The following is a 72089-nucleotide window of genomic DNA, read 5'->3' as shown; positions in this document are numbered from 1 at the left end:
ACTTCACTAGCTGTTGATTTGTTAATTTTGAAGGGACTTTGTGAATGGAAAACCGAGAAATTTGTATTAACAACAAAGGGGGTAGGGGGAGACAAGAGTTGGTAAAATATCTGCCAATATTCGACGGGCTGAAACATATTCAATTTTTGCTTTTATAAATATACTAGCAAACCCGACCCCCTTCGCTGGGCACACTAAAATAGAATAGATATGGTTTAGAACAGAAAATATATGGTTTTCATATTATTTATTTCTTTATTCAAGCGCTTTGGCATAAACAATATTTTTTGTTTTTCTATTTGTTTTTGAGTAAATATAAAATATAAATTGAAAATCAGGAAAAAAGAAGATTGTTTTTAAATTTCAAATCAACGCATATGAATAAACAATCGTCTTTTTTCCTGATCATCCATGAATTTTTCGTTTCAATTTATATGTTTTATTAAGCATTGGAGCACGAACACATAATTTCATTCGGATTTCACATTAAATTCTCAAATTTCGTAAGAAATTATTCACTGTTCCAAAATCCACTCCAAAAAAATGCACAAACAATTTTACATGTTGCACTTACGTTTTTTCCTTATGGCATCCAAATCAGAAAGAAATATTGACACATTGTAACTCACACTGTCAATTTGACAGTTCAGTTCCGCCCCAAGCGTTAAAAAAGTAAGCGACATTATGAAGAACGCTGTACCCATTGCCAGTGCTCCGAATTACAACCAAACTTTACGAAACCCATTTTCAATACTTACTTAACAATGTGCGTAAGTTTGGTTTAATTCGGTTCAAAGACACGGCGGGTCCACGTTTTGGTATATATTTCGAGACCCTAGTCAACAATAGGTATGAAAATTACCCCGTATTAAAGCACTTATCAACAGCTTTCATTTGATACCCATATTGTACATACACAACCAAAGGCTACCGGGGTCCACGTTTTGACCTATATCTCGAGACCCCAGTCCCGGAGCGGCATGAAAAATACTCTGTACTAAAGCATTCACCAACAGCTTCAATTTGATATCCATATTGTACAAACACATTCTAGGCTCCACGTTTTGGTCTCTATCTCGAGACCCTAGTCACAGAGCGGATGGAAATACTCTGAACTAAAGCATTCACCAACAGCTTCCATTTGATACCCATATTGTACATACACGTCCGAAGGTTACCCGGGTCCACGTTTTGACCTATATCTCGAGACCCTATCTACCGATAGGTATTCAAACTACACGGAAATCATCTTCAATACCTACTTAACAATGTGTGTAAGTTTGGTTTAATTCGGTTCAAAGACACGTCGGGTCCACGTTTTGGCATATATCTCGAGACCCCAGTCATCAACAGGTATGAAAATTACCCCGTATTAAAGCATTTATCAACAGCTTTCATTTGATACCCATATTGTACATACACAACCAAAGGCTACTGGGGTCCACGTTTTGACCTATATCTCGAGACCCCAGTCACGGAGCGGCATGAAAAATACTCTGTACTAAAGCATTCACCAACAGCTTCAATTTGATATCCATATTGTACAAACACATTCTAGGCTCCACGTTTTGGTCTCTATCTCGAGACCCTAGTCACAGAGCGGATGGAAATACTCTGAACTAAAGCATTCACCAACAGCTTCCATTTGATACCCATATTGTACATACACGTCCGAAGGTTACCCGGGTCCACGTTTTGACCTATATCTCGAGACCCTATCTACCAATAGGTATTCAAACTACACGGAAATCATCTTCAATACCTACTTAACAATGTGTGTAAGTTTGGTTTAATTCGGTTCAAAGACACGGCGGGTCCACGTTTTGGCATATATCTCGAGACCCCAGTCATCAATAGGTATGAAAATTACCCCGTATTAAAGCACTTATCAACAGCTTTCATTTGATACCCATATTATACATACACAACCAAAGGTTACCCAGGTCCACGTTTTGACCTATGTCTCGAGACCCCAGTCACGGAGCGGCATGAAAAATACTCTGTACTAAAGCATTCACCAACAGCTTCAATTTGATATCCATATTGTACAAACACATTCTAGGGTCCACGTTTTGGTCTCTATCTCAAGAGCCTAGTCACAGAGCGATATGAAAAATACTCTGAACTAAAGCATTCGCCAACAGCTTCCATTTGATACCCATATTGTACATACACATCCAAAGGTTACCCGGGTCCACGTTTTGACCTATATCTCGAGCCCTGTCCACCAATAGGTATCCAAACTATAGGGAAACCATCTTCAATACCTTTTTAACAATGTGTGTAAGTTTGGTTTAACTCGGTGCAAAGACACGGCCGGTTAACGAACACACACAAAAAGTTGACTTTATTTTATATTATTACAATATAAGATTTTTTTCAGTTTGTGTCCGAAAAATCCAAATATCTGACGGAACCTTATTTTTTTCCAAAATAAAATATAATCCATGTTACTCGTGGATAATGTAGCTTTCGAATGGTGAAGGAATTTTTAAAATCGGTCCAGTAGTTTTTGAGCCTATTCATTACAACCAAACAAAGTTTTCCTCTTTATAATATTAGTATAGATAAGTACGTACATATGTATATAATTGACGTGTGCATCCTTTGTTGAGTGCTTGGCCGAGCTCCTCCTACTATTTATGATGTTCGCCTTGATGCTCTTATACAAAATTGAGAGATCTACTTGCCGAGGGGCAACCGCTATTAGAAAAAATCTTTTCCGTCATTTTGACGTTTCGTGCCCACAGCATGTTTGGAGCTACCGAGTGGCAGTCACGCACTAACCCATTCGGCTACGGCGGCCGCCTTCGTTCCTTTCAGATTACATAAATATGATATTTCTTAGAAAAATTTACTCATTTGATGCTACTTGAATAAGAATAAAAGCAGTAGTATGTTGTTCTTTTGTACAAAAGGCTTTCAAAAGTGAGCCCCAGATGTCGGTAGTGAATAATTCCCAGATAATTCCCTTTTCTTTTTGTCATCTTTCTTGTACGGATGCACAGTTTTACATGATAGAACAACGTGTTTAAGTTCTTGAAACTTTTTTTGAAAATTATCAATCTTTAAGAACAGCATCTCGCAAAATGCGGTAGTTTTTTCACATATGCCTAGTATTTTAAATAAAAATAGTGAATGCTGAAAGAAGCAAAATTTTTACATTTATTTTATTTTAAAACAACATCTCGATGCGTCTTTTGAAAGAGCCTTTAAGTAATCTGAATAACACAACAACGAAAATACACTGTGACCTTGAATATCTCTTGTATTTCTATTGACTTCTCTATTTCACAATAGCGAAGGCGAGAAAGCTGCCTAAAGAAAGCTAAGAAACCCTCGTTAGATTCAGTTCGAACAATAATAAGCAGAGTGATCTATTGAATTCTAGAGTAATATTGAAATCATTCCTGCCAAGATCGGATATTCATATGAAATATGTTGAGATATCCACATGCATAGTGTGAATTCTATCTAAACTGGCTCAGACGCGAGCGTACTCAATTGTGATCAGTGAAAATATTAAGTCGGTCCTAGTGAACCGGTTTACTATATTTCTACTAAAGTAATATCGAAAAAGGTGTTGGAGATACTTAGACCTCTCACCGTACCACTACTCTAATTACACTTGTACATATTAATTTATTATATTCCAAGACGTTGGCTGGTCACCAATATCACGTTCTAGCGGAATAGCGGACAGACCTCATTCAGCGATTTTCATTTCCTTCACCCCGCCGTGGCCAAGTACCCATTAAAAAGTTATTTTTTTTTAGTTCCTTACCAGTGGTATCATTAATATTATTTTACTAGCGATGATAAGAAAATCCAATTAAGTAAAGGATTTAATAAGCCTTGATGGTCACTTGGCTACCTGAAAAAGCCCTTATCCAATTTCTTTAGTCATTGAAGTAAAATGTTAAAAAATGCTTTGCTTCCTTTATGCAAAATTAATCGTCCTATGAGAAGATTTATAAATTGGCAAATGGCGGCGCACATCAATCATATTTGACACTTGCGAACTAGACAGCTGCTTTATACAAGCAGACAGTGAATGGGGAGCGTTAAGCTAAAAAAAAGTGCGTGTAGCGTAGTACACATAACAGAAGTGAAACTTTCAAGGCAGACAAAGAAAGAGGGAGAGACCCGAGAAGGAATGAGAGAGAGAGAGAAAGAATATATATCTAAATAAATTCACAACATTTGCTGAGAATACAAATAGACAAAATTTACAAGAAACGGAGAAGGGTCGACCGGTATAGGTAAACCCCGGACACAAACCGTGGCAATAACGGGCACTACTCCGAGCGTTTATCACCCGGACAAACTCAGCGATTCTTGGACCGCAGCAAGGGCACAAATTACCGCAAGACAATACCAATAAATCCGACGAAAAGTTTGAAAAGTCCGTGAAACATAAAAACTGCAAATAGTCGTCCGAGGAATTTGAGTGAGCCAAGTCTAGAGAATAAAACGAGTTAGAACCCTTTTTCTATTAATTTTGCGACCGCAATTGCGGAGGCGTGAGCTAGTGCGCTGTCATGATGGAAAAGAAAATCAAGCCGTCGATTCAAACGAATGCCAAACACAAAGAAATAGACCGATCTTGCTGAAATTTGGTGAGTGTTCTTCCAAGAGGTGCTACTAACTAAATATAAACTCGGTATGCACCAGTAGTGCTCTCGGACTTTTCAAACGACCTTCGTATTAGCTTTTTTTATTTTTTAAACAGTTAAAAATTATGTTGTTTTCTTCCCAATTCTCAATACATATGCAACAATTTTTAAAATATTATTGGCTCTCCTGGAGCTTTTTCTTAGCCGAGAAGCGCCATTTCGTTGATTATCGGTTCCTTTCAATGTCATGTGCATAGCCATCTTTATCGGCCTTGGGCAATATTTTGACACAAGAGAAGCATTTTTTTAGCTATTGCAATGGGACGTTGTTTTTTTTTCAAGAGTTTCAGCATTCTCGGTACCAGCGCCGCAAAATATAGCGCACAAGGTGCTGTGTCATACCCAGCTAGGCACCACTATCGGTTGGAGGATTGAGAGTGATGGACTACTGAAACATGGCAAATAGTTAACCATAATACGGTGCACTTTATATTCTTTGTACCATTCGTTCTTTTGATATGTTGAGGCCTCAGCAGTCTACCGTTAAAGTGTTCCAAGGTTAGTCACATGATATTATGGTGAAAAAAAATTCCGAAGGCATTTTGCTCAATTACATTCGATATAGCGCATTCGCTCTCAAAGCTATTACACACATTATGTGACAGATGGGAATATTTCTCGGAATATGATGATTTTTTGTGATCTTTTGGCTTCTAAAGAATGGTAAAAATGAAAGTTTGTGTTTTTTGAAGAAGCTTTTGCAGGAAAGCAAATCAAAACTATATACTGCTTTCAAAAATAGCATGTAAGCAAGCGAAAGATGTACCAACATAAAAAAATTAGTTTCACAATATCTTAAATAAACTGAGAGAGAGATGCAAAGATTTGAATATGACACAAACATCCTTCATATCCCACATGCCATTCACTGACTTGAACCCTGAACCTACCAAATGGTATTCATGGACTAACCTACTTCACTGTGTTGCCGCCAAATGGTTACATATAGTATTTAATTTATAGAATATTTAAAGTTTTATCACTTTACAGCGCTCTTGCGTAAAATTCTAAGTAGGTACTATTTAAAGATAAATTCGCACTTATTAAGAAATTTGTGATAATGAAAATTTATTTATCGCCCTACATCATTTAATTTCTCCCTTTTAAAGTAATCTAAAATAGCCATCAACACTAGCAATCATCGAGCTGATTTTAATCTGTGTAATGGCAGCGAACTTAAAATGATTTATCACTAATCGCCTTCTACAATGCATTAAAAACTCAATTACATTCAATAAAAGTTCAGTTACTTAAGTGTAAATTGCCATTAAAAGCAGCAAGGAAAATGCGCCAATCATCCCCAGATTCATATCTATCTTATTAAACGTTGATGGAAATCTTGCTTAGCAGCATATTTGTGGATGGAAGAACATAAAACATTTACCACAACTAAACGTTTACATTTTATTTTCAGATTTATTGCAAATTTACTGCAAATAATCGCTCAACATTAAAAACAAAATCAATGTAAGTAAGCAATTTGAGTAAAAATGGGTGAAACCCCCTAAAAGCATGCTACAAACTCACATCGTCTGCCTTTGTTTGGGGTTACTTTGTCGCTCCGACCCACACGGGTGGTGGCAATGTAACGTCGACGGCAAACAACTCCCAAAATCGCAAACTTTCCAAACAAGCAGTGTGGCGAATTTCAAATTAATTGAATTCCATTTATGACGCACAGAAAGTAAAGTAGTAATTTCTTAAAAGCAAAGCCCAACTTGAATGTTTCACTTCCCCATAAGCGCTAGCGTTCAATACGAATATTTTCCAGAGGTTTCAGTGGTTCTTTGGCAATGCAAGCACTTTGTTATGTTCCTTCTCTTGTCACTTTGGGAAGTCAAACGCATCAACAATCAGTAAACATCAAATCCGCCACTGATGTTGTTTTCTGTTTTTCACTGTATTGCTGTTGTGTTGCTCCTGTAGTGCCTGTGACACTTGTAGTGTTGCGGTTTTTCACGGGCTTTTGCATGTTAAATGCCATGAAATCCTTTGAAACCTTTTTGCCTAATGAATTTCTTCGGTTTTTACACTCGAACCAAAGTAAGTATATTTAGGATTCTCTTGCCCTGCATGGAAATCCACCCGTAACGAGCTGGTGCTCTTCTACAGAATTTAAAATCAAAACTAGTTTGCGTTACATCTCCTTGCCACAAAGTCGAATGCTGGCGATGTCACCGTTGCTGTCAATTATATCTTTTCTTATCCCTCATTCCGCAGTTTGGAACTAGTGATAAATAGGGCAGAAGAGATCCGGTATTTCCGCATCTTCCTATCGGTAGTTCCGAGCCAGTGTGAAATTCGTTGGTACCAAATATAAAAGTACGAGCACATAAATACTCATAATCCATATATGAATTCGTTCTTCTGTAAAAATATGTAATACATTTTCTGTGATTAGTAAAGGGTGGGTAGATGTTGAAATGGAATAAAATGGCGTTTGCTGTGGGGCACGTAGCACCGTCCTGTTAGAACCTCCAGGTCCATATGGTTCAATATGGGCCATAAGAAATCGGAGGGGCCACCACGTCTACCGAAAAATGGGCGCAATGCGTTAATGAACACTCATTTTGATAATAAAGTTTTATCATTTGAACGTGCTGTTCACTCGTGTAACTTGCCATGATGATTTGGCATAAACAACTGAATAATAAACAAAAGATTTGGTAGATGTCACCAAAACAAAATGGCTGCCCCAGAGCGCCAAAATCGACCCGCGCCAATTGAAAAACCCTTTATAATTTCTCTATAGTGGACCACGGTAATGAAAAAAAATTAATACAATGCAGTGCGGATGGACTATTATTTTATTTACCTGGAATTTGATCATTTATCCCTGATTTGCTAGTTGCAGTATTCTGCCACCTGAGTACGTTGGGGTGAAACTCAACGAAAGTGGCTGGTGGACTAATGTCCCATTAAAATCTCTGAAAGGCCTCAGAATACGTTCCAAATCCGCCGCTTTTGGAGACGACGACATCTTTCTAGCCACAGGTGGATCGGTGGCAGGAACTTTTGAGGCTGACAAAGCCGCAGCTCTCGAGTTTGATGGATATCCTTGCCGGTCATTACACGTTAGGTATTCATGTGGTGAAACTTGCGATTGCTACAAGTCCTTACAGCAGAAGCTGACTCGAAGGTGAGGTGGACTTATTTCAGTATCTTCTGTTCAGCTGTCCTGCTCTTGCCGGGATAAGTTTCAGGCCTCTTTACTTTCAGGTTTCGCTACACCTTGCAGATTAAAATATCACACACCTGGTGAACTTCATCAGCAGCATGAAGCGGATAACGCACATTGTTTGAACATCATCATCCTCTAATCCTCAAAGCGACCTCTTCCTTTTCCCCCCTCTTCGGTTCTTCTCGCACTGTTTTTCCTCTGTATGACATCACAGGGGACGAGTTGTATTATTTGTCCAAGTGGGCTATTGCATAAGCAGCCATTTATCCTAACCTAATATCAAATGGCGCCATAACTGAATGGGTTGGTGCGTGATTATCATTCGGAATTCGGAGAATGTTGGTACAAATCTCCGTAAAACACCAAAATGAAGAAAAAGTTTTCCCTGATAGCGGTCGCCCCTCGGCAGGCAATGGCAAACCTCTGAGTGTATTTCTGTGATTTCTCCTTAAAAAAATACTTACCATTCGGAGACGCACGACACAAATAGGAGGAGGTACTCGGCGAAACATCGAAAAAGGGTGTAAGCGCCAAGTATATGTATACAAGTATATAAAAGGACGGATTCATACAGGAAAATTTCAAATTACACTTAAAACTTTGCAGGTTAATTATATTGGGGGAAAATACCAAGGAAGCTAATATAAAAATTTTAGTCGATCGGATGTTTTATAATCAAGTAAGAACTACAAGAACAACAAATTTGAAACTTTTGTATATAAATAATAAATTTTATTTCACATTCTACTACTTTTCTAGGTTTTTTAAGTGGAGTTACGTTTGAAAAAAAAAAGGCGGCCGCCGTAGCCGAATGGGTTGGTGCGTGATTACCATTCGGAATTCACAGAGAGGTCGTTGGTTCGAATCTCGGTGAAAGCAAAATTAATAAAAAAAACATTTTTCTAATAGCGGTGGCCCCTCGGCAGGCAATGGCAAACCTCCGAGTGTATTTCTGTCATGAAAAAGCTCCTCATAAAAATATCTGCCGCTCGGAGTCGGCATGAAACTCTAGGTCCCTCCAATTGTGGAACAACATCAAGACGCACACCACAAATAGGAGGAGGAGCTTGGTCAAACACCTAACAGAAGTGTACGCACCAATTATGTATGTATGTACGTTTGAAACAATCATTTATAAAATTATAAACATTTACATATTATATAAAGCTTAACTTAAGTAGAGTAAAGAAAAATATAATATATTTAGGCCAACTTAAGTTAGGTTAAGTTAAGTAAAATTAAGTCAAGTTATGCAAAGTTAGGTTTTTTAAGAGTAGTGCATTTAAGTTAAAGTAAGTTAAGATCATCGACTTTGCGACAACAACAATAACTTCAACCCTAATGTACCCTTAAGTGTCTTGTAAAGAACCGCTCTAAAGTTGATCTTATTATACTGGAGCCCTACATACTAAGCGCGAACTGTTATTGTTCCACAATGTATCAGTTTCACTCTAGTCCAGAATTAGTCAAATTTTCTGCCGATGCCATAAAAATGTGATGTTAAAGTCACTGTCTCTCTTACATACTCGTTTGCCATTTCCTTCCATATACGAGTAGAAAAAAATCTACAAACAAAGGGCTGGCCAGGAAATTGGCTTGATGAAACGTCAAGTGCATTGGACACATTGATTTGTGCATTGTTGTAAGCATTTTATGTATGTTTGTATACATATTTCCTGTTGCAAAAACACTGATCATCCCCCTACACAACTTTTATTCATTCACGTGCTCTACACATTCATTGAAAAGCAACTTGGCTGATTTATTTGTGTACACAAGCAGAGGCTTTGACGAATTAATACCACGTAATTTTTATCCTTTTTGAGCCTTTCCCTTGCAGAGTGTTTACTACGCCCTATGCTCTTATATGGTGGTGGGTGTGATTCAGCCATGAATTAATTCAAATGAGAGGTCATTAAAAGTATTAAGATTGCTGGGTGTGTTCTTAAATAAAGCCATTGCGTGATTAAGCTGAGTGAGTTTCGTTGATTTACAACTGATTTCTGCTATTTTTTTATATACATATTAATCTTATTCTCATATTGTATATGAATTTGTACACTCTGATCTTTCTAAATATTGTTGACACCAATCCAGTTTCATTGCGATTTTGCTGTTATATGGGCGCACAAGTGGAATTGATTAAATAGATAATTGTTTTAAAAAACATTTTCGGAAAAATTCCACAGGGGATTATAATGAAATGATACAGAACAATCATCCGCTGTGCATCAACATACAGAGAAAGTGCCTATCAGCCCGTTAGGTATTCTGGATGCATTGAACGCTAACTCTGTTTTCCAATACACTGTTAGGGTTGCCCTCCCATTCCCGTTTAAAATCATCAAACCGAGCAGCGACCTCATTTTCGGCGATTTTTCAATAACTGGAAAGGAGAACCGGCTACAAAAGTCCGAATAATTGAAAAAGTGGTGGCATGTTCAATGGTTAATGTTATTCTTATTCCCACAGAATAAGAAACAAACTCTGGCCCAACCACACATTCCATCTTGAGGCCACCTGCAAGTGATGATTTTGGGCAGTCACATCAAATACTCAGTTCCTGTCAGATCTGAATGAAAAAAAAGAAAAACGGCAAAGAAAAATTCCGATGTTTGAAGATAAAAATAATTTTGGCCCCTGCAAGGCTAGTTCGTCCGCATCGTTATACCGATACGAGTAGGCATCCCTGGGGCCCGCTACTTTTAAATTATTATCTCAATGTTTTTTTTTTTAAGTCAAATAGAATGAAAGTTTAGAAGATAGTGCTCTGGAAATTTATATTCATTATTACAGCTCGACCATTTGCGTTCCAGATTGTTTTTGAAGTTCGTTAACATAATTTGACAAAAAACAATGGACCGACTTTATTCAAATTTCAAAATCATTGTAAAAATTCTTCAAGATAAGCATGATTAATGTTCGAATGCAAAATCAATTGCAGATTAATCTATCATGAGATATTCTACAATAGCAAAAAGCTTTATTCTAATGGGTATTGGAAATTTTAATAAATTATTTATTACATTGTTTGTGGAAGAAAAAAATCCATTATTTTCTTGGTAGATGGATGTGGTGATCGATATCTCGTAAAGTATTGATCAAACCATTTGAAGTTTATGCTCGTTATCAAGGTGACATTTCATACTAAAATTATTATTCGCCATCCGCGCAGCCTTTGCCAAACGGAATGAAATCGACCCATTCTCCATTTTCTCTCATTGCAAAACCTCCTGAATGACAAGAAATCGGTATCAAGAGAAATTGTGAAAATCGATTACTACTATTTTTCGCCCATAAGGGCAAAGATTTCTATGAGAAATGCATTATAAAGCTACCTATGAAACGGGGCATATTTAACCTAAATCGGGCAATCCGAAGCATCTTGAATAAAGTTTTGGATTTTACGCAAAAATAATGTATTTCTTTTTCCTCAAATTTTGGCCTCCAAAGACAGTGTAACCCCTTAAATATCTAACTAGGTATGTACTTGTTAGCTTATAGTTTACGAGTATGTACACTTGTGTTCACAACAATAGCAGCGCAACTCAAAGTTTTTACCACTTCCTATTTTTTATTTATTTCTGATTGATTACAAGTACTCAAAATTTGTTCTATGTATAAGGAGAAAATCCACAAGTTCGCCAGAAAATTAACTTTAAAAAATCAACGCGATTTTGCAACTGCTTTAAACTTGAATCTTATTATACCAAAAATTGTGTAGGCTATAAAACTGCTTAATCGGAATTCTTATGAAAATTCAGTTTAAAAAATTTTAAATTTTGAAGGAAAGCTTTTGAACCATATATAATATTTATAAGAATCTAATAAAATTAATTAATTAATTTTTTTTTATTTTACAACGATTTGTTTGATGCTGGGCAAAGGATAAGTATGCATTCGATAGAACTCTTTCTGCTCTATAAAACCATGTTATTGCATTTTCGGGCTACTTAATTTTTCATTAGTTATGAGGCTTGGAAATGGAATACCAAGGAGCCAAAAATTAACATTTTCAGCACCTGCTCTTCTTGGCTTTTCAACGAAGTCAAAAAGCTGCCGAACATTTTGCAGCCGGGGACATTTGCGACGTGGATGAAAAAGGTGTCATAGGTGAATCGCCCAGCCCGAAAATGTTTTGCAAAGTTCAAAAATGGCCACTTTGACGTCAATGGCACGTCCCGCAGCGGAAGACCTTCTGAATTCAATGAAGAACGTCTCAAATGACTTTTGGAGGAGAACCAGTCGTGAATTGGCCGAAAAAATAAACTGCGATCATAAACGATTCTCAATCACCTTCATTCAATGAGATTTACCGAAAAATTGGGCACCTGGGTGCCTCATGAGTTCAACGAAAAAAACAAAGAAACTCGCCTTCAAATTGCCTCTCAGCATCTCGCCCACCATCGATCAACACGCGGTCATAAACATCGCTTTTTGTATCAAATCGTCACGGGAGATGAGAAATGGGACCTATACATCAATATGAAGCAAAAAAAGAAAATATTGATATGTGTTTTATGGGACTGAGAGGGGATGGTGCACTAAGGAATGCTCGAAAAGAGCGCTACGGTCAAGAAGGAGCTCTCCATTGCATAGCTCCACCGCGTTATGAGGCAATTCGACTGAGAACTCTTGATCGACATAGTCAAACCATACTCCTTCAGGACAACGTCAGGTCCCATGTTGTACAAGTCATCGAAGCCGTGCTCCAAGGGCTTGAATGGGAGGTCCTTCAGCACCTCCTTATTCTCCAGACCTTGCACCGACCGATTACCATATTTTCTGCTCCCTGTCAAACCATACGAAGGTTGTTACCTCCGATATCAAAGATGTCCTTGAAAACTGGCTCTAGTGGTGGGAAGAGGTAAACAGCAACGGCGAATATATAAGTGATTAGCTTATTGATATAATTTTTGGTTTTTGTTTTAATAAAAGTCTACGGTAAAAACGCTACGAACTTATTCCCAAACCTAATATACAACTAAGTAAAAAATACAAAACAAGGCATTAATCAAAACAGTGCAATATATCTGCTGCTATTATTGGACACACAGATGTATGTTCGTGTTATATATTGATAGAGAGATATGAATAATTATTTGAGGAAGCGTTATGTATTTTATGATAATTCCAACGATAGTTGACCCACTTATGACCATAGATGTATTTATATATATATAATATAAAACTCTGAGCAGTTTTATGTACAGCCTAAGCTACAAATAAGGTCAAATATTTCACTTACCCACATATGCCAAACCGCCTTACTCTCTCTTACTAACAGGCGAACCGAAAGGCGAAAAGGCCACACTGCAAATCACTAATGAGCCACAAAATCAAAAACCAGGACATCTCACAATACCGTACAGGTAAATAAATGTTGAAAGAAATATTTAATTAAAGCATATATGTATACATGTATGTGTGTGCGTGCCATATGCATTTGTAGGCATATGGAAATGTACTAAATTATATTAAGTTGATTATGCGAAGGCAGTAAGTAGCACAAGTCAACTGAATTTCATAATTAAACAAATTAATGAATTCAACAGGGCCACACGACGCAGGGATCAAAATACTAAGAGACAGAAAAACTGTAGAAATGCATAGCTGAGCGGTAAAAAGTCCAGCAGTTGGGCAAGTAACAGAGACTTGTGCTCACTTTTAGACTATTACAAATGCAATAGGGGATGATGAACGTAACGATAATGAAGTTGACTAATGAAAATGAACTACAAAATAATCAACTCATTCATTTATTTGTGCCCGTATTGGTTTGCAAACTGCAGAGCATTGAAAATGTTGCCATACAAAGATACTTTGTTGAATATAGTGAAGTTCCTCAGCTTAAATACACTCCACTCCACTACACTGCACTACACTTTTGCGGCCGCACTTTTACTCGTATAACTCATATAGCGCCTGTTGCTACATACCTACATCTATACCTTTATATATACAGTAAGGGAGTGAGTGAGTGAGTGTAAGCAAGTGGCAAAGAGGGGAAATGAAAAACTGTTACATTGAAGAGCACCAAAATCAGTTGAAAAAACTGCAGAATGGTAGACCGAAAAATTAAAAATGTCGAGAGGCCAACATCACCGGCAAACGCCACCACCACAACCACCCTGTGCCACGTGGAGTGGAATGAAGCGCATTGGAGTGCTGTAGTTCAGGCTCGCCACTACAATTGATGAGTGAAAAATCACAAGTGAGCGGAGCGGGTATGAGCGCAAATGAGGGTGCAAATGAAGGAAAATATAGTAGTTGTATGTAAGTGCAGGGGCATGTTACGAAACATGTCGAACGGTTGACAGACAATACATTGGAAATGTCGAAGTGTGGGTGGGTAGAGTTGAGCAGAATTAAGCGGCGAATGACCGGCAGGCAAATAAATATGGGCACTATTTTTACTGTCTTCGCTGGTCAGCTGTAACATATGTAGGTGTGCATATGTATGTATGTACGTGACAAACTATTAGCGTAGTATTGTGTATTTGTACGTAGTTACAGCACTTGTTTCTGTCTGGTCGTCGTTGTTGCAACTGACCGCTTCCGCTCTATTTCAAGTGTATGAATTCGGTCGATATGTAAGTTACTATTTTTAGTTTATAGTATTTATTTGTCCACCTTTTTTCTTTTACATACTACTCACCGCTGTTGAGTGCTTCACCGGAACAGTACATAAGTCTACACACGTAAACTCGTATGTTCATATGTATGCATAAGCAAATAAGTAGGCTTATAGCGGCTTGTACTTTCTACATGTGCATATGTATGTACATATGTATCTCCCGCTACGTTCGTCTGAATTTCGAGTGTTTTTCATTTTGCCGTGCATTCTTCCGGCCCTACTATTCCCCATTTTTTCTTAATTCTGCATACTTCAACTTCTTTTTTCCACAGTTTCTGTGTATTGATTCAGCCACTAACTGCCAGTCGTAGTCATTTCTCATACATACGAGTACTTCTGAAAACTGTTGCCTGCTGTGTGCTATTGTATGAAGCTACATACCTACGTTTGTGTGAGTTGCTTTCATATTGACTCTGAATGAATAAATTCTCTCAATTTGAATGCGGCACCAATGAATGTTGCTGCACTAGCTGCATATGCTGACCTGAACCGCTTGAGCGTTTCTTTTTTGTTTTGCTTCTTGCTATATAGAGTTCTATCAGGAGAAGAACTTCATTATCACTCAACACCAACAACGATAGCATTGAAGTGAACGTCATCATCATCAGTATCATCATCCAGAAACGTCATTTACGTACTCACAGCGCCACCACCATCGACAGTGGCATCAACATCAACAACTTACAACAATGTGCGTCCATCTCACTGAATCATTCCTGGTGTGCACGTTGCGGTGATCGCTCGATGGAAATTTCAGTGACGCAACTCGTGACGGTTTGAAATTTTACGAAAACACAAGCGATATTCTTGAAGTATAACGTAAACAAAGGAGTGTAGGAAATTATTTATGTATATGAGTGTGTGTATGTCCGAACAGAAGCATACTAGCGACATAGTGAAGTAGTGCGCGCGTAATGTTGTGAATTTTTCGATTGCAAACAGTTTTGAGCTAAATAGTGTGTGTGGGTGTGAAAGTGCAAAAGAGCATAAAGCATTTACGATTAGATCTATGAAAAAATATAACAGATACTAAAATTAAAGTGAAGGAAATTTTATTTCGTTTTGAATTACACAAGTGAAATCATGCGGAATATGGGGCGTCTGTTTCAGTACAACCGCTTTGGTGTAAATGAGCCAAATGCGGGGGACAACAGGAAGGATGAACAAACTGATGGTTGCGCGAAATGTAAAAAGGTAAACAAGAGCGAGTTAGGAGAAAAAAGCTCTATAGCTCTACATTTTTGAAATATTTTAAAATGCATTTTATAAAGGTACTTACACCTTCGTTCTTTTAAAAATTGCAATCAAAAAACAGTAGTAAACCTTTATGTATTTATATATGTATGTGTGCATACATATATAATTTATGAAACATAACTTCGTTGCAGTGAATCATTGATCAGTGATTTCTGGTGCTGTTGCAATCAATTTTTCCAACGTCCATTACATTACCCTAAAACCCATCCATTCATGCATAGCTGGAAATTCATGCACAGCAGATTCTTTTAACACTTTTACCATTTTTTATGAATTTCCGTTGCTGATAAGCCTTCCAAGACAGCGCCTCTTATCATTGCATGATATTCCGTACTTTTGCGTTCGAGGCAGCCGAATGAGTTTGTGCCTGACTACAGTTCGGGAGTGAATAGGTTCGAATATATGTACATGAAACACCAAATGACAGAAAAAGTGTTTTCTAATAGCGGTCCGCCCTCGGCAGGCGATGACAAACCTTCGAGTGTATTTCTGCCATGAAAAGTACCTCATGAAAAGCTATCTGCCGTTCGGGGTTTGAAACTGTAGAACCCGCCATTTGGGGAAGATGGATACCACAAATAGGAGGAGCAGTTCTGCCAAACACCCAATAGAAGCTGTAAGAGCCAATAATGTATGTATGTATTCCGTACTTTCTCTTTAAATAAGAAAATACACTGGCACTTCAACTTCGAAGAACGTCGAATGAATAGACAGATCCGAATAAAATCAAAAATCAAAAATTAGTAATCTCAACAAACAGAATATTAGGTTAGGTATATCTGGCTGATCTGAATAGATCTCATATAGACCACAAGGGTCCGTAGTGTTATCAGTGTTTTTGGAGTCGTGTTAAAGAGCGTTCGTGTTTCATATCTTGGCGAGTTTTAATAGACAGTTTAAACTGTTGTCAGCAATATCCTTCAGAGATGAAAAGAAAACCTACCAGGCAGGTTTTAACGGGGTTATGCTTAAAGCAGTGCAGTGACAATGGATGTGTTCTAGCGTACCCCTTTCTTCTTCGCATAAGTTAGATGCGTCTTTCTGGACCGATACCATTTGAGCTATGTGATATGAAGTGAGGCAATGGCCCGACAAGTCTCCAACCAATATTTTACATTCCTTCGTTGGAAGTGATAAAATAAAGTTATTTTCGTCTTGTAAGTTCATAGAGACTGTGCTTCCTGAGTTAGGACTTTGTCTAATTTCATAGCATAGATGAACTTGTTTTGCGAGTATCGAGGGGAGTAAACTCCAACGAAAATTCAGCTGATTTGGTTACATTATACATCTCAGCTTAAAATTTTAAACCGCAATTAGGAAGGCTGAAAGGCTTTTGGATAACAAACTGCGGGCAGAAGACAGCCGTCCCCTCTCCATTGGTCATTTAGAATACATCTGTAAAGAAATTGTACGCAAGGTAATCGGATAATAAACCCTTCTGCCAGCCATTCTGTTCTATTACAAAACCAGGCCTCTTGCTAAAGTTTATTTGGGGAATAGCGTAGTCTGACTTTCCGCTTATGCCCTGTATGTTACTGTGACCAATAAGCATTTGTGAGAATTATCCAGTCATCCTCAGTCTTAGTGCAGCCCTTATGGCTGAGTTTCTTACTACTAATTTGATTCGATGCCAGTTGAGAAGTCTTTCTATTGCCCCTGTTGCAGTTGTGCGCATAGCGCCGGTTACACATATTGCTGCAATTGCTCTCCAATCTTTTCACGTACGCCATTTTATCACACACCGTCCACCATACTAGCGAATCATGGAGCATTATTGGTCTAATGACCGCCATGTATTTCCAATATGTGAGTCAAGGAGATAAGCCCTAAGCCTTACCGAAAAGAAAATATTATTGTTTTCAAATTTTTTCAAATTTTCTCAGATTCACTAAATACTTCTATTAAAAATACCAGCCAGACTAAGGGAAGAATACATTAAATTTGTTCCTATTTTCTCCCCTAGGAACTTGACAGGTATTTTCCTGCAGAGTGAACACAATTTGACTTTTCTTGGCTGCTTATCTTTTGCCGAACTGTAAATATTTACAATTCGATTATGTTACTTACTGGATTATATTTACTGCTACCACCCAAAACCAAAACAAAGAAGCCAGAAGCATACGGTTTAGATTGCGGGTTTGGCGATAATGATTGATTACCCACTTGGTGGCATACATGCATACAAACGTGCATACACACATCCCACGACAAAACGATAACGCAACAACATTTTGACGAGTATTGACTACATTTTTATTTTTACTTTTTTATGTTTATTGTTAGCCCATTGCCTAACAAACAGCATAAATTCTAATTTTAAAATTGTAAGCAAAACTTAGAAATATTTCATAAGCTTATTAAAGAACGAGTTCTACGCGCGGCATTGCAATGGGCTATGAGCCTGAGTGTGTTTCATAGTAGACAACCGCTGCAACGTAACCTTACCTATTAAGTTTTTGATAATAAAGTGCAAGTTTGCGGTTGCAGAAAATACCGTCAATTTTGTATAATTTTTTTTCGTTATAAGGAGCAAATGCGCAGCACCATCAAACAATTTTTTTTAATTAACGATATTTTTAAGCAACCTCAAATTTACACTAGAACTTAAAAAGCTATAAAACTCCGTACCAAAAATCTTTCTATAAATTCTAAGTAAAAATATTGACATTGCTGACATTAAAAGTTTGCGGGATTTTTATAATTTTTATATTGAAGCTTGGATTTATATTTTCAGAGCAAAGAAAATAGTCAACACTGCTCAAACTTTTGATGTCTTATTATTTGTCGCGGGCTGTATATTCTATACCATCCATAGATAAATTCATAAATTCAAAAATATTTACTTTGACTGCCGCACATATATTACAAACGCGTTTTCATGCAAATTTGTATGCAACTTTGGATGTGTTTACATTAGTAATGCTACTTGTTTCTAAGCTTCCCTGCAGGGTAAAAATACTAGTTGCTAGTTAGAATAATACCAGATAATTTTTTAGCTCAACCAGTTTGTGGTCTTTCTTTTTGTTTGTTAGCAAGTGATACTTTAACACGGCGATATACTACGAAATGGCAACTGCCCGGTCATGCATCAGAAAAATAGCAATTAAAATACCAGTTCATACTAGCTAAAAAATTGTGGTCAGTATGTTTATAAAATATTCCATTTAAGATCAATTGAAGTATAAACGAAAAAACGTATATTGCAGTCTATTCCAACGATTTAAAATTTTCTACAATATTTTATATTGAAACGAAATACAGAATATGTTTTTTTTTTCTTAAAATTAAATGAAACTTCTTTCAGGTACAAAAATTTATTCAAAATTACATGGAAACTAAATTATAATATAATAAAGTTGAAGCAGATTAAAAAAACTACTGAAGAAATAAAATCTTTTTAGGATATTAAAGAAAATAAAATGAAATAAAAAATCAAGAAAATTAATGTCAAAATTGACGGTATTTTTTATGGATCCTGTATCTGTTAAAATAATAACCAATAAATCCCTTATTATTTCATGCCGAATTTTTTGGCCAAGAACAGTCTCCATTGTTGACCTTGTTTCCCTCACTGATCATCAATCTTGAAATTAAAATAAGGAAATGGAACTGGATTGGATTCTTTTCTGTTTTCCAATGGAGTTCACAAGAAAGCCGGTGCAAAGGTCGCCCACGACAAACTTGCATGCCCGCAATAGGAAATGAGAGCTCTTCCACCGCCACTGGAATGAAATGAGGCACATATCATCTGGCAGAAATCGTTAGAGAGCCTGTTTTCAGCCCTATGCTCCGACTAGGAGCGATATTTTTTTAGATTAGTAGTTCTTTATTTCTTTTTCAAAATATTATCGAAAAGCATATATTATCAACGAATAAAAAAAAAAATTACTTGCATAATAATATAAATCATTGGTGCGTAGATGAGTCTTAAATTTTAATATATAATTTGCAGACAAATCGTTATTTTGCTACTGGTCAATCACAAACTAGTAAAATTTCTTCTATTAAATACCAGCATTTGACCAAAATGTTTTTATTCTAATGTGACTTTTTCCTGCAGGGGTATATTTAGTTCAATGGTTAAATAATCAGACACCTTATCAGTAAAAGCAGCCAAGCAGCCAAGTAGCTGTCAACTGTTGTTTGTTTTGTCTCAGAGGCATTTGTAGGGAACATAAAAATGAATTTTGATTTAATGCAAAAACAAATATAAATATTCAACTGTGATTTATGTTTATGCGTACTTAGATATGCACATGTGTTTGTGTTGGTTTTATTACAAAAAGCAATTACGCACTGGCAGTAATACTTTTGAAGTGGTATTTAAAAGCAATAAATTTGAAATTAAAATTAAAATGCGGTTATGCTTCTAATAAATAACTTGAGACAGTTTTAATTACAACACATAAGCACTATAATTACTTATACATATATACTAACGTATGTGTACATTAGGGTGAAAAGAAATATTTTAGCGCTCACCCATTAATATTTTTTTAAGTTGAAGAAAATAGATACCCGTTTTGCTTTTTTTGTTCTTTTGCATTAAGTAAAAGTTATATTTACAGATGCCTCATAGCCAAAGAAGTTTTCCATATATTTAATATGTAGTGAAAAAACACGTTTTCCTTGATTTGGTGCAGAATCCTGAAAAAAGAGCTTTATCTTTTACGGTTCTACTCACAAAAGATTTATCTTCACAAAAGATCATTTAATAATACTCGACAATTTATTTATAAATAGCTTATTTATTGTTACCTAATGTGCCCCAAAAACTGAATTCAGTCTAAGATCGAGAAGAAGTAATTAAAAAAGTACTTATTTAAAAAAAATTCATAAACTCCACTCCAAACGGTCACTGATTGACGGGCATTGAGCTTTGCACAACTACGCTTAAATTTTCCGAGCCCCGAATAAGGAAATATTGCTTGCTAGGGTAACCACCGAAATCAAAATATAGCTCAACAGAAAAAATGAACTATTTGATAAAAAACATTATCCAGCTCCTTCGACGCCCATATAGAGAAGCGTTTTCGAAATTGAAGTCGTCAACCTTCAATTGCCGGGTTAATTGAACTTTCGATAGAGAAATTTTTATTTATTGTAAATTGTAGAATTCCTTTCAAGCTAATGTTGAGTTACTGAATTCTATTCTCCTTCCTCAACTCCTTCAATTCCTATCCTCAACTGCAATCGATATTTTTGGTTGAACAGAGCAGGCGAATACGATGATTCCTTATGTTGTGAATTGATACACCAATTTATCGAACTTAGTTAACAAATTTACGTATGCAAGCCACGGTTCGTTCAATTTGTCGATCGAAATTTATTTCGTTTTTCGTATAGTTTCGGCGACGCCAATCATCGCTCTTTTTTATCCACGAAAATGCCGCTATACATACATAAGCCGTCGACGATGCGCATAGATGCCCCACGAACACTCAGCACGTATGAGTCCGAAACGAGTCCTTCAATGGAAGAAATATGAGTATCAAGTGCATTATTTTAACTTATGCATGTAGTTCATATATAAAATCCTAATTATAAGTTGCCACTTTGTGGAAATAACAAAGCATTACAACTTCGCAATTTGTATTGAACATTTTCTTATTGTTTTTTTAACGACATAGGATTATAAAGTTTTTTATAATTAATGTTTTTTTAACGACATAGGATTATAAAGTGATACCTTGTACGACAACCAGCATGTCGTGAAAAAAGAGAAATTAACTTTTAATCGACTCATTTGTATAGTTTTCATAACCTCAAGCCTAAAAATGTATTATCGCCACATGCAGTTATGTTAAGTTATTAGCTAAAACATTATGATGCGCTGCATACATATATGTATGTATATCCGATGTAGTTGATATTCACAAGGAGTTGAAGCAATTTTAGAGGCCATCGAGACTCATACATAAATGATTTTGGAGAGAATCCAAAAAAGTGAGATGAAATGAGTCGTATGTGAACCCAATGAGTATCATAAATACATAAGTCTTAAAAATAATCGTAAAAGAGCTATTTATGGCCAATAACAGACACATATGACTAAAATTGATGCTCATTTCATACATATGTATATAAATTTAAACTCATAAAGGCCAAGGAAGGGAAACACCTTTATTTCGGTCCGTTAAGTTATCTACTTATGAGCGAACAGGCCCCAAAATAGAACTCCTTCATAACTATTTTATGACTGCAAATGGGTGCTTGCTAAGTCTTAAAAGGTTATCATTGCATATTTTCTTGACGTTTTTCGTATTTCAAAAGATCTGAATCTAATAGTCAACAATGAAACCATGTTCGTAAAGTATAGAGCTCTAAATAAATGTGCTACATTGCATTAAAGTGATCGGTGTGGCTCATTGACTTGTAATAGGTGAGCGTAGTTTGAAAAAAAATTTATATTATTTGATATATTCCATCAAAAATTTTCTCCGAGTCCATGACTTACCGAATGGATTTGTGTCGTCCGGAAGACCAACAATGAAAAATCAAGCATTGAGGAACGAATATCCATTGTACAAATTTTAGGCCCAAAAAGAAAACAATACGTATGTATGGGGAATCGAGAAGAGAGTTTAAATGTTAGTCAGGTGCATGATTAACTTTCCAACATCTGACCAAAAAATAAGCATCCGCACTTTAGTGAAAATATTTTGAATACCCATTCTCCTTTCAACAGAAGAAACATCCTGAGTTATGGTAAATGACTGTAGTAGTCACGATGTAAAGTATGCAAAGTTGTGGCCAACATTTGACTCTCAGCAAATTCGAAAGAATCAGCTGATTTGTTGACATAATAAGTATTACTTAGCAGTCAAAGTTACACTCAGAATTTTACTTCGGATGGCCAAATATTGTATTCTATCGTTCTTTAGTAGACCACACAGAAACCATTTGCTAATAAATTCTGTATAAAAAACGCACTAAATTTTATTAATCCAGCATCAATTAAGGCGTAACAACGCAAGACGCCTTCTGCTGAAACTATGAGGTAACGTTCCAAATTAAGCATTTGCTGAAATTATCTATCATATAATTTAGCTGCCTAACCAAATTGAATGGCATGAACCCAGAAATCGAACGGAAGATCGAAAATGACAGTTGGCCCTTGACATGCTTATTAGTTGTGTGTACAAACACATAAATACATACATAGATATATGAGTATTCCTTAAGAAAATTCGGGATAACACTTGTCTGCGTATAAAATTAAAAACAGCGTTATATTTCAATTAGGCCATGAAGATAAAATACCGAACTCAAGCGTAAATAGAACTTGAAGGAAACCAAAAGCAAACAAGATTAAAAAACTGGCATTGATAGGGTTGGATCACAAAGTGAAGAAAACAAATTTTAAGTAAACAAATGTGAGATACTTGAAATCTTAAAAGCAAAATTCCTTACTGAGGGAGAGTCACAGAGAGTTAGAGAGAAAGAGTAAGCATGAATACTGATAAGCCCATGATGGAGTAAACAAGGTTTGCACTTGAAACAAAAGGCAGGCCAACGGAGAGCCTTTAGATAACAGACTTCGTTTGTATTGTAAATTTCTGCTGGTAAAAGACCTTATGGCAGTTATGAGAGGAGCAGAGCATTGCTTTAACCATTAGTGAGAAAGGCATATGGATGATTGTGCATATACATACATGAATATATATTTGTATATACATATATATATATATATATATATATATGTGAAATTACAATCAAACCCCAATTAAGAGAAGATAAACACTCGAAACGAGCCAGACAGACGGTCCAAGCTGCTAAACGAAGAGTTAGGCAAACAGATGCGCATAGACGCCATAAACGAAAGCCGAAAAAAAACTAAAAACACAAATAAAATAAAGGACAGACTAGTTGAATTAAGTGACACACACGACGCTGTACAACAACAAGAACAACTACTAAATTAAAGCACATTTTGCAACAAAAGTAGCAGAAACGGTGGAATTAGAATGCGCACTGCAAATGCAGCTGGCTAGACGAGGTGAGTAAGTAAAGAATGAGAAGGTTGTTGCTGATGTTGCTGATGCTGCTGATGCTGCTGATAATGATGGTGATGATGAGCAGGTCTGCTGTGAATAATAACAAGGAAAATTATGACTATCAAAAGAAATGTTGGAATGATAATTAAAAAAAGGAAAAAATACAAACGAAAACAAAACGAATAAGCAAGAATAGGCAACGCCTCAATGCCTCTAGCACCAGCATCTGCAACATTCATTGCATGGCGAGGGGCACGAAGGCTTGAAATTGTGGCTATAGTTTGTGGCAAGCCTAATTGAAAGTAATAAATGTACAAGAGACGAATGAATAGTTGTTGTTCGTTTATTTTTTTTTTAATTTTTACATCGCGACTACTTCGTTTTGATAATTACCGTTGCACGGTGCTATGTTCTTTCTTTCTTGTGGTTTTGATTGCACTTAAGTAGCCGCTAATAAAAGCACATTGAATTTTTTAACAAAAAAAAGAAAAATAGAAAAATTCTTGGGATCCAAAGAAAATGATAGCAAAAAGGCAGCGTGTGAAGTGGCGATGGAGCGCATTTATTGGATAATTCAAAGCAGAAAACGAAAACATTAAGCCAATAAAAAAAAGACAAAAAAACAATTATAATTTTTTATTTTCGAAATTTATGAATTCTTGGATACCGCAGTTTTGGTATTAAAAATGAATTCATGGAGCTTGTGGCAATGAAAAGTAGGCTGGCCAAACATAAAAGAAAAGCTACACAAACGCGACCTCCGGCCATAAAAATTCACTCCAGCTAAACAATTTTAATGCACTCGAAGCTGCAGCAACGCATAGACGGGCGGATGGAGATTTTCAACAACAAATAAAAAACACACTGCTGCGCTTTCAATGTGAGAGGAAAAATTGTTTGTATGTTGCCGGTGCTATTTTCAATTCAAAATTTTCAAGGGCAGTGATTAATTGTGCCGGCTGTTGTTTGGGGTACGCTGCAGTCGAGCAAGAAAATGCACATCAAACAGCTTGTACGACATATGTAAAAATGACAGAGAAGCAAAATTCTTAAAGAGGCATTTGATGCGACTTACACTTGAATGTAGTTATGTATGTAGATAGTAAATGCATACCATACCTACAGTTATGTGAAAAATAATAAGAACACCAACATCAAAATTTGGAATAACTGAAAACTCAGATAAAGTAAAAAAGAAATCCACTGAATATAGCAGCCGTTTTTTGAACTGATTCCTACAGAAGTAGACCCATTTTGGAAAATGTTATACATTTAATTAAATAACAGGTCAACATTACTCGTTTAGTTTATTGAAATTCTAAGGACTGCCGATTGGTTATTAAAGTTTAGCTTTAGTAACATTGATTTTTTAACTGCTAGTCGGTTGTAGTTATTCAGAGATTCAATCAAATAACAAAGATTTTTATAAAGCAAGAAACTCTTGTAGAAAAATTATGGATATGCTTAAAGCTTCGAAAATATTAGTTTGGGGAAAAAGAAACTCGTTATTTTTACGTAAAATTTTTGCGCAAATGGTTTAAAACAGGTCGATCTTTAACTTTTGGGCAACGCTCCGCCGATCAAATTAGATTATAGCAAAATAATTGTTTTAGTGTAAAATGTCACCATGCCAACGAGCATAAACTTAAAATTTTTGTTTACGATACTTTATAAGATATCGATTACTACAGCCATCTACCGAGAAAATAATGGATTTCTTTTGCTTTTGTTATAGATAATTTTTTGTTCATCATTGGCGGGTTTCATTGATTCATTCTTTACCAGTAAACATTCCCGCTAAAAATAACTACATATATTTCATTCCATATCAGCGACGTTTTACATAAGCAGGCTCGGTCAATTAAATTTTATATTATTGCGCAATTTTCTCCCCTGACAGTGTTGCCTTTTTTCTCGATATAAAAAAAATGGTACATTCGTTATATGTAAGAAATTATAAATAAAAAGATTTAAAAAGAAACCAGGGGTATAATTGAGCATTTCAAACTTGCACTATACTGCCTTAAAATTTAATGGGCTATAAAACTGCATGCAATAGTTTTTTTAGAAATTCCATTTAAAAACTGTGGAGTTGAGATGAAGAGTTTATGGAATTTTAATAGTTTTTGTATTAAATATAAAAATATGATATTAAAAAATTTTTGTTAGACAAGCTTACAAAAGCAACACTTTTATACAAAAATAGTGAATATTCAAACGAAAGCATGGTAAAAACGCTATCATTTTTGTCGCGGGGTGTCTTTCGTAAAACGGTCGATGCAAAACACAAAACTGAATAATAAGTGAAAAAAGTTCTTATAATTTTTTAATCCAATATAATTTTATAATTTTAGCGGGAAATATTAGATTTTAATACGATATTTGTTGCATTTGTTAAGTTAGGTTATATTGACTGGCAAAACCACGCAGAAACCATTTTGGCCCATAGTTATACCAGTTTAGAGACTATGTTAATAAAGTTAATAAAAAGTAAGCGTGGAAATAAGCATATTTGCTAAAAAGTTAGAGTCAATGTGTGCTATTTTTCCGATTTTTTAAAGCGATTTTTCTGCCTTTATTTCATATGCTTAGGAAGAAATTACATAAATAGAATTTAAAAATTACATTCCTAGAAAGAATATCGCAGTTTTTAGAATTAAAATTGAATCGAGAATAATTTACTGTTATTTCTCTAATCAGGTACCGAATTAGATTCTTATATAAATATAAGAGCTCCAAGCTCCGAGCTTCCCCTGCTACCTAGACAGAAGTTTCTTAAACAATCCTATTTCTTTAGCAGCCTCTACCTTATGATTCCTTTTTTTTTTGGGATGTGCCGAACTTTCACTTATATTCACAAGCACGTAACTTTACATTAAACAAAATGATTTTCGAATTGGTTTCATATCAAATTCATGCTAGAGATTCACTGCATTTTTAAAGAGATACTCGGCTTTAAAATTGTGTATGGGTTACCAAACTTTTTCGCCTACCCAATATTTTCATCCTTGTGAGTGTAGAATTTCTATTCTATACTTTTTGATTTTATTTGACAGCGGCTGTCTTTGACTTTTCTATTTTTATTTCATTAATTTCTTCTTTTTTTCTTCCACCTTCTGCGCTTTTCCTTTTTAGTATAAATGTAATGTGTTAGAAAAATGCTCTTTTGACTGCTTACTTAACATGCCCGTGCAAATGAAATCTAAAATTGATTAAAATTAATTGCGTTAAGACGCTTTGCCGATGAGACACATTAATCTTTGGGGCAACTGCATTGTTCTACACAAAACTCTAGGCATAAGGAGTATGTGTAGTACAGTTTATATACATATGTACATAAGTACAAACTCACCTCGTGTTGATAAACAGTTATGCCGGGCACGCGCCTTTTAATTTTAGACAAATGCTACTGCAACGCTTCACTGGAGCGTAGATTCATTTAGAAGGAAATTTATTATCAACAAATGTGGTGCTGAGTCACATACAGAAACTAAAAACGTGCTTAATATAAATTTACTTACAGAGTCACGGGCTTGTCAAAATACGAATTATTTTTGCTTTCAGCATTAAGCGTAAAAATCAGAAAACAGAAACGAATTGGGTGGCAAATCTGTCCAAATGTGATTTGACCTTAGACGGTGAATCATTAAAATAACACAATTTGATTGATAAGATACGAAAAATGTTATTTAACTTCCGGGACAAGAAAGAAAGCTTTGCTTATCGATTATCTTGAAATTTGTTGCCAACTTTATTTTCTTGTTGTGTCAGATAGAAATGATTGCTATTCGGTTTTAAAAATTGATTTCATGACAAAAAATACAGCCTATAATCTTCAGAAATGCTTAGAAACAATGAGGAAGAGTATTGATATGCATTCAAAATTAATAGCAATTACAAAAATTGAAGCTGACAGTAGTTTATCTTAGCAATTTATTGCGTTGGAGAGAAACGATATCAAGGAATTCTACAAGTAGGTAATTTCAGATGTGGTAAGATTTTCCCAGTTCCATATCTCCTTAATATCCTGTAAAAAACCCAAACTCTAGGTGAATCCAATTAACACCTTTGGCAAAGCTGTCGTTAAACTGTCCAGATCCTCAAAAAACTGGCTGAACCAGAAATCTGAGAAAGCACAGGAAGGGTTTTTCTGTGTATTGACAGCTGCTGTTAAAATCAATAAGCGGGGCTGCGAAGCTGGCGGCAGCATTGCACGAGTATTAGCTGCAATCGCTTGCCTGTTATGCATGTTAAGCATTTTTCTTTTCTACTCTTTAACCTTCATTTTCCATAAAAGTTAAGAGTCGAGAATAATCTCCTGAAATTTCTACAGTATATTGTGTACTTTTAAACGATGGAGGTCTAAAACTACCACCAAGTATTTTGGACATCGTGGAAAATTTTTCCGCAAATTGGTTGATTTGTAGGCCTGAGTGTAAGAAACCTACGAGCGCTCGAAGTAACCAACTGGATATATCTAGCAAGAGACAGAGAGGCCTGGAGGAATATCGCAAAAAAGGCTAAAACCCACCCTGGGTTGTACAGTAAATGACGATGATGATGACGACTGATACAATTAAAAAAAATGTATAATTTTGAGATTTATTCAATATTGAAATCTTGGTGTAGAGTTCTTAAAGTTAAATATCTTCTGATTTAAACAAATGTATTTTTAAAAACAATTTTTTTTTAAATAATTTTTTTTAAACAATTTTTTTAGCAAATTTTTGTTTGTAAAAATTTTTTGAAGATAGTTATCATATTTCAAAAATGCCCAATTAGTTTTTTTTCATACAGTTTCTATTAAAAATGCTTCAATTAAAAATCTAGGCGAAATACTACTCAAGCAAAACGCCAGCACTCTTACTCGTATACCATATTGCGTCCTACGATTACAAATTACAAGTATTAGCCACCCGAAGCAAAACTGTAAGAGTAACTTCGCCTGTATTGTGTCCGCTTATTTCATACTTATCCTTAAGGCCCTTCTAGATACAACTATGGTGTTTCGACAGCTGACTATGAAAGTATGCATTTATATGAAGACGGTCACATACCCCAACTTGAGCAACGCCAACGGCAACGTTCACGTTTCTCGTGTTGCCTCAAAGCGAAGCGAACGCCAAAGTTGTATGCAGATGGGTCCTTACATAACGAAGTAGCATGAGCAGTGGTTGCGTTGAGTTTTTCTTATATCACTAACACAATCTGTCGTAAACAAGTCGTGTTCGAGACCCCTGTTACGTCAGCAAATCAGCTGATTCCTTAAATCGCTGAGTACTACATAGTTAACGGTCTGATGGTGGTCTTCTGAATTCTCTCCACTGTGACAACCTTATACAACAAAATGTAGCATATGTTAGAATAGTGCCAAATCCACCACTAGCCGTGCTTTTTGCTTACTCCTGAAGAACAAAATAGGCAGTTATTTTAACTAGAGGAGACTCTCACTCGATCTAGCTGTTACAAATCAAATCAGTTGAATGTTCTAAAACGAAGCTAACTGCCCAGTGCACTGAAAACAGCTTCAGTGCAGTATTTGATGGCGATTCCTAATTTGTCTATGAGGCAGTGACACAGTTATCTAATATTGAGGTACCTGCATGGAAATTGGAACTAGGTTCGGAAATGGGATATCCTCCCTTAGCTCTGCATCGTTAAGTTGGGTCTTAGAATATGAGCACATCAGAATGGCTGTGTGAATGTTGACTAATAATAAGCTAATGACTAAGCGATATATTGGCTTCTGGGCTCCTTTTAATGCCTAAGATACTTTTACTTTACAGTAAATAAAACTCGTAACACCCATTTACGGTTAGAGCCAATGTAAAAAGCAGCGCAAATGTTATCTTGCTGTGGACATGAAAAAGGCGCGCTTTTAAAGATATACATACATACATGCATACAAACTAATATATACATATTAGTAATCTCACAAGTGAACAGAACAGAAAAAATACTGCAACACAGACCTTGGTTGCTCATTAATGGTAAGCGAGTTTGAAAATGAAATCTCATGCTTGTACAGCCTTTAAGGGCTAACACATACAACTAAAACCAGACATAACAAGTAGTATTTGTGTGTGTGTGTGTAATGAATCATTGATTCTAACTTAACTTTTCTGAGTAAAAATTCATTTTATGCCTTACATTCTAAATCGTGTTTTTTACCTTTCCTCTGTCTATGTCATGACTTATTGTGAATACGCGAGTATTGTGCGCCCATGGGATTACATTAACATGTCATTTCAGTTGCCCCGACATGCGGAAAAGTCAAGAGAATCATTGAAAACGAGCTAAGCAATTGTCGACACCAAAGTTAACAATTGAAACCATGAACACGAGACATGTCGCCATAAGCTAGATTTGCTTGTCTGCGGTGGCAATCAGCTTAGTGAGTTTTAATAGAAAGTGAACAGCTGAACTTGCCTAATCGTAACTAGTGGAAAATTCAAAATTATGTACAATATTTTTCATATGATTTTTCATCACGTTGAAAGACGTTTGATGGGTCAGGTAAGGTTTGCTGCGCAAAAATAATCTCACATATAGCACATAATTGATCTGTAGTTTTGGGAAAATTTTTGAGATATTGCCTTAAAATCCTAATCAATTGTGAAAATTCCACATATATATTTCTTCAATACTCTGTGGTTCAAATTTCCATAAGGCTTATGGTGTATAACAAGCTGCAGATTAGCAGAGGTTGTACATAGCAGCCATCAGGTCATGAATATCGACATTGTCCGCAACCTCTACGTACACTTCTCCTACAGAAGCGACAGAAAATATGATATTGCTCTAACAGACGATTCGATGGAGGAAGTGAATAAGTTGGTCTCATTTGCAAAAGCTGACACACTTTTCGTCCACTGCAAAGTTTTTTCAGGCCGAGGTCTATGCAAACAATATTTCTATTGCGAATAATGAGCCTCCTTACGTTAAAACTCGCCTACTTTTTATACAGGCAACCGGCAATCAGGATCCCTCAGTTTGTAACAATTAAACACAAAAGTGTTCAAACGTCAATGATATGTACAATATCTTCCGCAAAATAACGTTCATCCATACTTCAACCCAGGACAAAGTTGTTTTCGGTAAAAAATCAAGTAATCCACGCTGGGTTTCCTGTTTTTAGAAGCTGAGGCAAAGACTAAAGCAAGCAATAGGTAGACTAAGGTGACATTAGATGAAGAGTAGGTAGCCTACTGAGTTTCTCAAACACAAATACATATGTATATGGATTTTGACGAGAATAATTTTGAGACTCTGGACTATTAGCCATATCCCCGCCATTTTCGAAGCCCTGTACAATGATTTCTGCAATTTCTTGAATGTGTTTTAGATTTCTTGGCAATCACTTTTTCAAGAATCTTGGCAGTTTACGTACAGTCTTCCTGAAAGGTCTAAGTGGATTCCCCAAAGTATACGTCAGTACCCTGTGAGTACACCAACCAGTAAGCTGTAAGCTATGCTTAGAAGCATTACAAGATAATGAATCTTTTTGAGTTGTATGAGCAAAGCATTAATTTGGCAGTGCTATTCTATTTTAATGTTTCAGTTAATATAGGCCCGCAAGAAGGAGGGATATATTAAATTTTTTCCACGTTCAAGGTCTATCCGCTGCCTACTATACTCTTGTTTACTGAAATCGATAGACGTTAATAAGTCTGTTAACGTAAAGTTCGAAATTTCTGTGTTTGCACTGCCCTACCTAAAAGGAAACGGTTACTCGGCCATAAGTTGCCTTAATGGTCAAACTGGTAGAAGAAGATACTCATACGAGAGTCAAGTATGGCTTGTTCAGCCACATTGGTTTCAGCGTGGATCTCGGCTTGGAAAATATTTGTGTAGTCTTGTATGTAGGACTATTAAGTTCTAACTGCAAGCAAAATATCATAACTTCCTGTGTTTCAGTTATTTTAGATTCCCTCTGTGGAAAAATTTTAGTAATGTTTTTATTCCTGCCCCTTGACCGAAAGAGGTATAAAGAAAAATTTCTGTATTTAAGCATAAAACCAACGTGTTTGCGCTATTTCAAACAGCTTTATTTATCATCTCAGTAAATCTATTGTATTATTAGCATGGTGCATACCTTTCATAGGAGATGCCTAAGCAGCGACGTCGTGGTTAATTTTCATTTTGACACACAAAATTTTGTTGTTTCGAACAGGCAATCCATCAAGCAATTTACTTCATCGCTATACCGAAAATTTTCAATATATTTTTTGGACAACAGAAAATGTGAGTACCTGAGGTAGTACCTATGTTTATCAACAGGTCTACTTCTTAATTTTATTTTCAGTCACATCTATGAATTTATTTACTTTTCCAACACTTACGCGCTGATATATTCTTTATCCTTTAAAATATCTTCATAGGTATTGGTTTTCTTCAAATAAACTATTGGGTAAGACTCCGTCAGAAAATATGAGATTTGCAAGTGGTCTTTCGATTTCTTTGAAACTTTGGGAAATATTAGTTCTAGGTAAGATACATTCGAGCCTAAAAGGATTTTGAAAAATTTTCGAAATTGAGTCATCTACGCCATGTTGAAAATCGGGACCGTGTTTTTTTCAAAAATCAATATTTCTTGAACCGTTGGATGGATTTCAATGCAATTTACAGACAATATAGAAACAAATAAGTAGTTTAAATTAGTATTATGTTAAAAAAAAATTTCGAAATTTTGACCAAAAAAAGTCAAAAAAATATTTTGAATCAATTTTTAGTTGATTTGGCCAGTTTTTTAGATTTTCTGTTATACACGTAACGATTCCTTATGATTTAACCTTTATTTTGAAAAAAAAAAATTTTATGGTGTCTATAATAGTTCTCGAGATATTGCGATTTTAGTGGAAGCGCGCACGCACGGTTCGCGCTGCGTTATGTGTTCCTGTATGAAGTGACTGGAGCAGACTGCTGCAGGTCTGTGCGCGTTTTTCTACTCCCGCGCTGCGTAACCGCGAACTTCACGGTGCGCGCTTCCACTAAAATCGCAATATCTCGAGAACTATTATAGACACCATAAAATTTTTTTTTTCAAAATAAAAGCTAAATCATAAGGAATCATTACGTGTATAACAGAAAATCTAAAAAACTGGCCAAATCAACTAAAAATTGATTCCAAAAATTTTTTTGACTTTTTTTTGGTCAAAATTTCGAAATTTTTTTTTTAACATAATACTAATTTAAACTACTTATTTGTTTCTATATTGTCTGTAAATTGCATTGAAATCCATCCAACGGTTCAAGAAATATTGATTTTTGAAAAAAACACGGTCCCGATTTTCAACATGGCGTAGATGACTCAATTTTGAAAATTTTTCAAAATCCTTTTAGGCTTGAATGTATCTTACCTAGAACTAATATTTCCCAAAGTTTCAAAGAAATCGAAAGACCACTTGCAAATCTCATATTTTCTGACGGAGTCTTACCCTATTATGTTTGTTGTTACAAGTCCAATCACTTTTTCCACAATTAACTTGTTTTCCACATGACGCGCATACTAAAGTTCCTAAGCTTTGTGCAAATGCACAACTTTTGCATAATTCTACACTGCAATTGTAAGTCTCCAATGTTTATTTACTACCGATATATTTGCCTATACATTCAAAATTCTGTCTCGTTTTTTTCTACTTCCTACCTCTACTCAGAAAATTGTATCGATACGCTATTGTTGTCTATTCGAACATTGTTTTATATGGCTTCCCTAAGGATTTTGCGAAAATTAACAGCATTGAGCACACACAGAGCCGTTGGCAAGCATTGAGGAACAGTGCTGCGACTGACTTTGTGAATTACTTATACATACATATCGGTGTACTTATAGTGCATAGTAGAGCTCAGAAGTGGGTTTCAAAAATTCAATTCAATAAAATTGTTTTCGCTCCTTACTAGTTCATGGAAAGGTAGTATTATTTTGTATGGTCTCATCTCAGTGATGACAGCTGCCGTAATCAAAAGAGTTTGCATGTGAACTCTTTTCAGTAATCGTGGTCGCCTATAGGCAAACAATCATAAATCGTCGTACCACTTAAAGGCGTCATTAAAATACTGTTATATGTAGATTCCTCTATTTATAGCAGTAGGGATCAGTAGGACCAAACAACTTTTCGTATGTGTCGTCTAAAATTATTCTGGTAATGAGTTAGCTGTCGTGCTTAACATGACTTAGTGGGGAGCAGATCAACTTATCAATACCAGTTCGATCCAAGGATGATAGGTTTGGCTAATAACCATGGAGAATACAATTTTGAGGGCAACTTCGGCTGCACGTAATGGTGGTGATTCGCAAGCCGAAAACTGCACGATTATTTCACACATATTCACACACTCTTCCAATCTGTCTTTGTTTAGACGGCAACGAAGTATCACTGATACATTCTTAGTTTTTCGTAAACACACCGATTCGTAGCTCCTGCTACGTCAGCCCAATGGTCGATTCTGTTAATGGTCTGATATTGGCCCCACTATAAAAATGTTTTCCCCATCCATACCATTGCTTTTCAGCATGAGTTTGACCCATAAATCCATCATATGATGGGCGCGCTCTCACATAAAATGAGAGGGTTTCGTATCTATCTAGTCATCTATGCAACATACTTTCAGAATTTTCAAAACAATTAAGATATAGATAAATATATATCAATACATATTGTTCTACAAATTAAAAACACTTCTTGCTGCTTGCATTTTGTATTAAAGTTCGTTTAATTCACATATTTTCACGGATTATAGACGATGTGCGTTTTTTTTTACAGTAAGTACAGTTGCGGCTATTACCTGCTTCTCATACATATATCCACAATTGACGATTTCAAGCTTCATATTTTTAGGCCTACTATTTCTTTGTATACAATTTTTTATGCTGAGCTAATTTGCGGTCTAAATTGCGGCTTTTGCTAGAATGATTTATTCATGTAAAATTTTATTTGCTTTATAACCTATGAAAGTTCTTGAAACTCATGTTCATATTAATACATTTTATCAATAATATCGTCTAAAATTCAATAAGCTTATTTGATATTGTTAGTTTTTTTGAAATTACTGAGAATTCCAACCCGGCGGTGAAATCTGCTCACTTATGGCTCCTACGAGTAATACTGCCTTTCATACTGCTTATTTGCCTGCGGGCTATAACACTCACATAATATGTCACTCACATAAATCCCTAATCTGTTTCACCCTAAAAATATGTATAGCATATAATTCGAAGGTGTTGCGATGAAGTCATCAAAATGTATGAAATTCAACTTAAATGTATTTTTTACGAACATAATGGCCCATATTTATGCAAATAAGTTGATTAAAAAGTACTCAAATTTTAAATTTCTTTAAAGCAAGAACAAACTGGAAAACGTGAATAAATTTTACATTCAAAGTAAAAAGAAAAAAAAATAAATTTATTTCAAGCGTATAAAGGATTTTTACGAGCCACTTTGCGGAACGCAATAGAAGCAGCAGCTGTCGCCAATAGAAAGTCATATGTGAAACTTTAACTAATTGTGATGCACCAAAGCATTTTACGACTAATAAATTCTAAGCTTTTCAGTGCGGCATATCAGTCCAAGTAGTAGTGGAAGCAGAATATTTGTTCTCTCCTAAAATGTTTTTCTTCTTTTAGCACTTCAGCATCAATTCAAGGAGTATGCGCTGGGGCAAAGATTAAATTCCAAAGTTGGTGTGTAACCACAAGAACTAAAACAAATCACAAAAAACAAGATATGAAATAAAACTTGAAAGGAAATGTGTGTTAAAAGGCGTGAAAAAGCATATCATAAACTTTATTTTATGACATTCTGTGCTTTCGTGTTTTACGCACTTGCTTTGGTGTTGCTGAATTACTTCATTATCATAAATATATCCAGAATAGTTTGTTCAATCAAAAAATTAAGGCATTTTGTAAAAAGCAACTGCACATCAGCAACAGATTTCACACACACATGCATGCATGCAAAGAGCATGCCATAAACAATACTGAACCCTTCTGTTCATGCCGCAATATTTAGTACTGCATCATTTCGTTCATTTCCATTGTTTATGACAGTAAGCGCACAAGAGTGTGGGTACATAACTCATCCGCCATGCCTTTCAACATATAGATACATATGTACATGTGTATGTAAGCAAGTAAATGCCACCATTGCTGTTCTACTACTTCCCTGAAGTGAAAAGCCACACTACTCACCAAAGTTTCTAGTTCAATAACTGGTATTTGATGGAAGAATTCAGACTAGTACGAGCGTGACTAGAAGTTTATCAATTGCAAAATGATCAATTAGAGGTGCATATGGGAAATGCAAAACAATTATTCTTCTGCGATTATAAATTGTTAGGCATGTATGCCTTTTTTATCCATTAGTAGCTAATTTGAAACTGTTATAATGCAGTTGCAGAGGCTAATAATGGGCACTTTGTAGGTCATCGCCACGTTAAAAATACCAGGAAGTAGCATTGAAGAAATATTTCAGCTGCAAAGTTAACGGCCGAACTAACAGATTTCACTGCTGGGTTACCATGCGTATGCATTTTATTGCCTATAGGTGAAGAAACAGCTCACCGAAATCAGTTCCTGAGTATTTCTAAGCGCTTAGTTGGCATTAGTTATAGTCTATTTGGTGGTATTTTAATATTGAATTATAAATATAAAGTTGTGTGATAGAAAATGTGTCATAAGTTTTGATTTCAAATGCTTTTTGTCATATGTTCTCGAATATAAGCACGATACCACAACAGAAAAGCCCCAAGGCGTGAGTAAAACGAAAATGAAATTTAAAGTATTTAATGTGAGGGACTGTGTGTGTGTGCGCTGCAAAGTCTCAAATTTTTAATGGACTGTGAAAAATTGTCACAAGTGGAACAGTGTGACTATATGGAAGTATGTGTGTATGTATGTGTAATACTTTGATAGCCCTGCAAGAAAATGGAATACCATAAGTTATGGTTCATTTTGAACCATGACTAGTACGATGTCTATGTCTCAGGATCAGTTTTCCACTACTTTATGCATTATATGCCGTGTTGGTTACGAGCCAGTGTGAAAATTGACAGATTATATCTATGAAAAACGAAACTATAACAAATAAATAAAGTAATTACCAGACTCAGTGAGTGTATTTCAGTAGGAAGTTTATCCATCTGCGAGGGTTTTAAATTAGTTTAAGCTCCAAAACGTACCGGGACTAGTATTGCTATATTTTCGAAGAGTCAGTCAGTTATAAAAGTTATTGCCGCAGTAATAGCGGCATTCATCCTTACAAACCAGTGTAAAGAGTACACAGCGCTACCTTTATTTTTCTGTTGGAGCTCCATAGCATTCTTCAAAAGGCTAAACATCTCATTAGCTGCTCCAAGACTGATCACCTCAATATATCTCACAGACAGAAGATATTATTGTACTTCTTAATTTTCTTATGGAGGATGGAAAGATCTATAAGTTCAATTATGTAGGATTTGTAGAAGTTTTTATTATTTATTTTTACTTTTCTGTGGGCCAAACGGTAAAATAAATTAAAAGCTTTCTTCAAATATCTTCTCTCAACTTTCTTCACTAGCTACCATACAAGTATTGGGTCACAACACTTACTGTCATAGGTCAAACTCCACAGGATCTGAAACAAGGGTAGCTATGTTATACTATCTTATACTATACTTATCTGTAGCTATGTTATACTAAAATTACCCGTTTGGGTAAGTTTGTTTAACCTTGTTTAGCTTTCTAAACTCGACGAGTTGAATTGGTTTTAAATGGAATGATTTACACCAAGACCATTTTTTAATGTTTTGAATTTGGAAATGTCACATCGTGTTCCTGCATCACTAAAACCATAAATTTATTGAATCAACAGCGTAGTCTTTTTGTTTGCATTTGTTTTTCTAACGCATGTCGTTCCTCATAATTTTAGCAGCAAAGTGGTTCACAATTAAAGAAATTGTACCAGTGTTGAACTAGAAACTTGATTTACTAATTTAGGTTTCTCCAGCAGGGAATTCACAAGCACACTTACATCGATAAATGTATTTGTTTTAGTTTATATAAATACGCATTTTGGGGAAGTTGGTGCAGACATAAAAGTGTCATCTTAAAATAAAATCTGAATATTGTCGTGACTTTTATGATGCCGCCAGGCTATGTGGTGTATTAACAACAATACTCACATCTACATACTACATATATGTATGGTAGATTTGAAAAAGTTTTAGCAGACCGAAAACGCAGCACAGCATAGCTTCATTAAATATATTTTATTTACTTTAAGTTTTACTAAGTACAGTATTTACTAAGTACAGTAGTACATATAGTATATTCGTGCTATATGACGGTCAGCTAAATTAATGCCACTATTATATATGGAGGCTACTGTCTAGTTGCTGATGTAGTATACTCAGCAGCTTTAAGTTATTTTCACACGTCACGAATTGTTCGTCATTTTTTCCAAATATCCGAGTCCTTCTTTCAATTTATGGGTTGAATTCCATTAAATGCACCAACAACTCTAGCTGCTTACTTGTCGCAATATTTACTGATCTGAAAAATTATTAAACTACAGGGTTGGCCATATTAAACTGACCCATGTGATTATTAAAAAAATATGGAAAAAGAAACATTTTTTTGTGTTTCATTGTGAAAAACATTTAATTTAGTTCAAGGAGATTCGTTTACATCACTTTTTGAATATGATATCGCGCAAGTGGTCGCCCTTAGCTCATATAGCGTAATGTGCCCATTTTTCGGCGTTTTCTATAGTTTTGGCCAGCGTCTCGGCCGATATGGCGGCTATTTCCCGTCGGATATTGGCCTTAACTGCGCCTAGTGTCTTTGGCTTGTTGACGTAAACCTTAGATTTCAAATTGCAGTAAAAAGTTATAGGGTTACTCAATGGGTCAGTTTAATATGGCCAACCCTGTATTTGTTAATTATCTACATATACACATACATTTTTCCTCCATCATTTAAAATTTAAATAGCTTCTCCTTTCAAAAATTATAAAATAAAAATGGTAACTTTATATGTATTACTGGATTGTTGCAAGAAGAAACCTTTGGGCCGACGCGTTATAGCATAGGGTATTTTGAAGATCAGATTCGAATAAATGGGTTTCTAGCCCGCTTATCCTAGCCTGGTGATGATAGCTACTAGTTCGCTAGTGGTATTTTGCTTCCCACCTATGCATATCTGGCGAGCGTTCCCCCATCCGGCACCTGAGGACGCGACCAATACGAGACAGACAACACCATACGGCTGTGAATAATCCCTTTCTTACCCTTTTTCCATTGGGGTAATTTTCCCCTTATGAAGTCAAAACATGAAAGGGTAATATTGACTAAAAGTTCGATTTTGAGGATCAAATCAAGGTACAGAGTCCAATTATTTTTGCCGTTGTGTACTTTTTCCTTGGCTGCCTAGATCTAATTATTTGATAGCCATACTGTTAATTTCCACATGACGGCACAAATAGCTTTAGAATTCTGCTGCCGAGTCCCATATGACGTGGCCAAACCTGGTAATCGCTCATCTTTGGTGCTAAGCCATAAAAGGAGAATAATGAGTTATTAACTCTACTACTTTGCTACTTTGAGATTGACCTAAGCTAGTGACAATGGTATAGTTTCCGTAGAATTACGACTTCTAGTTGTGGTACAAAACGTTTTCAAAGCTTTGTCTGTAATTAAAAAACATTAACTTCAGTCATCTTGAGCATGCGGTTTTTATTTGTTGGTCGTATAATCAGTGCGCCGTAAATAGAGTTGAATGCGTGCAAATAGATTTTTTAATGTTCACCTTTCTTTCTAGACCTCGTATCGTTATATTCTTTTCATTTTATCTCTTTTAATATTAAGTATGTAAAAAGTCTCAGGTCCGTCTTGTGTCTATCGCGTGCGTACACGGTGGCGCAAAATTAATCCCCCTATCAGAACTCGTATAGTCATATAATAAAGTAAACCATTTCGTGGCCAGCTCTTATGCAAATGTTGCTATTTTCTGGCGCCACAATTCTTCATACTCTGTCCCATATTTAAAAAAATGAATTCTATATTGAGGGTATCCACAATAGCAAAGCATATTTTTATAATTTTCTGCTCCAACTATTTAAAAGTATTTTCGTAAAGTAGCGAAGCTATTAAGTAAACGTCAGCAATTAATTCCACTTAAAAATTATTCTTGATGGCAATATATTTTGACATTAATTAGTCAGTAGAATGCAGTGAGGTTGGACGGTTTAGTGATACCAGGTTGGGGGAAAAATGAACTCTCGTATAGCTTATAGAATGCATACAGCCTGTACTCGTGCAATACTCCTTTAGCTAGAGCTATTCGAACTAAGTATTTACCAATGCGCATACAGAGGGCGCATGAAAGCAGAAAGTAGCAAAAAATATGTTCACTTTTTTGCTGCGCTACTTGGTAAGTCACATGTGTTTTTTATGTCGCTCAAAGCCATTTTAATGCCATACAACTAAGCAAAACAACAAAACTCACTTCGCCTCTATGCAGCAGCAGCAGCAGTGATTGTCACCAAAGAGGAGAAACTGCGCTAGTCGTTTACGGAATATGTATATATGTATCAACATCATTTGTATGCAATTGATCCCTGATAATACCAGCGGATATATCAACAAAGCAAAATGGCAGAAGGAAGAGTCAGTTTAAGAGCGGTAGATGCTGTAAGGTCGGCAGTGGCGCCAAAAACAATGCCAAGTTTGAGGGTAACATCCCATTAGATTCTTCATTTAGCAAAAGAAAAAGGGATACTTTTAGATACCGGCAACTCATAGAAACAATCAGCCAGTTACCGTGTGGTGACAAAACAAAAAAGTTCTTACTTTATGCTCGCTACCAACTGGGCGTGGTGAGCTTTGAGTGCAAAGCGCATTTACTCATACGCGTATGCTTCAGTACTAACTATTAAAAGCAAATAAATTATTATTCTGTATCTATCGACTCATATTCATTTTGACTTGGGCACAGATGTTTTCGCTGCACCTTGTCAACCCCTCTATGTTTTCTTCTTTGTGTTTTGTAGCAATGAAAATTTTAGAAAATTTTTTCTGATTTCTATTTATGAAGGTATTCGCGTGCGACTTGTCCAATTTTTAAGTGTTTGCCAACCCCTCACTTTGCACAATTTACAATAGCCTTCATTATTAGCATTCGAAAAACATACTTGGGCTGTAACCGCAACGCAAAAACGGAGGTGTGTACGAAACGTTTAAAATGAAAATGGTGAGGGTTGTTTTGTAAATACGCAATGCTTTGAAGAGGTTTGCCACTCAAACAGCTGGTGTCTTTTGAAATTAGTTCGACTATTGAGAGTTGTTGAATTGTGCAAAGAATCTTGAGTTATAAAAAATTTAAATAAACTGAAGGAACTGGCAACAATAAAACTGGATATGATGTCGTTATAAAGCAGACTATAATCATGCATATGTCCAAAAAATGTTAGAGCATTTAATATCGCTTGGCATAAATATGAACCGCAACTATTATTCACCTAACCTTAGAAAATTTGTTTGTGTGGATGTCATCACTCGTCATCTCAAAAAGTATGAATATTTTAGAGCGGGCGGTTTGAAATATAAAATGCTTAGACGTAAAACAGGGATAAGGGAATCTTAGAGAACTAGAACCAGGTATTGCGCCTCGTTAGCTCCAAAGTGCATTACAGCCACATATATATATGTATATTGTTTTTTTTTTTTTGCAAGGAGGTTTAAGTCAAAATGTCAGAAACATCTCAGAGCTGCCGTCACAACAATGGTATGTGGGGCACGCTCCCACTAATACTATAACAAACCTCCACTTCGGATAATTCTACCCGGGAACCCCAAAAGTATAACTTTTGGGTAGAGCCGCGTTTATGTCCAAAAACACAACAGGTACCTGCGTCCAGGTTTCTCACCGTCTATAGTCCCAATCACTCCCACTGTGTTTATAGGTGGTTTCAAAGTGAAGGAAATATCGGAAAAGTTGCAGTAGTGTTATAATAGCCCACTACCGTCTTGCCTTCTGTCCGTTACGTATTGAGTGTTTCACTCAACCGTGTGTGCTTTTCGCCGGCTCGTCAGAAACTGTCCGCTTTCTTTGTTGCTGCATCGCTTTACGTTCCCGACGTGTAATACGTTTAATTCACATTCACAGTACGGAACAAAGAAAACAATTTAAAGGCTCGTTGAAAACGCAAAACTGGTGGGGCTGAAAGTAAAAATGTCCAAGACTGGAACAAAAACTCATACGCATGGAGAAAACGGTGGCAGAAACTCTAACCTTCCATTTGGCTGCTGACACTTTAATAAACTATAGCGTTGAACGGTTCACTTATCTGAGCAGATTTGCTAACATAGACTCACGCATTCTTCAAGCTGAAAAAAATCTCGAAACTCAAAACGAAGGATCTTCAACACAAGCATCAATTCAGTCCTTCTGTACGGCTCAGAGATATGAAAGCCACTGGCCAAATAACTTTTCAAATGAAGACCTCTACGCGCTCACAAGTAGTATGTCCATCTACTCAGAAATCAAAAGAAGAAAATGGAGCTGGATTGCCCATACGATTCCAAAAGGCGACACCGATATTGAAAAATGGCGTTCGAGTGGGATCCACAAGAGAAAAAAGTGAGTAGTCGACCAAAGATGGCGTGGGTGCGTACTGAAAGCGAGAGTTTTGGTTCGTGGAAGCAAATAAGGAGTTATACCTATGACAGAAGACGTTGGATGAGGCTGGTCTCCATCCTATGCTCCTACTTTACTTTTCTGAACATAATTTCTCAATATCAGTGCTGAAGTTTTAAAATATCTGTCTTGATTAATTTCTATTAATTTTTCTGTTACCTGACTTTCGATTTATTTACTGCAACTACAGGAAAATTAGTTAGTTTCGCACAAATACTTCGTAACAAATAATAAAAGTATCTTCGAAACTGTTTTTCGGAGAATAAGACATTCCTAATGTGCAAAGCTCAGAAAACAGTTTACCTTTTTGCAGTATAGCTTTGGGCTCGTATGACAAGTTAGTTCCATTAGTTGCGCCTCCTTGAATATTGGTAGTACGGACGGGGATGGGATCGATTGTAATGGATCCTCTATCATATTAATCAAGATTCTCTGGAAATTATTTACTAAAATGGATACTTAATATCGATGAAGATTAGCTTAATATCAATGGCAAGGCTTAGCTTAACCGATTTTTCTTGCAATAAGTCTTTGAAAACAAGACAATAGCGAGATTCTTCTTTTTTTTTCTAATTTTCTTTTGCACAGGAGCAGCATATATTCGTATGATTATTCCCCTGCAACGACTTATGGTGGTATAAGGAATAGTTATTTCTCCTCCAAGCATTGCTAGTATATTTGATGAACCACTGACAACAATAAAATGTTATGATAGTTGGAGGTATATATGTATGTAAAGGGTAGCGCAAAATTAATCGGGTGGCGCAAAATTAACCATTCAACTTTTTACTAAAAAAAATAATTTTGAATGACGGAAATCTTTATTTTGACCCTTACGTGATCCATTGCTTGTCTGTTTGTATGCTGCAGCTGTCTAGCTCACAAGTGTCAAATATGATTGCCGTAGGACGATATTTGCAAATATTATAAATCTTTCCATAATTGATTAATTTTGCGCCACCTGTTATATATTATATAATATGTAAATAACATATGTATGAAAAAAAATCTTTGAATTTAATTTCATATACCTGCGCTGATCTCAAAACAGCAGCATGGCGCTCATTTAAGGAACCCCTGATTAAGGGGAAAAAGGTTGTTATAAAAAATAATATATACGAGTATATGTGTAAAGGAACGATATTTTGCGCTTGCATTTTTTTACTTTACTTCTCATACATATTTGTGTATATTTGTAACTAAATCCGTTATTTGTTTTCCACACACCATATGTTGAATACACTTCGTTTTATCAATTAAAGAAAGAAATTGAATATTTCGCCATGATTCTGAAGATCACTGCTTTTAGAAAATATCACACCTATTTTTCAACTGTCTGCTTTGCCGGAAATGGGCGAAAGAGATACAAACTCCTCTCCGAAATATATTCAAATTTCAATTATTTCATTAGTGAGAGTAGTACACACAAGCACAAGCAAAAAATTAATTATATAAACCACAAATAGAACAAATTGTAATGCAATGCGTTTCAGAAAATAAATCAATTTCACACCTTAGAATTTGTAACCGTCAAAAAAGAACATATGGCGTGGCATTTATAACACACCTTGGCATGTTTTTTCAAGAGCACAAACAATGCTTCAACAGCATTGTGATGTAACAGATGAATGCACGTACATACATACATTTATTAAGTATATGAATATATGAAGTGGTTGCGTGCATTCAAACAAAGAGAGTCATTTCACTTATGATTTCATGGTACAGAAATCTTATTATTGTTTCCTTTCGTTGATATATTTTTCCACCTTTTCGGATTTTCGGAAAAACAAATTTCATTAAATCATCAAAATATACACACATTCACAAAAAAAGAATAAGGGCGCGCTAACACGCCAACAATGATAGCCTTTTAACAGTCATATAAGTATTTGTAGGTATGTACGTGAATACATAGAGCCGACAGGCAATCTCGCATAAGCCAGCTCGCTACTAATAATTTCAAACCATTTAAATCTACACACAATCAAGCACCTATTTCCACATACAATAGATTTGTTGGTGTTGCAATAATGAAAAATAAATACACGCATACATCTGCATATAGGTGTGTTTGTTTGATTGCACTTAGAATGGAAATGCATCTTTTGTTATACTTTCGGTTGAGAAGATCAACAGAGCAACCAAGAAAGACCAGTTGAAATATTTAACACCTCGCGCTTCAGGCCTAAAATAATAGTCAAATGTTGTTCTTGTTGTTGTATTACGTTCAAACGAATGCAAGTATGTACATACATATATCTACATATGTTCTTTATATGTTTGTTATTGAAATGAAAGAAGAGAATAATGCTTAGCCTTATTTATGTGATTTGCACGCACCTTGGATACCCTCACAGAGGATCATTTTTTTTTCCATCGCACGTTGGAGGATCATCATTATTACATTAGCATTAGGGTGCATGCGGCCTGCGGAATACTGTTTACAGAAGAAGGAAGCGCTATCGTTGTCCATACAATCCTACTTTTCAACGCTACTTTTAACATTTCAAATAAATCTAGCATTTTTATAGCTCTTTTTTTTCATTAGAAAATCGTCGAAAGAAATGAAAGCAGTCAACTGGCCAACGTTGAATAACAATGCAAAACGTATAGGATACTTTGATGGGATAATGGATTTGGAAGAAAGGTGTTTTTAAACTAATTTGGAGTTTTTTATAGTCATTGCTAGCACCTTTGCGATGTGAGTTTATACTTGCGTATGCGCAGCTACATACATACATGCGTACATACTAACTAATATGCCGAGCGTTTATTGTATTCGAAAGAGCACGCGCACATGAACACAAGCACACATGCTTACATATGTACCTATATGCATACACATATACATGAGTACATTAGGTATACTTTGTTCTGAAACGCATTTATTCAGCACCTATGCCTCTGTTCTATTATTATTTGGGGCATTATAAATTCAAAGGATAACAGAGCTTCACCCTTTTCGTGCTTAAGGAATTGTTAAAAGTGACGTCTTTTATTTCTTTTATCTACAAATACGCACCTTTCTTATTTATTTATTACTCAACAGTAGATTTCCGCTTTTGCTTAAACCTGCAGTAAGTGCTTGGATATATGTACGAGTATAGGTAAATACAGTACTGTGCAAAACTGAACCAACTTTTATTTCGTACTTAGAGATGCCAATTTAAGAAAGTAGACTACACTCGAAGATAATTTTTAATTTTCAAAATATATGGCATCTCTATGAAATATTTAAAGCCATTGTGTTCTTTTGCCGTACTCAATAGTTATTATTTTTTGACGGCCTATTGCTCATACTCAGCAAAATTGCAGAAGTTATTTCACGCAGTTGCCTCAAAATGTGGGTCCAGAACTTCTTTTTGTTTGAACCTAATTTTGCGCTAAAAACAATAACCGATCAGTATTTATAAATAATAGTTTTTATAAATAATTGTATTTTAAAAATAAATTTAAATCAAAACTTTCTTCTCCTCTTCCATTTCTACTCCGGAGTGACAAATTTTATATTGCGCTTGATTAACTAGCGAGTTCCTTCAACATTGTTCTCAACATTGTATTGACAGAACTCATAACGTCGGCATTGTTGTAGCAATTATGAAAAAACGTCTCAACTTCCGCAATTAATACAACTCGTACACACCCAGGAAGCCCTCACATATAAGCATTAAATAATAAATTTTTATATATTAAATTATTCTCATATCATACGATCTTAATTTTAAAATCTTTCTATTATTTTGCGAGTATTTACACACATAAATAAAATTCAATATTTTTTGCTTTAGATTGGCTACAAGTCGATTTTTTTGGAAAAATTATTGTGCAAAATGTACGACTAAACAACTTGTTTTATAACAAAATTTATTGTACTAAACCGTTTCTTTAGCTTCGAAAATTCTTTTTATGTACTATAATTCATTTTTTAACAATTGCTTCCAGTATTAAACATGAATGCATTACTTATAACTGAAGATACGACCGAAGTTTTGTTGCTGAGGAAGGCAACCCCGAAATTGCATTTGCAAATTTTTTTGCCTGCTGTCTATGAAATTATCTAACAGAAATTTTATTTGTAAATTTATTTGGCCAACTTTGTACAATTTTTGCGATAAGTGCCATTTTTGGGCAAATAAAAGCAATTTGAATGCAATTTTTCAAGTATATACTAAATGTCGCTCGCACTCAGGCGACATGCTTTGAGCTATCATGTGTCATGTTAACCATATTGGATACAGGTACAATGATGGCAGAAAACAATTATTGTTACATACTACAGAACTAAAAAAAGCTAACCATGCATTTTAAAAAGAAATGCATGCTTATGGTATCCATACGATAAATTTCGCGAAAGCAATCAACAGTAGACCAACTAATTTGAAAAAAGTACAGGATAAGAGTTTGAGAAATTAAAATGATAATACAAAACTGAAATATTGTTGGAAAGCATTTTTTCTTTATAATGTGGTAGATAATTTCACGGCATTTATTGTTTAATTGTGATATCCGGCATAGTCCGCCGCGGCTACGAGTTACATGGCGCATTCCATCAGTTCAATTTTTGTATCACTTTTTCCAATAAATCTGAACAATAAATCTAAATGAACCCAATCAGCAAAAATGCGACGTAAATGATGGTCGGTCATTTGGCTTCAATTTTGCGCGGGCTGTATTTTACAGGAACGTAGGACAAGATTGTCACGTAATATTTTGAATAAACATCAACGAGTTGAGACATTTCGACGCCTTCTTCAACAGTTCGCTTTATGAACTTCGTGAACAGATTAATTTTTCCACAATCTGAAAAGGTTGGGCTGGCGTTAAATTACTCATGATGACCTTCCAAAACAGAACAGAAATGCTAACACAATTTGCCATTCTCAGCTATCAAACCATTGTTATAGATAGAATAGTAGTTCTCATGCAGCCAAAAAATGTATTTATTGAATTAAAAGAATCATGACCAAAAGCTTTTTTTTATTGCGTGCATTTTAACTTTCTAATAAAGCCCAGTAAAACATTGAAAGCATTCGCTTCGCAGGTTATAATGGAGGTCGAAAATTGCTTGAGCAAAGTACAAGTTACAGCTGTGATACAGAAACTTAAACCTGTGTTGACGAAAAACAAAGACCCTAGGGATTTGCTGAACCAATTTCGAGAAAAATGCGTAATATTAATTTAAAATTTTAAATAGAGCGTTGAAAAAGCATACGCGCCCCAATCACGTTCGTTGAAGTCATTGTACAGAAATTTAAAAAAAACCTAAAAATTAAAAGCTTTTTAGAACGGATTCACGGAAACATTTTTGGTATAAGCTTATATAGTCTATTAAATTCTTTCATAAAGAAAAAATAAATTCAGAAATCAGCGGAGTTTTTTTTGCAACTAGAAAATTGTTTCTTCGTCGAGGAATCGCTGCACAATATTCAGGAAAATTGCACTGTAAAAATCGTTTGCTCCATTCTTCCACAATTTTTGAGTGTTTGGCCGACCTCTTCTTCCTATTTGTTGTGTGGGCTTTGATGTTTTTCCACAAATGGAGGGAGAGTTTTATGTCGCCTCCGAACGACAGATGGTTTTTTATGCGGAGCTTGTTTTTCATGGCAGAAATGACATCGGAAGTTTTCCATTGCCAGTCCATGCCATCATTTGGCATTTCATGCTTGATACTTGGAGAAAAACAGTACACTTTCAGGTTTCTCTGTTTTGAAAAATTACGCTGGTCAACGTGAGGAAAATAACCAAAATAATGTATGTATGTGTAAAGCAATGATGTGAATTTATAGAAGTAGCTTAAGTTTTACACACAACTGTATATGCATTACTCTCTCTGGCGGTAGAAAATGGTAGTGGTGCATAGAATATTAAATTTGCATTTTGCATTTGTGAATTAAATGGGCGTGTAATGAGCACTTTACACATTTTATTTCTTAGGGTGCATTAATGACAGTGCATTTACATATGTGTGTGAGAATGTATAGGCATGCATAGTAATCCAATGCTTGAGAAATCTGTTGAAAGCAGAAATATCCAAAAAAATTTTACTTGCATGCTTCATTTAACAGAATTTTATCTACTATAAATGTACAGAAGGATATACATACATACACATGTTTATATGTATGTTTGTCAGCTAAATGTTAAGCATTCGCTCGAAGCGACTAAGCAGAGAGGGTTCATCAAATTTTCGCCTCAGTACACAAGCACTTAAAAGTAAGTCGCGCTTCACCTTTTAACAATCCTGCAAAAAAGTAATAAAATGTAAGATATTTCCTCAATAATTTTTGATAATTTTTCATTGAATATGCAGGAAATTATGTTTTTGCAAACACGAGTATATGTAAGTAGGTATAGCGTAATATGCTCGTACAGGATATTTCGCTGTGGCAGAAGATTGAACGCAAAGTAAACCTAGAACGAATTGACTCTCAAATCAGTTAATATCAGCGCAATCGGAAAATAGGGGCAATAAGAAACAAAAGCCAGGTTTAGGGAATAAAGCTTTAGGCTGTTAGGAACATGCACACAAAAGCCTGTCCATTTTTTTATAATATTGGAATGCATGGGTGAACTTCTTGAGGTATTTTATTTCACAGTAATGCCATTTAAACTACACATTTAAATTTCAAATTCCAGATACTAGTTTTCTTGTGACATTACTTTTGTAGAACACTAACTGCTCTCCAAGAGCTTTGTAGCCTCAAAATTACCAAAACACAATTTTTCGAAGTTGATTTCGTCATGCATTTTCGTCACCGTCATATTAAGCTTTCTTACGCTTTTATCTTAACTCGTACGAGTTGTTTATCTTTGGTAAGCCCGCGAAAAAGTATCTGCTTAAAAATTGAGTAAAACATTTTAACTCTCTAATTGCCTTTTTTTAACGACTTTTCATTATAGTACGGGTCAAAAATGTCTATTCAGGTAGGAGTTGAAATGTTAAAATCAACTATGCAAATATTCTCCTTTGAGTTCTACTGGAGAAATTTGAGGAAAGTGTCTTTTTAGCTGTATGAAAACTATCGCTATCAATACTCGTGGCATGACAGCTGAAAATGGCAAACTGTGTTCACATTTCTGTGCAATAAGGTTTGGCAAGTCATCATGAATTGTTCAACGTCAGAACAACGCTTCCGAATTGTGGCAATTTACTTTGAAGAAAATAAATCCGTTTGCAAAGTTCACAGAGCACTTCATCGATTTTACGTGCCGCTTATATGCTGGTGGCATCATCGGTCCTTATTTCTTTCGAAATGAAGAAAGAGCTGCCGTTAAAGTGAATGGAGGGCGCTATCATTGTCATATGTACTGACTGAATTTTTGTTCCCAAAAAATAATCAGCTTAACATCGACGACATTTCGTTCCAACAAAATGGATGGATTCGATTTATTGGAATTTTCAAGTCACTATTCACGCCACACGGCCAGATTTACTGGAAAAAGTAAGCAAAAGTTAGATTGATTGGATGAACCATATAATTCGTTGCCGTGGCGGACATAGGCCGTATATCCTATTAAAAAAATAAGTACCATGTACTTAGCTGCCAGGTTATAATATATTTTATATCATCATTCTAAATTCTCAAGCTTTTAAAAAATACCCTGTAGATAATATTTTCATTAATTAATAGCATTTTCGCCAAAATTGTTAAAACGTTAAATCGTCGTGAAAAAACCCCCACTGCCTGGAGTAGTACTGTTTTCTGCAAAGTTGATCTGACAGACACCGCTCCTCATAATTATTAGCGTTTGTTCGTGTTGAGTAACTTACTTAAAAAGCGTTGAGTATATTTTCTCTCCAGGGATACTATCAAATTACTATACGTGAGTTTTTAGAATTTTAGATATAGCCAGCATTTTATTTGTAGAATTCAATTGCTGCCAAATTTCTCATATGATTCCAAATTATAGTGAATAGTTCATGACAAGTGGAATTATTTTCTTTTTGTTAAGTAATACAGAAGCAATTAGCGAGTCTACGCCTGAAATCTCTAATGGAAATATGTGAAAAAATAATTGGGAATTCATGTATGTACAAATGTTAATTATGTAACTGTGTACAGTACAGTGCATTAGTATGTATTTTTACGTACACTTATTATAAAATATTTTCCAATTCATAGTCATCAAAAATTTACTACTGCAACTGGCAGTCTCTGCAGGAGGTTCATCAAAACGTTTGCATATTTCCAGTTCATCAAAAACAGATGCCACAGTAGGTACTATGACCCTGTAGGGAAAAATACTAATTGTGAACTAGGATACTACCAAAATGTTCCCTTTCATATTTAAAAGTGTTAGGTAATTTGTGTTTTCTTAAAAATAAAAGTGGATTTTTTTCAGTTACAGTATTCGGTTGGGAATTCGAAAATTGGCTAAAAATTTAACGATAAATAAGTCCTAAATGAATTCAGTTAAATTCTTAGAAAAAAACTAATAAAGAAATAAAATTTAGGGTATTCACTTCCAGATCATAAATAAAACTAATGCTTGTTACACTTGGGATTGATATTTTGTGTATCCGGTTGCTGCGAAGATTTTTCTGCGATGGCACTTTTTTGAAAAAATAGTTTTTTATTCAATTGAAGTGCTTTTATTAATTTCATTTCTGGTTCATCGGCGCTGGTAAAGTTTGTTATAGAATTTGAAACAAAAGGCATCAATTAAAATACATATTTACATTTATCTTGATATTATGTGAAACATCTTCACCCAACATCATCACCCAAAAATAACGGAAATGTTTAAGTTGCTTGGGGTCTTTTTTCCCGTGTTCAGTCTAAGTCTCCATTGTTACTTCGGTGTTATCTGTGCTAAACACGTTTTTCAGATTTGTCCTGATGGAATGCTGAAACAGAAATCTATCAAAGTCGAACTTAATTCTTTACGCACTTTTTCTTTTTTTTTTGTGATCGAAAATAATGTACACTATCATAGTATGGTTTTCCGGTACCAGCTTTTCATTTCATTTCAAAAAACAGGAACATTTTTCATAGCAGTTTTAGAGTCTTCCGAACAAATATCCTTTAACCAGCGCGAGGCATTAATGCGTCTATAGACAATTTTTAAACTTTTTTATCTAAAAAAAAATCAATTAGTTGATATTTTACTACTGGTACTATTTCCAGTAAATCACGAACTAGTTTATATGTATATATATAATTGGCGCGTACACCCTTTTTGGGTATTTGGCCGAGCTCCTCCTCCTATTTGTGGTGTGCGTCTTGATGTTGTTCCACAAATGGAGGGACCTACAGTTTCAAGCCGACCCCGAACGGCGGATATTTTTATGAGGAGCTTTTTCATGGAAGAAATACACTCGGAGGTTTGAAATTGCCTGCCGAGGGTCGACTGCTATTAGAAAAATGTTTTTATTAATTTTGGTTTCACCGAGATTCGAACCAACGTTCTCTCTGCGAATTCCGAATGGTAATCACGCACCAACCCATTTGGCTACGGGTGCTGCCCACGAACTACCCGACTAGAAATTTTGATAAGGCGGTGATTAGGCGCAAATAAGGCAAACCGCATTCCAAATTTGCGCCTCATAAGGCAGCCAAACTAGGCCTAAGTCCCGAAAGGTATCGCCACACATCTGCCTCACTAGGCGCAGGTTCGAAAAACCGAACTTCGGTAATACTCCGGATGCCCTTCTACAAATCAGTTAGGGATTCCAATTTATGCCTGAGTGAGACACTGCCACGAATTTTCTTGACCAAAACCAAATTTGGTATTGTTCTGGCATGCCAATCTTTGCCTTGCCTTACGTGGGCCTGGTAAGGTAATAGCGAGGCGTGCCTCAGTAAGGCCTGCCTAATTCGGGCCTAACTGATTCTTCGGCCAGCATCTGTACTAGAATGTTTATATCATAGTTTGGCTTTTTCCTGCAGGGGTTGTATATTCATATATACATACATATACACGTTGCATATTCGCAGTAGTATGTGTGGTCAATGTGTGCGTAACATCCTCTCAAACATATATATAAAGAAAAGGCGAACAAAGCACACCGACAAATTTTAAATAGGCAAAAATGAATATGTTAAGGACTTTATCGGGTGTTTTTTTAAGAGCTCGAGAATGAAATGAAATTCATGGCATTTATTTTTAATATGATATTTGGCATATGTCCGCCGCTGTTACGAGTTACATAGTCCATTCAATCAGTCCAATTTTTGACTACTTTTTCCAATAAATCTAAATGAACCCAATTGCAAAAATGCGACGCCAGTGATGGTCATTGGGCTTCAACTCTTGCACGACCTATATTTATAAGCACGTAAGTCAAGATTTTTACGTAAAATTTTGGACAGAGGCCAACAAATTGATAACGTAGACGAATCGACATTTCGTCGGCTTCTTCAATACTGCACTGTATGAACTGCGTATACAGATTTAATTTTTTTAAAGTAAATTTCCACAATTCGGAAGCGTTGTTCTGACGTTAATCGAATCATGACGAAATGCCAAACCTTACTGAGCAGAAATGTCGACACAGTTTGCCATTCACAGCTGTCAAACCACAGTTGACAATATCTAGACTTCTCATACAGCTAAAAAAACATCCGATACAAACATCAAAAACATCAATTACAATACTTTTACATTACATACAATTTACATATCGATTTCATTTTTTGCGCACCAAGGCAACAGACGCGCCAACTGTCAGTTTTTCTGATTCACAGCCATGTAACACGAAAACACACACTCACACACATGCACATGTATGCCTATATTGAATGTGTTAGTAAAACGTGTAGCACGACGCGCCAGTTTGCCAATAAACCATCAAACCATTCAAAACAAGAAAATTGAAATCGAATCGAATCGTCGCTCAATGCAGGAAGTTCAAGTAGCTAAAGAAGCGCAAACGAGATTGAATGGAAAACTGTAAAAAAGCAAATATCAGCCGGGTATTGTAAATGTGGAGTATCCTTATTGTATGCTCATTATTTTGCCATTTTCCTGTCTGTGCACTCGACTGCTTCGGCGCATAAATATACGCGCATACATAGGTATGTGGTCACCATGGGTACAGTATGTAAGTATAGGTCGATTTGAAGGCAGACCGATTTTCTTTCACATCTTTCACAACATCAGACGGTTTGTTGCATACGCTATTGATGAGCTGCTGTTCAAGTATCCTTTCCCGCTTTTCATTTGACTACACTGTTTTCACGACCGCAATCCGCCGGCTGGCATCTTTTGTCTCTAAAGTAGAAATGTCTGTAATGAAAAAATGGTATTTTGATATGTTTAATGAAAAATCGGTTCTATGAAAATATAAGCCAAAAGGATATACATACATGCACACATACATACATGCCTGCATATACCCATTCATCATTTTCGTCGCTATTACTTTCAATTTTACTTTTTATTGCAGTATTTAAAAAAAAACTGTGTAGGTAGTTTTCATGAGAGAAATATGCTTACATGCCGCAAAAAGTGGTGCGCTCCTAAAATTTTAAGTTCGTTCGGCAAGTATTTAATTATATCCTCTCTTCGGTTCCACTGTAGTCACCAAAAATCATGCGTACTCCTATTAAGCTCATGTAGTGTGTTTGCCAGGTGGCTTCCGAGGGGGATAGGATAATGATCGTGTTCAACTTCAATAAAATTTATATAAACCAAAGACTATAATATTTTAAACGAAATTCAGTAGATTCTGCTTTTATGCGGTAGATACGTTCCGCAAGAAACAGCATAAAAAAAGGTACCAGTTCTATAGTAAAACTATAGATACGTTCAAATGTGCTAAGAACCGCATAAATCTGAAATAATGTAATAAAATCGCATAAACAAAAAATTGTATTTTTGAAAATTATATCTTTATTTAAGAAACGTCAGAATCGACAAATAAATTTACCTCAGAAATAGAATCAGACAATACCCACATGTTGCGCATTCGTTTAGGATTTGGCGTAAAATCACTTTCGTCACTTGAGGAAATGTACATGTCTGATCTAGATTGTTATGCAGGCGGTTCCATACTTGTAGGGTTAGCATTTCTGATGTAATCTGTGATGAGTTTTTGCTTAGCTGGTTTAGAATCTTGTTTATACGTACAATTCCCGATAGGTCGACATGCATTTTTAATTAAAAAAAAAACCGCACTATTTCAAAACCGCATAAAAAAAAGCCTCATAAAAACAGAACCTACTGTATTTAAATTTTTAAATTTTGTAAAAATATTTATAAGGCTTTTTGTTATTTGATATTGATCCTCAGCGTATAACTTGCACTTATTATGCACAAAAGCGGGCAAGATTTTTTTGGTTTTTGGCGGACAGGCATGTCTGACCAACTCGTCTTAGCTGCTTAAAATGAAGAGGCTGATAAACTCATTATCGGACTCGTTCGAAAAGGCATTCCTGTGCCACTTCTATAGATTTACACAGACTCTGATCTCTTTCTAATCCAACTGGATCGTCTTCTCATTTTCGCCGACATTAACTTTTTTTTTTTGATATTTTGTTTTGAAAATAAAATTTATTTTCTACGAAACACATATAAATCGTGATGCAAAACTTTTCAAAATAGTCAAAAAAATGTTAACGACACTTTCATTTACAAGGTGTATTACAAGGTGGCGCACGTCAATCATACTTGGCACTTGTAAACTAGACAACTGCAGTATACAAACAGGCAAGCAATGGAGTGCGCAAAGATCAAAATAAAGATTTCCATCATTCAAAATCATTTTTTTATTTAGTAAAAAATGTATTCAAAAATAAAATTAGTTTACGATTAATTTTACGCCTCAAGGTATTATAATTGTATTGTATATTTTAATATCTAATGCAAAGTTTCAAACTATTAAGAAAACCTAAAAAAATTGTATCAAACTTCCTAGAAATTTTTTCGGTCGGCAGTGTAGTAGCAAGTCCAATTTTAATATGCAAATGTTAAGTCGCTAATATTAACAATTTAGAATTGATAGGGTTGTGCGCTGTCGGCTCTATTTATTTTCCCCATAGAAGTAAAAATAACGCGTTAACTTCAAACTTATGCAAAGTGCATTGTTATTATATTAAAATTGAGCTGACTAGCCGAGAAAATTCAAAAAAAAAAATTAAAAAAAATGGAATTTGTTCGTCTTTTTTAGATTTATAAAAGGGTCAGTTATACTTATATACAAGTATGTTATACACTCGTGGCCGCGCCAACCTTACCACCTCATTTTTTGCACTTTTCACCCATTTACTGCGATTTAACTCACCAAATCTTCCTTAAATATAAACGATCTACAAAATAAAAAACAATGCTTCATAAATAAACATTCGTTGAACAAAAATGTTTAATTTTTAACTATGAACATAATTTTTCCGTTATATACACATACATATATTTATTATGTATTCAAAATTTTCCAACATCTGAGTAACTTTTGCATTTATTTTCGAAATATTGGTAAATATTTCGTTAAAGCTGGTGACAATAACTCCTTGCAGGCATTGAAGCAAACTTTGAAATTTCGTTTAGAATTTCCTGTTTTCATACTTTGTTAAGTACTTTTTTAGTTCTGCCTTAGAGTTTGGTCTATGTTGAGCCGCTTTTTTTTTACTGTGGGGCACATATGCTTATCGGGTTCAAGTCGGGAGAATTTCTTGGTCACGCCATATGCGATATTCTGAAATCTGCAATCATTTTCTGCACTTGTAAGACAACAAAAGTTGACAGATAACACTTTACTTAACCATAAATATGAGATTGACTTGGTGCGGAGTCGTCCAGAAAGATGACCTCTGAAGTATGCTTCTACGACGATAACGATTGAATACAACTCCTCCATAACTTTAGAGAAATCATCAATCCATCAACAAAGAATAAAGGACCCCGCATGTAGAAAGAAAAACATGCCCAAATCATTTCACTTTCAGGATGCTTAACCGTTCTCGTCACACAATTTTATATAAAGCGTACCCACAGAAATCGACGGGCACGCGGTAAATGGTTGTTGCAGTGCAATTCAAATCTCAGACCATATTACCGTTTTCGACTGATCCAAGCCAATTGGTACGTTTTTGTCCATCCAAAAATAAATTCAAAATTTTAATCTCTTCGACCAGAACTGCTATAATTACAGTTGAAATGTATATGTACACAAAAACATTTGCTGGTAAGGTTTACGTGGCCCCGAGTGATATACATGCACATACAAGACATACATTGATTTATACTGTTTTTGTTAGAATAAATATTTGTATGCAATAAATTAATAGAGAAATTCAAAAATTAAAAATACTACGAAAAAATAGCTGTACGATATTCAGCGACATTCAATGAACATATTTTAACTTACCATCAAAGTTGTGGAGTTCTTATTCTTTATTTCATGGCAATGCATTTTATTAAGATTTTTTTTTTTGTGACCATATATTTGTAATCAATTAATTTGCACATCATCAGCGAACCCAAGACCCTGGCAGCCAGTGCGCCCTATTTCATGTAAAAATAATTGTATTATTTTTCCTCGTTTTATAAATAAATAATTTGCACATATTTAAAGCAGAATTCTCTTTTAAACCTACCTAACTACACCACTGCACGCAAGTATTTTTGTTTTTACTCATAAATGGTGGATTCTAAAGTGTAAATGTTTAAACAGAAATATGCTGCATATATTTTCACAACATTTTTTGTATGTAAACACAACAGATCCTATTTTATTAACAAAGCAGTCTCTCGAAAGCCCCACACAATACCAACTAATCCTCACGCTGTAGTCAGCTGTAATCCCTCATTTTCAGTCTCGAGTTTTCTACATGTACGAGTATTTGTAACCTACATTCACTTTTTTGATGTTTTCTTCATTTTAAACCACTCACTTTTGATTTTTATACCCATGCGCACTTAGATACGAGGGTAATATAATTTTGTTCACATAACGACACAATGGAGTGGCAGTATGAAGGCATCGAGACATGTGTACATACACTGAAGTGATCAGAATAAAGAAAGAAGTCAATTTCGCGATGTCTGCTTGCCTGTGCATACGATAATCCAGCCAAAAATTAATATATTTCAACATAATTTAGTTCAATTATTACGTTGGTATTGAAAATGGGCGAAATCGGTCAATAACCACAACCAAACGCCATATAACGGTAATTTCCAAAAACGAAAAAAGGTTTATATCTCTGCTACAAATGAGGTAAAATTAGTCACAGTTGACCAAACACAAACAACACACGGCATTAGCCAGATTTTCGAAAGATCAGACATAATTATTATTGTGGTTGAATAAAAACCACGCCTTCCTTTTATATTAGTTCCTCCGAGTTCCTCCGCCTATTTGTAGTGTGCGTTTTGGTGTTCTCCCAGAAATAGAAGGGGCATAAAGTTCTCCGCCGACTTCGATGCGCCTTTTATGCGGAGCTTTTTCACTGTCTGCCGAGTAGCGACCACCAATTGAATCCACTTTTTCTATCACCTTCTTATTTTAAGTTAAGAAAATATGTCCGGTTCATCCGTCTGATGTTATAAGCTACAAAATGGCGCAAAATTAATCCCCCTGTCGAAAGATTTATAATTTTTGCACATGGCGTCGTACATCAATCATATTTGACACTAGTGAACTGGACAGCTGCAGTATGCAAGCAGATAAAAACAATACATTTTTGGTAATAAATTTTGATTAATCTCAAAATATTAGCAGCCAGCCAAATTAAATTTTACTAAAATGTGCGTTGGTATATAAAGTTCGGTCCGGACTGTATTTAGCACCTCCTTACTTGTTGTTTTTCTATTTTACACAGTGACTTTGGCTAATTCCCAAAAGTACTTTCTCTGCTTACTCATAATTCCTAACTCTTCATAAAACTAATACAATAGCAAAAATCCATACACTCAAACATGCATTCCATTCACTTGAAGTCTCTATATTGTCGCAGAATTACAAAAAATCATTATTGTCCTTGATGATTGGGGGTTGTCCTTCTATTTTGCACTCACAGTCGTTTACAACTAGTCAGCAAATCCTTTTTGGTGCACTGTTCCTTATTTAACTTGAAAATCAACGCACACTGACACAGCGGGAAAAAAGAAAAACAGAACTACAAAATAAGTAGCACAAACAATGAAGAACGAGGCAAAGAACATAATGTACATATAGTAGTTGCAAATCTGTCGTTGTAGAGAGTATACCACTGTGAGACCACAGAGGATATTCCACAGGACAATAATGAGAGTGATAAACTAAGCGCAGACATGTGTTTGTGATAAAAAAATTAAAAAAAAAACTATAATAGTAAATAAGGCATATTAACTGCAGCGTATGTCGAAAATGGCAAAAGTTATATTTTTTTTGGCAGTCCTAAGTCACTCCTCACTGAAGGAAAGTGGAGCGATTTTTCATGTGATAAAAAGTAAGTGTGCCAGCAAAAATGTGCCGAATATGCGATCATAGATCTGTATACAAATATTTATGTACTTACATATATATTTACGTCGTTATGCGAAATATCCGAATCCTTTTTAAGTTAACATGATGTGATTATATATTTGTGCCCGAATTCTTACTTATATTTATGAGAAACATGCGTTGCATATAAAAGGTAGTCTCAGTTGTTAACTGCCGCGAGCAAAGGTTGTCAACCAACTGGCTGCACATTCACCTATACCTAGTTATTTATGTATTTGAGTACGTACATGTACAGTAGTGGCCAAAACTTATGCACACTCATTCGCAAAGAACACTAATTCTAATTCTTTAAGAACAAAAATTAAAATAAGACGATGTTTCAGCAATGAGCAAATTTGCTGCTAACATTTTGTTGGTATACGAGAAGAAACGAGAGAATGAAAGCATCTTTTATTTAAAACGTACGCACATCAAAAAAAAATCTTATGGGGCAGAATAATGTGTTTTCAAAATTTAACTTGAGTCGTACCTATTTCATTCCGTGATATCATATCCTTAAAAGTTAAAGCAGATACATTATCGTTTTTCCCAGATCTACACATATACTCAATCGCAGACGATACAACAACGAGCTGTATGAACTTTGGGACGGCATAGGCATAGTGAAGCGAATACAGCGACTCCGCTGGCTAGGTCATGCCTTCCGGATGCATACAGACGCTCCGGCTCTGAAAGTATTCGAAGTGGTACCAGCTGGTGGTATCAGAGGAAGAGGAAGGTCTCCTCAACGTTGCAAAGATCGAGTCGAAAAGGACTTGGCTGGTGTATCCAAATGGTGCCGGTTAGCACGATAAAGAAACCACTGGTGCGCTTTGTTAAACCTATCAAGAAGAAGAAGAAGGATCTCCTATATTTTTTTTGTTTTTAAACCAATTTAATTATGGGAAATTAATTAATTAGAAAGAACAAAGCGGTTAGATTACCACAATCACATTTTTGATAGAAAAAAAACTTTCTTCATTATGGAGAACTTTTTTGGAAACTCGCAAAATAGAAATTGGTTACTTTTGTTTTAAGTTACTAAGCATTGAATATTTGTACACAAATTTATAGCCCAAATTTCAAAAAAATCAAGGGAGAATCTCTTCGTTTTTGTATACGCTCGATTCTATGAGAATATTTCTAGTTGTAGACTCCAATCCAGTTTGACTTTTGCGAATTCCAACCTGACTTTCCTGCGCTTTGACTTCATAAAAGTATGTTTTACCTGACGTTGACCCGCAAATGCTCTGGCTATTCTTTTACTGAGCAATCTTTTGCGATTCATATATTTACATATTTAATTGGTGCTTTACACTTTGACCGCATTGTCAGTCACCGGTGACTTACACTACATGACTACTTTTATCTTTTTATTTTGCGCAAAAATGCATCAAATAAGAATATTTATACTATAAATATCCTATTAAATAAAACCTAAAAACAAATTTTTTTCTGCCCGTTGGCGTTCAAAGTGTTCATGAAATAATTTTTAATGGTACCTCTGATCGAAGAGCGTTTATGCTACAAAGTATTGCATGACCCTCCCCAGAATGTAAAAAATATGTGGGTTGTCTTTAAATAACATTAAATTTAATCCCGGAATTGCTGATCTGTTGATTGGATAATTTTTACTCAATTGACTGATGCATTGCTAATTTTATTTTTAAATTGGCTTGGGTACTTACTTGCTACCCTTGCAAAAAACAAATGTTTGTATTAGGGATATGTACACCAATTTCGTTACTTTGGCGGTTTGTTACTTAACAGTTCGCCAAATGTGAACAAACTTTTCATTTATTTTGTTAGTTTGGTACTGCTCTTTCTCTCCAGCTGAATCACTTGCGAATTAGCTTCGTTTCATCCAGTGGAAGAAAATATGGTATACTTCAAATATCAACTTTTTAACTCCAAAAATAGCACGCTTACTTTTTTTCTTCACTTTTCGATATTTTTATTTATTAAATTTAAACTTTGCGCCTGACCAGTGTAAAGATTCTATCTCTGCAATGTATTAGTAAGTAAAATTCGAAGGCGATAAAACTCATTACCGTTAAGGGTGTGCTTAAGTTTAAACCAATACTCTACGTACAGTATACGTTTTATGATAAAGACGAACTTTCTAAATTGAATTTATAAAATTTATTTTGCCTTCCGTGTGTGTGTTGAACGCGTAGAGTATTCTATGTAAGGAAGATTGCTTGTTTGAGCTGACCCTGATTGGTTGCTGAGCTAGCTTATTAAATGGATGCATACGTCGTTATAATAGCATTTACTTTATAAACTAATTATTTTTGTAGCAAGAGAAATGTTTAGTAAATAGAAGCGCACGTTTTTCCAGAGCTATTAGAACAAAAATATGTGTAAATATAATAACCAAATGTTACACATCCATTACTCTCAACAACTTTGTATTTAAAAGTGAGAACTAAGCAACAAGGGAAATTATGGTTTACCGCGTAAGAGGCTGGTTATACTCATACATCTCGTGCGATGTAGTTAGTTCAACTCATCTTTGAAAATCACACATTTTCTTGACCTAGAAACTACTAACGAAACTGCAAAGTTGTAGATAACCACTCACCCGAATATTTGTTGGAGCATTCGACTCTCGAAACTCAAACGAAGTTTTAAAAAACAAGCATGAACAAAGAGAATGAGAGAAAAACAGAAATAAAAATAACATATTGTATAAACAAAAGTGAGAATATCAAATGAAAAATATTAAACAATTTTTTCAATTTTCTCTGATGTGGTAAAATGGTTTGCTGTCTTATGACGAAGGTATTAATATTTCTGGTCTCAAAAACTTTCTTTTATGCCATGTCTAAACTGTATAAGGAAGGAGTACAAGCGTCACTCGCCAACAGTTACTACACCGGAATAAATGAAAATGTATGTAGTAATGAGGAGGTAAAGTCTTTTCTCGGCGATTTTGAAGTCCCTCATCATAACCTGCCTTATGATTAGAAATGCCTTTGTGTCCTGGATGCGATTAATGAGCTATATGAGCTGGCATATAGTATGCATATTGTTGAGTATTCATTGAATTCTTGCAGGGTGTCTGTGTAGGTAATAGAGTCTATACGGGGTAATGAGGACTTATTTCTCTATTGGATTTAGAAGTCGAGTATATGCCTCTTATTTTCGCCAAGCGTTAGCAAGTAGCGAATAGATGAGACCACTGGTATAAACGAACACCTATTGGCAGCGCGGGAATAGAGCCGCCTTAAATTATATGTGTGTGTAAGGCAGTGAGTTATACTGGTCTAATAAGTCATAACCATACTCGCTAGCGGCGACTCTTACTCGATAACTTTGTTGTTGGTTTTTGCATGCAAGTCTCGTGAAATTATTCGAGCATAGAGATAGCGAGCGGGGAAATGGCGAAGAGGCCTTATGTTAGCTGTTATCATATGCAGGCGCTCTAAACTATTTAGCTTCGACCTTAGCTGCGCATGTTGGGAACTGCAGGGCCTATTATCCAGCAATACTTGACACCAAGCAGACTGATCAGTACACTGGCAATGCATTCCCTTACTGACTTAAAAGCTATTTATTTTTGAAAATATTGTAAGAACAACGAATGAAAGATGCCATAACGAACCCACCCGCTGAATCGGCCGCATGCTGAATGCACAGAACCTCTGCTAAGCAAAAATAAGCATTCCATAGTTTTAGCAAACTGATTTTCGTTACAACGGGGCGTGGTTTAATAGGCAGTGTTGCTCCGAGGATGGGCGTGCAGGCATATGACCTCTGCAGAACCTGAAATCTGGCACCTTCGGTGTCACTGTCCTGTTCTATTTATTTCTGATAAAGTAACTTAGGATAGTCCAAAAAAGACCGGTACAACTTTAGGTAGACAATTTTTTAATGAGTTGGAAGATCCCTGTACTGTGGAAATCAGGAATTCTCTAAAAATTTCGGAAAGTTTATAAGAGACATAAGGGTAAGTTTCCCACGCGGCATCAGAGTGAACTATGAGCGTGTCCTATATAGCCAACCCTAACCACCAAACCTAATCGGCACTGGAAACGCGTATTTACCTAATAGGTTTGGAAAATATTTTGTTGACATTTAGAAACTCTTATCAATCAACCACTTCTACTAAATATTTTATTGGCTAACGAAATGTTTACCCTACATCCTGTACCCTGATTCCAAAATCTAACTATGCATGATAATAAAATGCAGAAAATATCTATGTAATATAGTTATTTAGTGTGCTATGCTTTAGATAAGCCTGTTCAAATTGTTAAATTTGCAGTACATTTCGTATGACTCAGCGCTCAAAATCAAACATTCTTGAAGACGCATTTATGGCATATACAGCCAACCCGGTGGCACACCAATGAGTTTCCGCTGAAAGAAAAACGAAAAAGAAAAAAATCTTTGTAAATCTGACGTCAGCTCTAACAACATTTCGCCCTTCAATAAATTATTAAACCGAATGTTCTTTTTTTGCTCTGAATTGCTTCTGCCATAGACTCAGCAGGGTTTGACTGCAAACTGTGCCTTTGTGTATGTGTTTGTGTGTGAAATATGCCATATATTACATACAGATACTAAAACGCAAATCAGTGGTAGCTCTTCTGCGAAAAAAGTAGGTGTTCCTTGCTTTGATGGCCTGCGACAATTACATAGTTTTTCTTAAGGCGGGCATTGTGAATACTGGAATTTTAGCAAACCGACAAATGTCACTCCATCCACTTACATAAATATATTTGTGGAATGACAATTTACCATCAAACAAAACATTTTCAAGATGTTAGTACTACATTTACAATGAAAAATTGTAATGAGGCGTAACAGGCGGCAGGAGGTAGGTAGTTTTGCAAATACTCCCATATATAAATCAACATAAATGTGAATGCGTGTATGTATGGACAATGTAGGCTCCTAAGGAATGGTAATAATACTGAGTGGACTGACTGCAGATTATTTGTTATTTTATAAAACAAATTATTTTAGTGATTTATGCTGGCTGTTTAAAGTGGGCGAATGAGGGATGCAGGACAATGAAAACACATATGTACATTGGCACAAACACTTATATATGTAGTGCACACGTACATTAAGAATAAACTTCAAAATTATAAAATAATATAGGTATTTAAAAAAATATTTCAGTTAACTTCTTATTATACTTAATCCTGCAAATAAATCGATTTTCAAAAAATTAGAAGACCAGCTCCAAAATAAATGCATCTTTTTCTTCTTCTTCTTGATTGCCGTGATAACCACTTACCCGGTTTTATGCCAATTTCGCTAGGCTTTTAAAAACCATTACCTGAACAAAGCTATATTCCTGTGCGTGGGTATACAATTTCTGTGTTTAGGATTGTTTTTATGTCTTGTTAACGAGATCAGGTAACATGAACTCCTGCCCATTGTGACATTGAGGGTAACTGCAGGGCCGATGAACTAGCGAAACTTGGCACTAAGTTGACTGATGATGATGATGAGTACACAGACAATGACATAGGCACAGACCTGTAAGCTCCTTATCTTTGAGAAAATTGTAAGAGTAGCGAATGGAAGATGGCGTAATGGAACCATCTGCAGAAACGCTCGACAGTTGTAGCCCCCTCTTAATGATAAGTCAAAACAAGCACAGCCTTAGCATACGGCAAATACGACCTGTCTAGACGAGGAAGAGATCATGTACCTCCTGTGGTATTCTCCCGCTCTATTCAGACGTAAACTCACCATTTTAGTAAGTTCTCAGTACTGTGGAAATCAGGAATCTTCTAAAATCTTCTTCTTTTAAAAAGTACACACTGGTTTTAAAAGAGATAAGGTTAAGTTTCCCATAGGGCTTCACTATGGGATGCAACCCTGCTTGTGTCCTTAGAGCCTTAAATTGCGAACGTTTGAAAAAATATTTTCAACTTTTAAAACTTCTCCCTGCGGGTTTTTGGCAAACCGTCAAATATTACCCACTAATTGGTAATTTTCTATGCGATTTCCGCGAGTTGCGCTTAAATAGAAATACGAAACCCATTAAAAGAAATGTTTGTAGCACTAAACGCTAAAAAGTTTGGAAGAAACCTAAAATTTCAATGCATTTATTCTTCTTCTTTTATTTTTATTTTAGCCGCAACAGCAATTTGCCGCAAATTGTCCAACGTACACTGAATTGTATCCGGCTTACGCTTGCAATTGTATTGAAGGCACAACGACTCCCACAACTTCCACTACACCAGCAGTACAATCAGCAACAGCAACTACGATGACAAGTAGAAGCATAGACTTGGCCTTGCGCAAATATCAACAATGGAGCAGCAAGTTTTTGCCAGCTACTAACCACACAATGCCCGTACCAGAGCTTGGAATGTCTGCCGATGGCACAAACAAGCATACAACAATAACAACAATACCAGTTGCAACAAATGCTGACTGTGTCACTCACTTGTCAACGTCTTCATCACAAAAATCCAACTCCTACTCCAATTCCTACTCGACCAACACCACTGCCTCTTCGGGCTATTACAGCCGACTGACAATGATTGGCAATCTGCCCGAAGTTGAGCAGTATCAATGCTGCAGCACAGGCGGAGATCGAGAGCTGCTCGTTAGTGCTGGCAAAAGACCGAAAGTATATGACTGTATGAAGGACTTTTTGCGTCGGAAACTCTTTCAACAGCGACATGGACAACAAGACCAGCAGCCAGCACAACTAGAGGCAACACATTGTAAGAGCGACACCGAGGAGGATGTCACTAGTGATTATGATGAGGTAAGTTGGCTTACACTGAAGACAGCAGAAATACGAATTTTGGATTTCTAATCTCCTTTTTATTCCGCTCTCAACCCAGGTTGACATGTTGGATTCTTCCTACAATGCCGATGAGGAAGATGTCAGTGATTGTAGTAGTCAATGCACTTGCCCATTGGAAAGCGACACTGAAGACGCGTTGGCAACGTTGCAGTATGCACCTATCGAACAACCACAACAACAACAACAGCAAAAACAATCACTTAGCAATCACGGCCAAAGCAGTACACCACAAAAATCGATTAGTCCACAAAAATCAACGATCTCATTGAACTGCTGGCAAAATATCACCCAATACACCGACTCCACCACCGAACCGGAAGAGGAGGATAGGGAGCCAGCCGACTCCGATTACCAACAAATCGCTGATGATTCAGATGCTGGTATCTCCGATTGCTGTCAATTGATAAGCGAGAAATCCAGTCCCCCCAAGCAACGTAACCGCCAGCAGAAACAGAAGCAAAAACAACACAGTGCGCGCTACAACCGCAACTGCGACAATGGCGCTGACGACGAAGAATTGCTCTCAAGTAATTGGTATCAACCGCGCATCACCACCAAAGCCGCGCTTGAGCGCCTACAGCAAGCGGCACCCGGCACGTTCCTCTTGCGTCGCAAATCGCGCACCTACGAATTGTGTTTGCGCGCCGAAACGAAGGTGAAGCACTTCGTCGTCGTGGCGCTGGCCGACAACCATTATAAGCTGAAAGGCGCCAAGAAGCAATTTACGTCGTTAAAGGCATTGGTCACGCATCATTCCGTTATGGCGGAACAATTGCCGCTGACTTTGGCATTGCCACGCGAGTATAACAACAACAACAAAGCATACGCTATGAGCGGCAAGTGCACGCAGGCCATGGGACTGAATGTGAGGTCCTTTCGTTGCGCCGATGATTTCGATACGTACGAGTCGCTGCAAATTTTGGGTTTATTGCAAGACTGGCAGAGCGAAGCCAATGAGTTCTGAATGAAAAAGTTCCGAAAGTCTAAGCAGCGGACTTAGTTATATGGAAAAGTTTTAAAGCCATTACGCGCTTTATGGTCGTTAACCAGTTTATGCAAGAATATGTGAAATGAGAATAGGCGTGGCATAAAAAAATTTTAGTAATACTCGCAAATTGGCAGTGTTTTGATTAACTCAACGTTGTACAGCATCGAATTTTTTGAATAGATTTAAGCGTTCGTGTTATTAAATTTATAAGTAGAATTGAAAATGTTGATTTAATATAAGAAATATTAATATTTAATGCAAGTAAATAACCTCGAAGCAACCTAAATATTGATACCGATTCTAAAAAGATTAAAAAAAAAATAAAAAATAATCAATAAAGAAATAATATGATGTCTTAAAGTTCTGGGAATGACCGTGCTGGGGAGGGGAGAGAAGTACTATAAGGTATGTTTTTTCCCTTTGCGCTATTTAACGATTTAATACAATACCAGATAAAAAAGTCACCGAACAATTTGTTTTAATTCCTCACCAAGCAAGCAAACACTTCACAGATTATGGAAAATCACCAAATACAGGGGCTCCTGCTCAGTAAAGAACAATGATATATGGGAGGTGAAGAAAAAAGTTAGTTGCAGATGTTCAGTGCATAGGACGGCCAATTGAGGTATCTTCAACCATGGTTGGAAAAACTCAAAAAACTTGTTCTTGAAGTTGCATATTTAAAAAGAAGCAACTCGCAAAAATTGTCAGCACTTACGCCCATTTTGAATACGAGAATAAATTCAATACAGAATACTTTCGTTAAGAGATTACTTTATTTAATTCCAATTTATTTCCAGTTGGCCCTGGATTAGGCTTAATCAGTTAATTTGCGGTAGTTGGCACAGATTGCAGGATATCACAGCTAAGGGATAATAGTGAACTCAAGCTGTTTCAAAATAAAATAGCGGTTGAAAGCATAACATTCTATGTGGAGCAATGAAACTAGCCCGTTCGCGTAATCAATGCATCTACAATCCAGTTCGAAGAGAAACACAGCAACTCAGACTTTCCTTTAAACTAGACGATTGAAGCATATTCTAATTTTTAAGTTCCTAATGAATTAAAAAGAGTTTTCCTAGTATGGGTCATTAAAGTGTTTTGCATCTTCTTCATGAATTACATGTTCAATACTGAGTGTTGGCAATCACTTTTATTAATTTAAATAAAGGGTTATGTTGGCTTCCAATATCTCAATTGAAGCTGATTTATCCACAAAGCCTTTAGACTTTACATACCCCCACAAATACATGACGAAAGAGGTGATATCATACGATCTTAGTGGTCAATTCACTGTTCTAAGACGAGAGATAAATCCAGTAAATCCATTGTTTCAGGGGATGTATGCCAAGTAGCGCCAAATGTTGTCGAGATCACTGGCTTAAGTTTTCGGTATCAAAAGTCGTTTATCATGGCACGATAGCGTTCGCCAATCACTGTTGCATTAGCGCCATCCTCGTCTTTGTCCCATGATTCTGCCAGCCCATAGGTTGCACCAAATAAGGGAATTGTGCTTATTAACGTTGATTGGTTGGTTGGTTAAGGGGGTGGTAGGGTTTAGCGCTTAAAAAAACACTTTTTTTTTTGAATTTTTTACAGAAATATGGCTTAAGATACTTTAATAAAATCAGTTGCATGTTATTGTACATCTTTTCAATAAGTTTTTAAAAAATATTAATAATAAAATATTGACAAATAAGCCCATGACAGAGTTTTTTTGGGGATATGTTTTTCGAGAGAGGCTCTGCGGTGCCAATCGGCATTCGTCGTAGAATCATCTGAAACTAAAAAGTCGAATTTTTTAGTTAAAGTATGACGTAATGCTCCCCCCCCCATTAATAAAATTTTTTTTTTCATTTTTGTAGTTTTGGTGGCAAAAAAACGTAAAACGAGCATTTTTGGCGAAAAATTTCGCCATATTTGTAAGTCAAAAACAACCTTAAAAAAAAAAAAATAAAGGAGGTATTTTTGATTTAGAAAACGTGTGCCAAATTTGAAAAGAATCGGTTGAATAGTTTCGGAGTTGTGATTGGCACCGACTTTTAAGAAGTCGTTTCGGGAAAAACGCGTTTGAAAAAATGACTCTGAAAAATTATCGATGCTCCGCATTCGAGGTAGAGTGCCTACAAAGGCTATAACTTTGAGAGTTCTGCTCCGATCCACTTAAAATTTTGACACAACATTCTTGAAATGATTTACTATAAGATGAGTGAAGAAAAAAAATTTCGATTTTGTGACCCTACCCCGCCCCCCCCCCCCTTAAAGTGGTGATTCTTCCAGAATCCAACTAGCGCGTCCGCACCATTTTGTTGCCACATCCTCGTTACCAACTTGTTTAACGGTTATTTACAGCATGACTATATTCAGTCTGTGCGGTTTAAGAACCTTATTAGGTTGTTGACGTCTAAGCCAGACAGTTGTTCGAGACTCTCGAACAGCGGTTGGCCAAGGGTTAACAGTCTGTCCTTCCATAGGGCAGGGCATTCACAAGAGCGTTATTCATGGTAGATCCCCTCTCTTGCCAGTTCATCTGCTTTTTCGTTACCTGCAATGTTCCGATGTTCCGGGGCCCAGATCAAGGTAACTTTACGCTTTTGGTGGTGAGGCTATTCCTACTTCACGTAGCTATTAAGAAAAAATGGGCTGTCATCGCTGTACACCATAAGTTGGTCTGATCGCGCGATGAACACTTTTCACAGAACGTCGATTTTCATCATACAATTGTACGATTTGCAAATATTGTTGAGGTGTAAGTCTTTCCTTGATGAAATGTCAATGAATACTGAAAAGTTCACATTGTGGCGAATTTTGTGTGTTAAAGATAATGGCCAGGCTCTTAATCATTTCGATTAGGTTATGCAAAAGTTATTATATAGTAATATTATATTCATATTGAAAACCCCATACATGCTCTATGCTCACTTCATATGATTTCGGCAAATTTATGTTCGTATATTTAACTGTACTAATGATGGGGATGTTATGTGCCATTTAAACTCTTTCACATAAATTACCACTGATTGTTTCGATTTTTTTTTTTTTTTTTTTTTTTTTTTTTTTTTTTAATATCCATTCCCTCTCTAAAGTACAAGCGACACCGGGTTATTAAGCACCACTTAAGGGAATTATTATTTCAAATGGTTGGTTTGGAATATTAGAATTTTGAAGCACTGCATCCAACCATAAAAATCCAGCCTGCTTTGCATGGACGTATTTCACTTGAGTGTCTGTGCACTTCAATATTTAAATATCTTCAATACAGCCCATATTTGCTTGGGTTACACCATTTATTTAAGTTTGAAATTAGCTGGCAATCCTTTCTTCTATTTTTCTTTCGTAAAGGACCACCGGTAACTAACTATAAAGTAAATATATACTGCAATCAGTTGCAAGTATGGTGAACAGGTTTTTACAGCTGAGGCCAAGGATGATAGTGATCGAAGTGTTACCAATTAAAAAGGTCATATATTTAGTTTGGAAAATTACTTTTGTTCAATTCAAAGTAAAAAATGTCTAAAAATAATACAAAATTAAGAACCAATTTACTTTTGCTCCATATGACCACCTTTTGTCTTGACTATGGCCTTGAGATGGTCCAGAAACGAATCGCAAGCTGTCCGAAAGTGACTTGCAGATATTTCGGTCCACTCGCCAACAAGGGTTTTTTCAGCGCTTCAATGGACTCGAATAATCCATCGGATTCGCGTCTGTTGAATTTGTGAGCCATTGTGTGAACGTTATGAAGTTCGGAACGTTGTTTTCTAGCCATTCTTGGTTCACTCGAGCTTTGTGAGACGTCGCCGATTGCTGTTGAAAAGTCCATGGTCTGCCACCGAAATGTGTGTCTGCCCACGGCTTCAAAGCAACCTCCAGAATACTTTCCCGACAATATTTGGCATCTACCTTGACGCCAAGCTCGATGAAAACGGTTGCAGAGCGCCCATCTGCGATTACAGCGGCCCAAACCATTACCTGTGGCGGGTGCTGCCTCCTGGTGGTCAGCTGATGACTAAAATTCTTGTATGAACGGTCGATCAAATAAACTCTATCGTTTCGGGTGTTTACGAATTGCTAAATTTGAAAAATTTCCTCATCAGAAAACACAATGTTCGAAAATTTACCGCTTTCGGACAAGCGAAGCAACTCCTTCGCTTCGCCAAGTTCGACTTGTTGGTGCTTTGATGTGAGATCATTCGCCTTTTGGAACTTGTAAGGCTTGACTTTGAGATCATTTTTAAAATATTTTAGACCTTTCGCCATTTGATTGGCACTTCGTCGGGGATTTCTCTTATGTCGCTTCTTCACTTTTTGAATCATATCACGTGGCGTTGCAGTCTTTTGATGACCACCTCCATGAAGTTTCGCGAGGCTACCAGTATCATTGTAACAAATAATGGTGCGATAAACAAAAACTTTATTTACTTGAAGGTGGTCCAGCTCACGAGCAATCGCTGGTTGTGATTTTCCAGCCAAATATAATGCAATCACACTACTACGTTTCAAATCCATTACTGTTTTCTTTTTTCGCATTTATTCTCTGTAAAATGCTTCCGCGCGCTTGTAAACAATGCTCTGGATTGTCATTTGTCCAACTAACAGACAACTGATGCCCCTGTATCAGCTGCGCGAGCGGTCTGAAGTTGATTACATTTCGAGTGCTGAATCCTATAGATATACAAGGCTGGGCCATTAGCTATGGTGAAAAACAAAATTGTGCGAGTAACTTCGACTCTCACGCCACTTGGGATTCGGCAGCAGAATTCTGTCCTTCTGCAAGCAAAAGGAAGGATAATTACTTGTTTGTGATGAGGAAGCGTCAAAGCAATAGAAACTACCAAATGCAAGAAATTATACACACACACACACACTTTTTTGCCACAAACTCGCTGAAAAGAAAACAATAGAAATATTTTAGAGCAGTGTGACCAAATCAAAATTGAAAACGCCAAATACTTATAAAGTGTATGTCACTATATACTTTCCATCTGTACTAATATTGTACTTATGTATGTTTAATTGGTACGCACGCCACTTACTAGGTACATATTGTATTTAGTCGAGCTTCTCCTTAAATTTGTGGAGTGCGTCTATATGTGGATATGTTGTACGAGTATCACAAATAGAGGAACTTAGAGTTATATGCCAATTCTAAACGGTAGTTGGCTTTTATGAAAGCATTTGTTATGACGGAAATACACTCGGAGGCTTGCCATTTACTGCCAAGGTGCAGTGCGACACTATTTCAAAACCTTTTTTAGCATTTGGTGCGCTTGAGTATATCTATTATTTAATCAAAATGAAAAGCCACATCACTTCTCCGATACAATCCAAACTAGCGAATTACTGAAGCCTCTCACTGCTGCCAAAGTAAGGTCATGGCAAACAGTGAATGTCCCGGCTCAGAGCAAGCGCAGCCTTTTAGTGGACACGACGAACTCAATGCTTCTATGCGGGTACGCTAAGGGTGAATTGCAGCGAAAAACTC

At 35.9% G+C, this 72089-nt stretch overlaps 1 protein-coding gene across 1 annotated transcript; it reads left to right on the top strand.

The window, feature by feature from the left end:
* Nucleotides 1-15474: 15474 nt before the first annotated feature.
* LOC129241698 (uncharacterized) lies at nt 15475-66812 on the top strand. Its single transcript, XM_054878168.1, has 3 exons — nt 15475-15688; nt 64933-65574; nt 65654-66812. Exons 1-3 carry the CDS (start codon nt 15578-15580, stop codon nt 66578-66580), a joined length of 1680 nt encoding a protein of 559 aa, XP_054734143.1. The 5' UTR covers nt 15475-15577; the 3' UTR covers nt 66581-66812.
* Nucleotides 66813-72089: the final 5277 nt, after the last annotated feature.

Source organism: Anastrepha obliqua, chromosome 3, assembly GCF_027943255.1.
Source record: "Anastrepha obliqua isolate idAnaObli1 chromosome 3, idAnaObli1_1.0, whole genome shotgun sequence".
NCBI lineage: Eukaryota > Metazoa > Arthropoda > Insecta > Diptera > Tephritidae > Anastrepha > Anastrepha obliqua.
Note: the sequence above shows the minus strand (reverse complement) of the source record. Positions and strands in the feature narration are given on the sequence as shown.

What these genes read in the sequence shown, in the direction of transcription:
- LOC129241698 (XM_054878168.1), top strand. Translation starts at nt 15,578, where the DNA reads ATGCGGAATATGGGGCGTCTGTTTCAGTACAACCGCTTTGGTGTAAAT. An exon ending in GTTGCGCGAAATGTAAAAAG is followed by an intron (nt 15,689 to 64,932) that starts GTAAACAAGAGC and finishes TTTTTATTTTAG; the next exon opens with CCGCAACAGCAATTTGCCGC. An exon ending in TCACTAGTGATTATGATGAG is followed by an intron (nt 65,575 to 65,653) that starts GTAAGTTGGCTT and finishes CTCTCAACCCAG; the next exon opens with GTTGACATGTTGGATTCTTC.